Consider the following 64,847-nt stretch of genomic DNA (forward strand, 5'->3'; position numbering starts at 1 on the left):
TTTCAATTTGCACAATTTGAGGGTTAATGGAAACCCTCTTTCTAGTCCACTTTTTTAAAACAGTTTCTTTCCTCCTTTAGGTGACTCCATACAGCCAATGAAAGCAGTGAGTCGGCCACAGCATCCAATCAGGAACAGGTGCAGCATCAGGAGGCGAACCACCAATCGCTGTGCTGTGAAAAACCCAAAGACCTGGTAAAAAGCTTTAAGATTTAAGATTAATGAGCTTTCATTGGCAGCCTGTTCTCATTCTGAAGTCATTAAATACCGCCACTTTGAAAGTGATTTTGGCGTATGATTCTGACGCCAAAAGCCACCTTGACTCACATGATATGCCACTGGATAGCGTCAGTTAAGAACGTGGCTGTGTCTGCGTTACACCACAGACTGGAAGCAGGCTGAAACACTGCTGGTAACAAGACAACGTGGGGAGTGTGAGGGCACCTATAGGGCAGGAGGGAGACTGATCCAACAAACCCCAGACTTTCATGCAGATGAAGATGATGATGTTTTTTTTCTATAACCTACCGTATGCCTCCTTCTCCTAATCCTAACCACCTGAGCCAATATGTGTGTTTGCTGATGTCCCTGAGCTGGTTGCCATGTGCTTTTGTTGCCTAAACATAACCACATAATAGCAGATGAAGGATACCTAGAGCGTGATATGTGGATGCAAAAGTCTACTGCAAAGCGGCATCATGTGACAACTTGGGATGAGAACATATCGTGGTATCTAAATCCAAAACATGATCTTTTTCTAACAGTAACCGAGTTTGTTTTGTACCAAAAACCAGCCATAGCATTGTTGAGAAGATAAACTTTCAACAGATTTGCTAAAAAAAACACACCACACAAAAGTTTCCTATCTGTGGTTTGTAGAAAAGTTCTGTTGTTTTTTTTTTTTCAAAATTTTGTTGGCATACCACTGGTATGTACAATTTTTTGGGATGAACAATTTCTTTAACCCTTTGAACCCTGAGCAAACTGGATTGATTTTTTTTTCGATACCAAGGGGAAAAGGGCATTGACCAGCTCAGCAATTAATGTCCCACAAATTGCAAGAAATAAGTAACAGGTGACAAACAAATTTACCTGAAAATTAGTTTTGAAAAAAAGGGGGGATATTATTATTTAAAAAAAATTAAAACTAGGAAATATATATATATACATATATATATAAACTATATTCTTAATCTTTATAACTGTATATTTCAAATTATGTTACAGAAAAAAAACATTTTTTCGGGTAATTTTCTTTGTTTTTGTTTAAATTTGTCTTTTTTTTGCTTATTTTCAGAAAATTTTCTTGTAACTTTTTAAAGTCTAGCTATTTTTTGGGCCATATGTTGTAAAGTTGCTCCTTGCCTTCTCATGTTTTTGAAAGAAATCAAGCCAATTTGCCCAGGTTTCAAAGGGTTAATATTGAAGAAGTTACTGACGATTGTGAATATTGTCATACGGCTTTAAGGAAGACTTCATGAAAATTGCCCGTGGAGAAGTCTGAAGCTGGGAGGAGGAGGATCTGACTGTAAAAATAAAGCTCAGACAGATGGAGATATCCATGGCAACAATACTACAAAGTGACAACAAACAAACTTTGAGAAACGGCTAATGGTTTATTTAACACCACTGCTGCTTGGTGGATCTGGATGAGACACTCTCGGTGTGTTTTTTTGGCTCCGGCAGCATCTGTTAGTGCTGAAAAAAGACAGGGATGTCCTGGAGGTGAGCAAACACAAGCTGGTGAAACGTCTGACTGGAAGGCAGCCCGAGTCGGAGAGAAGCTCACACTGGGTTTAATGTTACTGTGTTCACTCACTTCCCTCCACGAGGCACTAACAACTTATGAGGAAGACAGTTACACCTTACAACAGATTGTTTGCTGAGGAGTTTGCTTTAGGGAAGCTGTTTTTGTTTCAATAACAGTAACTGAGTTGCATTGTGGGCAGTATAGTATGCAGTCTCTTTGGATATTGACCGTATTAAGAGTGAGGATGACTTCAGTTTTGACCTTTTATCTTTTTATCTGTCTCTTATAACTCCCCCAACTTTATGACAAGGAGTAAAACTTTTAATGTCTAGCCTAACAGGATTTAGGAGGATATTGTCAGAGATGGAATATGATAAAAAAAAAAGTCTGTTTGCTATAGTGTGTGATCACCTGAAAATAAGAATAATTGTGTTTTCGTAACTTTAGAAAGAGACGTTTTTATCTTCATAGGGAGCAGGTCCTCATTTATGGAGATTGCCATGTTGCACCGCGATGTTTCTACAGTAGCCCAGACGAACCAAACATTGGCTCTAAATAGGGAGACACGTTTTCACGTCAGCCACCGAAGTTAGAAGCCTCTCCATGACAAACAGCACTGGAAAAACACCAATTTTTTAAAGGTGAAACTGCTTTCATCTGTGTGTAGGGTTTTTTTGGGGTATTTTTTAACCAATGTAAGTCACTGAGTTCGAGAGGAGACCTCAGTAAATTAGTTGGCTCAGCGTAAAAACCTTGTAAACCTCTGGATTCAAAATCAAAAAGTTCTCATTCCAAGACGTCGCATATTGCTGCTTTGTCAGTGGATTTCCACGTCTTCATCTTATGCTCTAAGTATCCCTCTGCGCCTGCTGTTGACACTCCAGGATGCCGACATAAATGCCAGGATGTCAAAAAAAGCACACGCTGGCACGGATGTTCAAGATTAGGGGAAGGAGGTGCGTGTTAAGGTTTAGAAAAAAAACACCACATTCAGATGGGAAGCAAACACGTGACTCCTGCATAAAAGTCCGAGGTTTGTTGGACCAATCCACCTCCCCTCCTTCCCCGTCCTTTGTGCTCTTTATATTCCATTGTTACCAGCAGTATTTCAACCTGATGCCATCTTTCATGCACACGTGACAGGTTCTGTCCGACTGCACTCTCAAGTGGTGGCGTGTCATACAGATTTTGGCCTCGAGATCTTATGTTGAAATCACAGGAAAAGTTGCGATATTCTGGAATAAGAACCAAACAGTGCAGGAGATACGCTGATTTTTTGAAACTGCTTCAATCAGTGTTTTTAAATCATCTCTTTGTTTTGGAGGAAGAGACCTCTGAGGATAATCCAGGAGGAGCTTCAGTTGGTTGCAAACTGTAATCCTCACCACCAGATGCCACTAAATATCCCTAAATCTCACTCACTGCTCCTTTAATGCAACAGGATGAGCCTTTTAGATTTTAATGAACATATCACCCTTCGTACGGCATCACACCACCCTCAGGTTAAACTTTACTTTATTTTTACCATTGGTAAAGTGATAACAAAATGTTGTTGAGCCCATCACTCTTACACTGAGAGTGTAATGATCACTGTGGCCTCTAGGGGACGCCAGCAGGACTGATGGCTGATCGTCTGGTCTTGCCACTTGACTGGAGAGGTTCTGTGACTCTCATTTTCAGGACCATTACATCATCATTGTCTAAAAACCACACACACACACACACACACACACACACACACACAGGCTTGCTTTCTCTCATGCACAGCTCAGTATTGCACACACACACACACACACACACACACGCGCGCGCAGCGGGTGAGCAGAGAAGGACAGATTGAGATTTGCTGTTGCGTCTGAATGGAGCATAAAGTTATGTGTGTTCGAAGGAGGAGGAGGAGGGAGGTCTGTCGGCTGCAGGATTCCATCACTCTTAGCAACCGTTGTTGAGTTACCACGGAAACGCTCTGCGATGTTCTCTGCTTCTCCTTTGTCCTCCATCACTCTCTCTCTCCCTCTCTCTCTCTCTCTCACTCACTCCTGTCTTTATTGCTGGTCGACTTCCTCGTTGCGTTGCTACAGCGATGCTCTGGGACAGCTGAGCTGGATCATTTTGCAGCCGCAGTGCCGGAGCACAGAGCTCAACTGTTTGCTGTGGAGGAGGTCGTCACTTTGATCGACTGAAAGACGCAGTCCGTCTGCTCCTTAACTTTTTTTTTTATTATTAAAGAGCACTATTCTTTTGTCCTGTGACCTTTAACCCCTGGGCTTGTCTTACGGGTCAGATCATTTTGGATCGGCCTGGCTGTCGGGTGACATCACAGGAAGTTGGAAGAAGTTCCATCGAAGCCCTCGGCGTTGATCGGCGTCGATGTTTTCACAACTCTGTCAGTCTGAGAGACGTCCGGACGCTTCACAGAGACCAAACTCTGCTCCGTGAACACTTTGACCAACACTCAAAGAACCCCACCTCCTTCTCCTCCTACACCACGCGGAGATGAGCGAGGAGGCGGACGGGCTGCAGCTGCCCGAGGAGGTGCTGGAGGGGCAGGAGCTGCAACAGGAGATGCAGCAGCAAGAAGATGAGGAGGAGGTGCAGCAACAGGAGGGAGAGCAGGAAGAGGAGATGCCCCAACAGGACGTAGATCAGGAGGAGGTGGAGTCTGAGGAGGTGCTGCAGAAAGAGGAGGAGCAACATGAGGAAGAGATGCAGCAGGAGCAGGAGGAGGAACAGACTGAGGAGCACCAGCAGGCTGAGGAGGTGCAGCAAGAGGAGGGGGAGATGCAACAGGAGCAGCAGGAGGAGGTGCAGCAGACTGAAAAGGAGCAGATTGAAGAGCTGCAGCAGACCAAGGAGGAGGAGGAGCAGCAGAAGGAGGAGGTGCAGGCTGAGGAGATGTCACAGACTGAGGATCAGCAGACGGAGGAGCAGCAGCAGCAGCAGACTGAAGAGGAGCAGCAGTGTAAGGAGAAGCAGCAGCAGAGTGAAGAGGAGCAGACTGAGGAGGTGCAACAAACACAGGAGGTGCAGCAGACAGAGGTGCGGCGGACTGAGGAGGCGCAGGAGTTTGAGGACGCTCTGGAGCAGAACCACAACAACCAGGTCCTGATTCGACTGCGCGGGATGTGAGTAAACACAGATGATGTAATGTTGGTGGTCAGTGTGAAACGGCTCGATTGGTGATTGGTGATTGGTGATCGTGTTGTGAATCGATCAGTGATCAGTAGTGGAATCGGTCTGACAGCCTCGGGGACGGCATCACTGTGGTTGCTGTGGTGATGTTGGCACAGAGCGAGGATGGAGGGAAGACGGACGACAGAAAATGAGCTGAAAACTGTGGGCGTGCGACATCACTGAACATGAGAGAGAAAGAGGGAGAGACAGTGTGTGTGTTTTTGATGAGGTCACAGCTTCACGTCCGTCCGTCCGTCTGTCTGCGTGTGTCTGTCTGTCAGATATTTTCTCACAGTGGATGCTAACAAGCTCCCATCGCAGCAGGAACGACACACCACCACATCTGCCTGAATCTGAGGCTACGGCAGCAGATGTAAAGCTGCTTTTATTTTTTCCCCCCTTATTCTCCATGGTTGCCATGGCAACGGCAGAGCGTTGCGATGCAGCAAACTCTGCAAAGATAGACGGCTCAGGAGCGAGGGAAAGGGATGAAGGCAGGGCATGAACACTCAGTGGATGCAGAAAAGAAAAGAATAAAAGCAAACTGAGCGTCGGAATGTTTGTTTCAAGTGTGTGTGTGTGTGTGTGTGTGTGTGTGTGTGTGTGTGTGTGTTTACACACTGACTGCAGCCTCATTACATCATCGCCACACACATTGAGAGCGAGCGTGTCTTTAATGGAGTCTAATGAGAGCAGCATGTGGCAACAGCATCACAGCTGATCATGAAATTTAAGCAGAAGTTCAGCATATTGGGAACTGATTTTGAAGTGTGTCTCCACCTGTTGGAGAGTAATACGGCATATAAGGCTTCTTTTCCCACTTCACAAAAAAAAAAATCTGGATTTTTAAACCTTTGAAACATTAACAAATTGGTTTGGTTTTGTTCAAAAACATTGGGAGAATGCAATGAGCAACTTCATAACACATGGTGCAAAAAAGGCAAGAAATTAGTAAAAAGTTCTGAGAAAATTATGTAAAACAAGGTAGAAGGTAGATTTATTAAAACATGTAATTAAGATTTGTCCTTGATCCTACTACATCTTTGGAGTTGAAATATGGGTTGATTAAAATCAGCAGCTACTATTAAAATTCCATCTGGTTTCTTACGCATGTTGCTGCTGGTAGCATCATTCAATACCTGAAGGACATTTTTTGAATTTGCATCAGTCTTGTGTTCTTATGGCTACCAACGAAGTCCGCCCAACCAGTGCAACAGCTTGAGCCGGGATGTTAAAGGTTAACCATGTCTCTGTGAAGATGTGCGCAGGGCAGTCTCTGATCTTGCTGAGTGAGCCTGAATCACATCTAATCCACATCATTCTCCTGCGACAGAACACTAGACATAAGAAGGCTTGGTAGAGGAACAGCTCTCGGTCCAAGTCGGGTCAGCCTCGCCCTGATGCCGGCTCTCCTTTCTCTCTTTGTCTGCTGCTTTCGGTTTTGTTTCTCCCCTCTGGTGCTTCTCTGTCGTAGAAAAGTCCTTCTTCAGCAAAAAAGGCCACGGAGTCGAAAAAATAGAAAAACAGAAAAAAGTAGCAAAGAATTGAGGAGCTACTGGCTGCTGCATCATACTGATGTCATCATAACTAAGCAAAATAAAATAAGCAATAATAAGCAAAATAAATAAATAACAAAAACAAACAAGAAAATTACCCCAAAAAGTGTTGAAATAAACACAAAATAGTCTCTAACATAATTTCAAGGGCCATTTACATTTTAGTTCTTGCATGAAATGTTAAACTTCTGTTGCAGTTTGGCCTTTCATGCACATGACAACGGTATTTTGGGGGCCTGAAAATGCAAACTTTTGAAACCAGAGTATGATCTTTTGGAAACACCACCTCTTCTGTCGCTGTGTAAACTGGGAATGTGCGGATCCTGTGAGAACGTGACATCACAGCCGCACTTTGTGCATGCGTATGGTGCTCTTTGATTGTGTGTCAACTGCCACCTACTGGCCTGACATGCAAACTACAGCATTTTCGGTTGTTTTTGCGGATTCATGTACATGAGGATCAGCGGCTGCTGCGACTGGCCTCCTGCAAGTTGGGTTTCCCTGCAGTACATCCTTGCACAAAGACAGCTGCATAAAGAAACAGTTTTCCCCCGTTTTGTGTGGAAGAACTTGACCTCGACCTCGTCCAACACCTCTGATGATAGATGAACTGTGAGAAGACTGTGAGCCAGACCTTGTCACCCAGCATCAGTGTCCGACGTTGCCAATGATCTCCTGTCTCAATGGGAGTAAATCCCTGCAGCAGGCTCAACGTGTGGCATAAAGACTGAAGAGTGCAGCCTGTTAGAGCAGCAGATTCATGATCATGGTTTTGTTTTTGGAAAATATCAACTATGCGCCCGTGTGTCCATCTGTCCAAATACTTCTGGCCATATGGCGTCTTTCACTTGTAGGATGTAATATTATCTGTAAAGCTGGTCCTTTTTCAAGCTCTGGTGCAGTTTTGGAAAATGCAAAGCCCTCGAACACATGAGAGCCCTCAAGCTCATCCTCGTCAGCTGAACCATGACTCATCGGTCCACAGGCGGACGCTCTTCAGATCACAAGCATCTCATGTTTCCGTGAAGATCCAGAACATCACATGAATGAAATGAACATATTTATAAACACACTGTGCGCTGCATCCTTTCATATATCACTCTTGTAACTCGATGATGTGTATTTCTGCATTTACAACTTATAATGTGATAATTTGTCTTTCCTCACATTACCGTGCCCTCATTCATCACATTATGGCAGAAAAACAGTCAAATCCAATGTTGATTTAATGAAAGTTTCTCGCATCAGCGGTAGCAGTGAAATGAAATGTGTGTTATCATTTTCATAAAACACACACACACAAATTTATGCCCCTTGGCAATTCCTGTAACAGACCCGGCTCGCTATACAGCATCTTGTGTTAGTAACTAGTTGGCAACAGAGCAAAAGATTTACCAGGAAAAGTTGGTGTGTTGGTTTAAGAAGTTGAGGCCAAGAGAAGTGTTTAATTTTTGCCAATTCCTGTAATAAACATTGGCAAGTGAAGGTGTGATCTGTCAGCAGTGATTCAAAGAGATACACACACTCAAGGTGTAAAAATAAAAAAAGCAGAATTCAACACAGAAGCTCATCGACTACACTGACTGAAAGCTGGAGAAGGCAGAAGTCTGGAAAAAGAAGAATTTGAAAATATGACTACGGGCACAAGCACATGCGTCATACAGTAACCCAATGTTTTCATACTTGGATTTATTTAATCTTATTTCATTGTTGCCTGCAGCTCATTCTCTCAGCCCCTCCTCGCCCCACTCTCTCTCTGTTTATCAGAAATGAGACTGGAATTAGCTGCAAGCCCCCTGAAGGTCCCTCCGCCTCACTTCCCACCACTCCAGACTACTCCACCGAGAGTCGAGTGGGCGGCACGTCCAGAGGTTCTCTTGATCAGTACACCCCCCCACCCCACTCCCGGATGTCACAGCAGGTGGCCAGCAGCAGCATCGGCCTAACCTGTATAAAGAACCAATCACACCGAAACGTGTCGCTACAAAAATGCCACCAGCAAAACCATTGCTTTCCCATGGGACAGCACCTGCTGAGCACTCCCCTGTTGCTGCTGTGCGCCGCATTTTTCTGGCAGTTTTTTGTCAGGCATAAAAGTTAAAATATTTTCTAATTTTCCGCTCAAGGCATTGAAACGTTACTGCTCATCAAAGTCACTTTTGACTATGCGCATGCATCCCTGCTCCATAGGCACTCCCAGCTGTTTTCCAGATGTGCTTGCAAAGGCATTTTTGGAGCAGTTGCACATGGCAAAATGCGTCTTGGTGTGATCGCCCCCTTACAGCAGCAACAGAAAGTTTGCTGATTCAGCAGGTAGTCTAACACATGCTCATTCGAAGTAGTCTCATATAACCGTTTTAGAGTGGACCTCTGTGGCTTCATATTCAGCTCTAGGTATCAGGTGTTATCCAGACATCCAATGGTGCATTGTAACACCTGATGGCTCTGTCAGGCTGCATTATCAGCTGATCCAACCAGCAGCATATCATTTGGACATGAAAGGTGGCTCTTGGTTTTCAGAACATATGCTCAAATCTCTGCAAACATGGAGTAATTTGACGACTTCGGCATAAGAAGGGGCTGGGTAGTCCGGGCTATCTGGTCTCTTACAGCTGAGGTTTGCACTGTCTGGATTCGGGCTGCTGCGGCCGCTGACTGGGGGTCAGTCTCAGGTGCTGTTGTCGCTTTCCTCCCGGCGAGGTGGCCTGCTGCAGCGGGAGTGAGATGGAGGACACACTGAGACTCTAGTGACAATGGCACAATGTTCAACATTTTCACTCCATCTCAGAAAGTCTTCGCTGATACTGACGTGTTATATTTCATTTATTGTCAGACTCTATTTGAGATTCTTCGATCAGTCTGTCTTTCTTTTTTGGGTTGCTGTGCAGTATAGACAGTTATTGCAAAACCTGGATTTCTGGATTTCTCTGCAGGATTCTCCTCCACTGACTCAGACTTTCACCACCTGAAGGGACAGCCCGTTCTCATTACGAAGTCGTGAAATACCGCTGCTTTTGCTATGCTTCCGGTACAAGATCCTGACGCCAGCCACTTTTTGCATCCACCTGATAGTGTCAGCTGAGAGCGTGGCCAGACAGGACCATTTACAATGTAATGATACGCTGCTGGATGCAGCATGGTGCATGGACAGTTGGCATCAGTTGAGAGCGCGGCCTGATGGAACCTGTTGCATCCGCGTGATATGCCGCTGGATGGCGTCAGGTTAAAATGCTGCTGGTAATAACGTGACATAGAAACACAAAGGTCCCCATCAGTCCGACATCTGGACTTTCACCTGGATTGTTGGTGTTCGTTTCCCGTCTGAATGTGATTATTTTGTGATTTTTTTTCTACATCTTACCTTTCCTAAACCTAACCATCGGTATCAGCATTGGCGCCATGTCGGGCGTTGGTTACCACGTGCTTTAGTTGGCATCCTAGACACAGAAGGATACTCTGAGTGTAATATGTAAACACGGAAGTCCACTAAACAGAGCGGCAATATGTGATGAGTTGGGATGAGAACGTGTCGGAAGGGACGTGCACTTACATCTGCATCTGAAATGATCTGTGATTGGACAAAGTCTCCCGTCATGTGCTTGTTTTGTTTTTAAAGTCTGACAACAGAGCCAAGACGAGGTACAGAAGTCTAGTTTTCTCTCAGACCACTTGCAATAAATTACTATACGCTCAAAGGTAATTATGGGATTTTTTGACACCAAAATAAAGCTGCCTATTTCAGCATTAAGGCTTCAAGATATTTTCCAGTAAAAGTTTCTATTCACGAAACATTCTCAGTAGCCAACCCCCCCCCCCAAAATACAATCATCATCTGTGACGGTAACTCTGTTGATTACGAGTAATTCTACAGGTCTTATCTTGTCTGGAGTTTCCTGTAATATTTGTTGCTTTTCTCTGCTCAAGTTGAGACAAGCTGACATTAAAAGAGAACATTTTAGCATAACACTCCTACAGCACTGTCTGATTTATGATGGACAGTTAAAAAAAAGGCCTTAAATTGATGCAGCAGAACCAGAGACATCATCTGTTTTATTCTGCACATTCTTCTCCCTTGTCAAAACCTTGCGCTTACATTACCCACAATGCAAGTCAACGGACAATAGAAAGGTCAAAGACTCAGATGTGTTGTGTTAGTTATCAGCTAATGGGTGCTGCAGCAGAGATGAGCAGCGGGCTGCAGAGGTCTGCTCATCTTTCTCACTCCACGCCTCAAGGTTTCTTTTTTTTCACTTTTCAAGGTTGAAGTGTTTAAGCGACATCACTCGAGGGCATTTTTCAGACCTCACACTCTGTCAGGAGTCAGGACGAAGTGACTGACAGATGTAGACAAGCTGCCTCCTACAGAACGGCTGCATGTCTCACATTTCTGATTTCAGCAGCGACACCGCAACAATATTCAGATAACATCATTTAACCGTTTAAAACATGAGCGAATTGGCTTGATTTCTGTCAAAAACGTGGGAGGCAATGAGCAACTTTACAAGAACTGGCCAAAAAATAAGCAAGAAATCTGTTAAAAGTTACAAGAAAATTACCTGGAAATAAGTAAATAAATGAAAAAATAAGCTAATGCATAATAAAGTAATAATAATAATAATAACAATACATGGAAATGACCTCAAGAAAGTGAAAAGTTTTTTCTGTAACATAATTTTAAATATATAATTGTATGAATTATAAATATAGTTTCTGGGATTTTTAAAAACACTATTAATTTACCAATTTTATTTTTTTTTTACCATTTACTCTTCAGAGGTTCAAATGCTGGTAAAAGGCGTCTGAATGCAGCGCAAGAAAACTGATGTCAGTCCAGCTGTTAAAGAGTCAAACATGCTTTTTTCATTTAACAAAATGTGCCAAACAGCTGAATGAATCTGTGTGAAATACGTTTGTGTAAATGAAATGATTTCTAAAGTTAGAAAAGTTTTTTAGATGAGGCGGAATATCAATCTGACTGAGGCGCCGACCCTCGATACTTGACAGTTTTTGATATTCTGCCGTGTCGTCGAGCAGAGACAGAAACGGTTAAACCTGCCACACCTGCAGGCAAAGAGGCTGAAAGCTGACACTTCTCTGAATGTTCAATCGCTCTGAAATCCGCAGAGATGTTAAGTGGTGCTATTTTCAGTGTGCACGGCGTGTTCCAGTCAAATGAATGAAAGTGCAGCCGAATTTCAATGAAAACAACCAAAAACACATTCGATCCAACTCATCATTCTCATCACACAATCAGCTGCTGCATATTGTGTGTGTGTGTGTGTGTGTGCGTGTGTTTGGCACCAGCACAGCCTGAACCACTCGCTGCCCTCTTGTATCTTTATTTGTCTCTCTGGATTGACGGTATTAATTCGTCATGACAGGTATGAACTGTGGACGCAGATCAACAAACAGCAGCGGTTTGTGCTGTTTGTTGGGAAAACAAATAAAGAGTACAGATTTGTTTTTTTGTCGTCCTCCCTAGTTTCCGTGGTAACAGCAGAGTAGCTCAATGCAGCAAACTCTCCGCTGAGGAGAAAGGGACACATATTTCTTTATTTATTTTTATTGCTTCACACAGAATTTTAGCTTCTGGCTTACTCTGAATCTTTTGTAGCTCATTTTTTGAAGTGTATTTTTTTAATTAGCTTTTTAAAATTGTTTTACTTTGCTGAGAGAGCGATGAAACAATGAGATAGAAAATAGAAGCGAAAGAGCAAAAAAAGGCGGCTTTCGAGTTAATCAGAGTGTTTTGTGAAGCGGAAAATAGAAAAGAAACCAGATGAGACAGTTCAGTGACTACGATGGAAAACTGAAGAAAACCAAGATAACTCGTTTTTTAAATCCAGTCACCTGAAATCATTTTAAAATGCCAGGACCAGGGCCGTGCAGAGACCTTTAGAGGGGCAGGTGCTCAGAATTAAAAAGGGGCACATAAAACAATATTTTATAGCAGCACAGACACCAATTTTATTAATGCCATAACGGTAGAAACCAATATTAAAACAGAATATAACATGTAGTCTTACATCACACCTCTTCATACTTCATCATGATCGCACACCTGATGGAAATCTGAGGGGGATTTTGACATTTAAACATGCTGAAATTACAGTAAAATCTGACAGGTTGATTTTAAATTTAAAACATCTAGGCTACTGATTATCATAAAATGTGAGTAAATATAAATAAGTCATAATTTTTGTTTACGTCATATCTAATTGTCTAATTGTTAAGTTTACCTAAAATTTTGTTATATTTACATAATTTTGTAAAATTGTTGCCAGTTAAAAAATGACAAGTTTAATAAAATCAATCTTTCTAAGTCTTGGCAACTTAAGTAAACCATGCAAGGTCTGCTGGTTGCAAACTTGTCAATCATATTTGTATTCCCCTAACCATATTAACAAATTTAACGAACTAAACAAACTTCTGAACTTCATCAGTGGCAAAATCCTCTTAATGATGATCACATTAAGTCAGACTAACTTAAAGTAATAAAACATGTCATTTTCAAGTTGCAACAACATCACGAAATTAATTATAAACAACTATATTTAAGTAAACTTAGCAATTCCATGTAGAATAAACATAAATTAAGAATATTAGTTAGGCCTTTCTTTACTGTTACATTTTAATGCCTCTAGTTACTGGCCGAAATGCAGCAGAAACCAGTCTAATGCCTACAGAAACACAGTAGAAACCAGTCTAATGCCTGCAGAAACACAGTAGAAACCAGTTTAATGCCTGCAGAAACTGCCTGAATAACAGTAGAAATCAGTGTTATTCTTTCTCTGCCGTCTTATTTCTGTTCCTGTGCATTCAAACTAATATTTCACTTAAAGTTTGACTCCAAAACGACAGAAAACAAGTTCTTTTCATGTATATTTATATATTTATTCATGTGTGTGTTTGTGTTGCAGTTGGTTTATTATCAGGCTGCTACATTTTAATAGATGCTGTGCTTTTTCTTCAGGCCAGGGCGCTCGGTCTTGATGTAGGCGGTGTAAATGAAGTTAACCACTAAAAAAGCGCGAAACGCACCCCGCGGTGGTGCAACACAAACAGTCGTGCAGAGAAATAATGCATCTAAGAATACATTACATGCTCACTGCTAATAATGCTCAAGGATGAGGGGAAGGAAAATGTGTGAGGTGAAAGTAACAGCGCAAGGAGGAGAGTAGAGAAAGCAAAAAGAAGAAGAAATGCTAATTCTTTTCAGTGAAGGCGTCAGCCTGGAAAAGTCTTGACAGAGTGGTGAGTCATTCCCCAGAAACTATCTCTGTCCTCACCTGTCACTGTTGCTGCTGCAGCATGCGTTTGTTTTTTTTCTTTTGTCTTTTTTCCACCAAAAACAGGATGCAGCCTGCAGCCCGGCACCGCTCACCCCGCTGTACCCCGCTCTGTAATTCAGTGTCGATCCGCCCACGCAGGCCGGCGTACAATTACCAATCGACCATGAAATAACAGGTTCCTGCTGCCACCTTTCAGAGCAGAGACTTGTTAGAGCTGTGATTAGCCTTCAGGGTCAGACTCCACAGCTGTGATTGGCTCATTTCAGACCAAATGGAGCGTTCACATCCTCGTCACCGGCCCCTGGTGCTCGTATTTACATACCGGAGGGGCTTTTTGGTTTGTCCGATTCATGTGATGGATTTAGCAGTGAGCCGTGATGTTTGTATCGCCGCTCATGGTTTGTTGACATTGGCTTTACTTTCTCATTGTTTTGTGTAACGATTGCAACCAATCTTTTCCTTTATTTTCTCTCCTTCTGACCTCATTTGAACCCAAAGTCAGAGCCGGCGCAGGCACTTTTGCCGATCCAGGCAAAAAACAATCATGCCGCCCCTCCTTTTCAGTGTACCATACCTGCAATAACACATGGCCAAGGCCAATATGCTAAACACATAAAGCAAAAAGCAGTAACAACAAACGCCAATATGGCTTACACATAAAGCACATGACGAGTGCAATAATTATGTGCCCAAAGTGTCACAACATCAAAGTATGCATGATTTGCAAATCCAAATTGCACACAAAACAGATCCTCAATTCTTTGATACCAGTGCAAATCTCTGTCGCTTTCTCGTGTGCAGATGTGCATCAAACACATGACTAAAGGACTGCAACTTAACGGCTAAAGGACAAATAAAGCTCACCTGTCAGGCTGTTACACTGTGTTCTGTGAGGTCAAACTTACGGCCAACTCATTCCAGTCATGAAAACTTTCTATATGCTCAGCTGATTTTTCATGGGCATATTTTATATATTTTTCTAGTCTTCAACTCTCTCTCTTGCAAGAGTTACAAAAGGAGCAAAACGTAATATCTTTGTTTGCAAAAATGGGGTAGATAGAATTTTCTTCGTTGGCGTTTAGGTGGGTGGAGCGTGTTCAGTGGCATCCATGTAAAAGCCATCACCCAGGTTCCCCTGCAGCTCTGTAACGAGATAATCGATATTATTCACTTCACCTGTCGGTGGTTTTCATGTTGCAGCTGATCTGTGTGTGTGTTTGACTGTGTGTGTGCACCGATTTTGCAGAAGTCATGTTGCTTAATGTAACATCATATTTGCAAGTCTTCTAATCTCTAATGAGAAATTAGGAAAATTCATTAGGTATCAAACTAATACAACGATATTAACTGTATTTTTGGAGCAGTTAAAGAGAACCTGGGGGCTCCAGCAGCTCAAAGGGAACATTAGTGTTAATACACGTGTACCTCTGTTCTGCAGGGGAACATTAGCGTCTCTCTCGGGAGCCGGCTGATTTAATGATATGACTCTTCAAGAATTTTAATTGGACTGAGTGGATCTAATTGGGATCATAGAAAGAGAGTCATTTCACTGTTTGTGACACTCAAAGCAACAAAATCATCCTTCTGTAATAGTTGTGTTTTCGGGGGAAAAATTATTTTGGGTCAGTGTGACCTGCAGTACTGGATATGGCCAAAATGTTCCTGGAAGCTTGGCTGATCTCACACACCCACCCACCCACACACACACACACACACACACACACACACACACACACACACACACACACACTCACTCACAGACAGACAGACACACACATGCATACACACACACACACACACACACATACACAGACAGACACACACATGCATACACACACACACACACACACACACACACACACACACACATACACAGACAGACACACACACACACATGCATACACACACACACACACAGACAGACAGACACACACATGCATACACATACACACACATACACATACACACACACACACACACACACGGTCAGTTTATGACTTAATCAGTACATGATAAAGTCACAGCGTGTGATTGGGGTTCATTTGACTGATGGCTGTTTTTTCTGTTTGTTTACAGGCAGAAATACAAAAGTACATCCCAGAGGTAAGACACACACACACACACACACACACACACACACACACACACACACACACACACACACACACACGCGCATTAACACACAGACACACACACACACACACACACACACACACACACACAACACACTAACACACAGACACACACACACACACACACACACACACACACACACGCGCATGTATAGAAAACTTAATCTCAATCCAGCAAAGACACATTTAACCTTTATCCCTTTTCACCTGAGCAAATTGTCCTAATTAATTTAAAAACATGGGCAGAAGAACGCATCGAGCAACTTCAGAAGAAATTACCGAAAAAATTAGTAAAGAATCAGTCAAAACTTATACAGAAATTACCATAAAAATAACAACAAAAAAAGGTAAAAAACAAAAACAGGGAAACTACCTAAAAAGAAAATTTTAATTATGATTATAATTCTGAAACATTGAAGAAATGACCCACAAATGTGCAGGAAAGTAGTAAAAAATTAGAAATTACCTTAAAAATAGCAAAAAAAGAGAAGAAAAGTAAAAAACAAAAGGAAACTACCTAATAAAATATTAAAAATAATAATGATTCTGACACATTATTACAATATAAATATGTAGTTTAAATATGTAATTATGATAATTATAAATATATTTCCCAGATTTTTTTCTCTAATTTTAAAAAATATATATCATTTTTAAAAATCTTACAATTTGCATGACATTTTTTCCAAGTTTCTCTTTGCCTCTCCCCTCATGTTTTGGAAGAAGAAATCAAAGGATTAAATACTTGAGAAAGGCGTCTGAACACAGCACAAGAAAAGTGATGATGATCGAGGTTTCAAAGGGTTAAAGACAGCAGCGCTCCAGTTAATACTGCTGCTACTACTGATGATAATAATTATATATTACAAAAAACTGAAGCCTTACTGTTTTTTTTTCTCAGGAGAATGAATTGCTAGAATGTCTGCAGTGTCTTGAACTTTTATTTTTCCCTCGCTCCGTCTCCCCGTCTGACTCCAGCTGTAACCATGGCAACTAAAACAGATTTCATCCAGTTTATAGGAAGGTGTTTTCATTGCCATGACAACGGCACGATGCCTCGCCACAGCGGAGTCTTTATGTCTCCCTGTCGTCAGCGTCCTCTGTTGTAAACATTAAAACCATCCCTCCATCGTGAACAGTAAAAACACGTTCACGGTGCAAAAAATATCCTCCATCTTCTGTCTGTGTACCAGGACTGTATAAACAGACTGGATGAATATATTTAATACTTTTTTGGGGGGGTACAGAACATTACTTCACACCCACTCAGCATCTCAGAAATAAAATATTGAGATAATATTTCCTGAAACTTTACAGCTTGCCGGAAAAACTCTAAATCCTCTTTTAAAAACAAAAGTTTCAAACTGCTGTGAACTTTCTGTTCTGACTCAGAGCGAGTATAAAGTCACGGATCCGACAGTCGGGTTTGTTTATTTCCTGTAGGAGACTCCCATTGCTTACTGTGGGAGTCAGCTGATTGACAGGAGGCTGGGTGTCATGTGTCCATCTGGAGGAAACAGATTTCCATGTTCTGGTTGTGTGGTGTGAACAGGACAGCAGCTGTGTGGGTGCAAAGTATGAAGATCGGGACTTCCTTCTGTCAGTCAGCAGGTGGATGAAGCCTGCAGAGAGGATTTATGCAGACTTCTGTTGCTCTGGTTGAGGTGTGTTAGCCAGAAATCCATACAGTGACAGTATTTAATGATGCAGTGCAGCAGAATTCAGCACATTACAGCAGAGTGAAAAAACTAGGGCTGCACAATATGAGGAAAAAAACCTCACTTCTTGTCTCAGACTTGCACAGAACCCGTGTTCGTACCACATCGTCTCTCTCGTATCCAAAATATTGCCAAAATATTCCTCTCTGGCTTCACACTTTCATTTCCACTCATCTTGTCACACACTCTCCGTCTTTAGCCATGCAGAAAATACAGCAGCTGGAGCTTTAAATGGTCCCAAAAAATCTGCTTTTCTTCAAGCCCGATTTGAGCCAGAACGACAGCAGCAGGTTTGGGCTCGAGCCTGATTAAAACAGTCAACCAAAGTCTTTTCAGTGCAAACATTTGTTACACGAGGTACGTTCAGAAACAGTCACCAAAGCGCACTACGGCACAAAATAGACCATTCTTAAATTTTGGGCGCTGTATATATATATACCATTCTGTTCAGAGCACCACACTCTCAGAGCAGCCAACACATCCTCATCCCATGTCGTCACATGTTGCCACTTTGCAGTGGACTTCCGCGTCTACACATTATGCTCGAGGTAACTTTCAGCGTCTGCTCTTGATGTTCTGGGATGCTGCTGTGGTGATGTAAACACAAGCACATAGTGTTATGATGCTGCACATGGTTATGTTAATGCGACAAAAGCAAAAAAGTCACATGGTAAGATGTAGGTAAAAAAAAAACAAAAACAAAAAAAAAAACACATTCAGACAGAAAGTAAATACCGGACTCATGCATAAAAGTCCAACCTGTTCTAATTCCAGACTTTTAAAATACGGTCACTTTGTCGGTACGTCTGTCGTAAGATCCTATTGCCAAAAGCAACCTTTCACGTGCACATTTAATGCTGCTGGATGGCGTCAGGTGAGAATGCGGCTAAACAGAAGTGGTCGCAGTGTTATTATACGCCGCCGTCAGACAGCTGGACGGCACTTGCCAGTCAGATGTAACCAGTCATCTTTGCATGATACCAATTTTCATGCCCTGGTCCTCAAATAGTCGTCAAAATAACCCTTTAGGTCTCATGGCATCACACAGGGCAACCTTTAATGTCTCTACGTGACACACCAGCCTGTTCTCATTCTGAGCTCGTAAAATTGTCACTTTGACAATGCTTTTGGAGTAAGCTCACAATACCAAAAGCCACCTTTTACGTCTGCATGACACGCCGTTACACAATGTCAGCTGAGAGCACAGCTGGACAGAACCGTTCCCGGTGTTGTTATGCACTCCTGGACAAGCGGATGGTACCTGCCACGGCAGCATTATAGGCCGCTGGATTGCATCAGGTTAAAAAGCAAATATCATGATGTAATATTAGGACAGGCAGGAGGGTGGTGGATGGATCCCAGGAACCACTCTCACTACACTGCAAAAATGGCCTGTCAAATTTAAGGCCAAACACCCTAGATTTAAGCATACTTGCACTTAAAAGAAGCAAATTTGGCTGCCAGTGCAGTAAGCAAATTTTGCTTGTTAAGATGTCTTAAAACCAGTAAAACTGTGTGCACTAGATAATCCATTTATACTTAAAACAAGACTAACTAGATTTTTTAATCTAAATATAAGATTATTACACTTGGTTAGATTGGCACTGGACTCCTTATAAGGAGTCCAGTGTTTGCTTCCAGTCTGACTGACTCTTTTGCCGAATCCTAACCATCCATGCAAGCATGTGCATTTTTTAAAATCGAGTTACCATGTGCTTTAGTTGCCTAAACATAACCACATGCAGTGTCATCCCACCATGTGCTTGTGTTGACATCATGGTTGTGGCATCCTGGAACGTAAAGAGCAAACACACAAGGACACCTAGAGCGTAATATGTAGCCACAGAAGTCCACTGACAAAGTGGTAATGTGACGACTTGGGATGAGAACATGTTGGTTGTACTCTGTATCAGCATTCGTTAAATGCCTCATGTCCAATCAAATTACTTTGTTTTACCCATTGTTTTAAGTGCAACATCGGTCTTTTGTGATATGTTTATCATGCGAGTTGAAATCGCGATGACAGTTAACAAAATGCAGCGCAGACAGTGCAGCAGCATGTAACAGATTTAGCGCTCTCTGCTGCTCTTGAAGTTCATGTGATTTACACATTTTGTCACTGACCTTTTTAAGTGTCCACTCAGATTTCAGCAAAAGAAGCTCAAACACGGAGGACAGCTTTGAGCTTCCAGAAATATACCGTTACCGTGTAATTTTCTTTGTTCGTAGATATTATCAGAATACCTGAGCTCTCAGCACTCTGAGCCCAAAACAACAGCTCAGACGTGTTGGCAGAATTGGGCCACTTTTTATCCAAGTGGGCAGGTAAAAATAGTTTTGGGTGGGCGAGTTCAGGGCTGTGATTGTCTGACTGAAATCTGGCACCAGTCAGCTCAGACAGCTCAGCGTGACAAGGCTCTGAAGATGAGATGAAGATAACAGCTGGGACTAAATATATTTCCTGCTGATCCACTTTGGGAAGAGATCTGCAGCTTGATGAGGCTGAACACAGCATGAAGTGAAAAGCTGTCATTAAATTGTGCTGTTGTGCTGCAGACAATTCACCCTTTCCTGTTTCTCAGGACACACTAAAACAGGGAAACAATAACACGCTGTCTTGTCAGTGCTGACCTTTGAGGAAATGGAGCCCAAAATCCATCCAGTGTTATTTCACCAGGAGCTGCTGGAGTGTAAACGGGTCCACAACAGAGGACTGGTCTGCAGTGAGGAGTGAGACAAGAGTCGATGGAACAATAATCTAGCTTTTTATTTCTTTGTAAATAACTGGTGAAGACATGTTACTGACACAGTAGCTCTACTGTAACTCAATGTAATCACACAGTCAACATTTTACTTTCCATATTCTAAGACAAATCGACATCCAGCGCAGCATTGCTGTAAAAATCTGAAACCTTGGTGATTACAAAAAAGGTAGTGTTTTCATATTAGATACAGTTGATTGTGCCTTGCCCCTGCACGACTGTCCAGCTGTCACATCAGTAATGTTATTCTGCAGTACAGTACACTTGCATCATCATCTATGTGAAATATGTTAATGTTGTCGTTAAGTGCAGAAAAGAGCAACAGTTTCAATGTTTCAAAGCCCAAACAATGGAGCTGACCTTCACATTGTGCATACTATTGTTTATAACTGGAGACAATGGGCCTCATTTATGAAAAGACACAAAACTGGGCGTAAACAGGGTCCTTTCCAGTAAAGCTAGGCATTTACCAAGAGGCAGGTTTCCATTAACCTTCAAATTGTGCAAATTGCAAATATAAAATATGCCTAATGGGAACATGTCCATTTCCAACACAGTCTCACTTCAAACTAGTGCAAAAAAGTTTTTACACTTTCATGAGGTGGTATTACAGGCGATTCAAAAGAGCCACATTTTGTCCAAACTGCAATGGAAACACTTTTTAGTCTTTTCTAGGTCACATGATGCTGTGTCTATGAGCTTGTCAGTAGGAACTGGCTCCCTCATGATGCAGCAGGAGCTACAAAAGCTGTTACTGCATCACGTAACTCTGAGAAAGTTTTGAATCCACAATTCCTCTGTGAAATCGTGGACTACATCTCCCAGAAATCCCTCATACGTGGTCGCTCCCACGTATAAGGGGCTCGCCTTTCCATCATGGCTCCATAACACGCCTACGTGGCCTTGGATTGGAAATAATGACGGCTAGTGCGGTGGCTGCAATAGAAATAACTGGAGAAGTTGCAGAACATCACTCAGTGGAAACACAGTCATCTTGTGGCTGTGTTTTATCCACTTTTCCAAAGTATCAAATTAGTTTTGCACAAATTTGTCGTGGAAACCGACCTTCGGTCTCTTCTACCACCTGTTGTGAAAATGCTCCATATTCTGGGTCAATTATAAACTTTTGCGAATAACATAACATTTACACAAACAAATTAACCAATTAAAGCAGTACTTAACCTGCAACTCCTGTGTTCTTTCAGGTAAAATTACTGTTTTGATTTGTGTGTACTTGTACTGTGTTTGTGGATTTGTCCTCTGATGTATGCTCATATAACTGAGCACATGTGTGTGCCCTGTGTGTGTGTTGTCAGGCTGAAAGGGGCCCTGGAGCAGATGGACCGCGGTGTCGTGGACCTGCAGGAGCTCCGCAGGAACCTGGAGCTCGCTGCGGCCATGCTGGACTCTGTTTACACTGATGAGACCAAGTAAGACCGACAGACGGACAGAAGGATGAATTTGAAACTAAATAAATCCTCCTCACTGTTTCTCCTAGCTGACGGGTGTGTCTGTATCTCCTGCAGGCGTCTGTTGGACACAGAGGACGAGCTCAGCGACCTGCAGGCAGAGTCAGTGCCTACCGAAGTGCGTGATTGGCTGGCGTGTACCTTCAGCAGGAAGATGGGCGTGGCAAAACGTCGTCCCGAGGAGAAGCCGAGATTCAGGAGCATCGTCCACGCAGTGCAGGCTGGGATATTTGTGGAGAGGTAAAAATGCATTTTTTTTATTTGTGGAGAGGTAAAAATGCAATTTTTTTTGTTTCTTTTAGTTGTACTTTATATTTAATCCACAGAGGTCGAGAGGTGTTAGTCGATTACATGTAAGTAAAGTTTGTTTAGAGAGTTAATTTTCTCAGTGAAACAACACATTTGAATCCAAAGCATGACAAAAAGACAGTCAGTTTGGAGAAGCAGACTGTAGTACCACCGCAGAAAGACGTAATGTGCAGCCTAACCCTAACCTTAACCTTAACTTGTCACGTGTTGGTGCTTTGCACTGGACTTCCACATCTTAAGGTTTCCTTCTGTGTCTGCTGTTGACGTTCTGGGATGCTGCTTCCATGGTGTCAACAAAAGCACATGTAGGAATTACACTACATGTTGTTATGTTTAAGAAACAAATGTACATGGCAACCAACGCCGGGACGTCAACAAATGCACACGCTGGTACGGATGGTTAGGATTCAATTGGGCTGTAGATGCAGAAACTGGAGGGAGTGACAGAGAGGCAGAAAAATAAAGACTTCTGAGGAAGAGAATGGAAACGAAGTAAACGAAACAAAAAAGCTTCAAAGTTTGGTGTGGAAGAACTTGACCGGCCTGCACAGAGCCCTGAACTCAACCCCATTCAGCAGTTTTTAACTGACACCGACTGTGAGGCAGACCTGATGGGAGTAAACCCTCTACATCTGATGGAAAAACTAAAACCAGAAGAGTGGAGGCTGGATGTTTTCTTTCCAACAGAGGAGCGACAACTCTGTAATGTTCAGTTATTTTTGTCTCCGGCAGAAATTCTGGAGCACCTGAAGAAAACCAGAAAACAATCATCAACTTCTTCGAAATAAAGATCAGAAAGCATCCGGCCCCAACCTCACCGCAGATGTGATTAAGAGGTCGAACATGAGGTGTAACGATGTTAGCGTGCTGGCGAGCTGGAGATGGAGATCATATAGGGAAACCATGAGGTCCAATGTCATTAGAGTGCAAATGACTCGCAGTGATAGAACACTATCAGTTCATCTGCTGCGGCTTAATGACGCATGAAATCAAAAAATATCTGCTGCACTGAGGCAGCGCACTCGCACTCTCTGTGTGTGTTTAGAACACTGTAACCATGACGACCAACAGTCCATCCTGGTCACAAACTGTGGAGGAGGGCGGCTGGAGGTCTGCAGGAGGGTTTATATGCATGCAACTGTCTGTACCAGGGTGTGAGATTTGTGCAGGATATTTTTAACTCTGTGTGTGTGTGTGTGTGTGTGTGTGTGTGTGTGTGTGTGTGTGACATTAGGATGTACAGACGGACGTCCAACATGGCTGGTCTGACCTACCCTCCCACAGCTTTGGCAGCTCTGAAGGTAAAAAACTGTTTTACTGCTGCAGTCCCATCTGCAGGAAGTTGCATCATTTTATTATTTATTTAAAAACATATAAATACACTTTTTTCAGTCAGTGAGCTCCTACTCTGCAAGACAGTGTTTTTTTAACTCCAGAAACTTGAAAGGAAAGGAGGCGGCAGGCAAGGAAAAAAATAAAAAATAAAGAATGAAAAAAGACAGTAAAAGTTTAGGGAAGAAAAGGAGAGGAAAGGAGGGAGTCAGGAAGGAATAACGGAGGATTTCTAAGGTAAGGAAGGAGAGTAAGAGGTGGACAAAGAAAAAAATAGTTTCAGTGGTATGTGTTTGTGTGTGCAGGATGGCATGTTTTTCCCTCAGCACTTCCTGCACAAACTCAGAAAAAAAATTAAATTAAACAATTTTGCAGCCGTTTCTTATTAATGCTTCTGTAATGATGTAAAACAGAAGCGGAAACAAAAGAACTTTTGGAAAACAACACTGTGTAAATCATAATCCCAGCCATTTAAAATGTCATTATGCCCTGATGAATAATGATAATCATTAATATAATAGGATACGCTGTTTGACCTCCTTCTTATGCGAGCCAACAGTATCATCACAGTGCCCTCTACTGGCAGTTTACGGTGACTTACACTGATGTTCAAATCGATGCATCTATAAACTCTTCACATATTATTTCATTTTTTGAAACCTGAGCAAATTGGCTTGATTTCTTTTAAAAAACATGTAAAGAATATTTTTTAAAAAATAGTAAAAATTATAAGAGAATTACCTGAAATTAGCAAAAAAAAAAAACAAAAAACAAAACAACAATGGCAAAAGAGAGTTAGAGTTCAATTCAATTCAAAAAACTTTATTTGTCCCCAGGGGGCAATTCAAGGCACACAGAGCAGCATGACAAGCAATAAGGTAAAGATGAAAGTAAGAAGGAGAGAAAAAATAGAAATCAAAATAAAGATAATTTAAATATTTGTGTATATACAGTATATAGGTGAATAAAGTATAATAATAATATAATAATAATAATAAGGTGCATGTAAAGGAGGTAAAGAGTTAGAAGTTAGAAAAGCAGAGAGTTAGAAAAGTACTAAAATAAAAAACATTAAATATAAATAATAATTCCAAAAAAGTATACATTTTTTCTGTAACCAAAATTTTAATATATAATTTATAATAATTAGAATGATACTTTTCTTGAAGTTTTTGATTTTGTAGTGAATATCTCAGTCTTTTTCAGATAAATTTAAGGTCAAAGAAACTAAACTAAATTGTTCTCTATTCAAAGGTTTAAATGCTTGTCAAAGGCATAAACAAAGCACAAGAAAACAGATGTCAATCCAGTATTCAAAGAGTTCGTGTCCAGCCTGAATCTAGCTGTTTGTCATGTTTCCTGTAGGAAGTGGATCAGTGGTCGTTTGATGTTTTTTCCTTCCACGAGGCCACTGGAGACCACGCCCTCAAGTTCCTGGTGTACGACCTGCTGACCCGCTATGACCTCATCAACAGGTTCAGGGTACACATGCTTCATATGTTAACACCTGTTGAGGGGGTGGGGCCTCGTATGAGGGTGGGTGGAGCTAGGTTTACTGGGTTCAGAGTGAAGAAGGACTGACGCTTAAATTATATATTTTTATTCTCCTGAAAATGCCAAAACAAATTGTTGAAATATGAAGCTACAATAAGCTCAGCGCTGCGTGAAGGTAACATGCCCTGCATTCCAAACTTTTTATTTTGACTTTCGGTACGTACTGCAGCTGCCTTCACATGTACAGTTGTATGAAGTAAGCACACACTGGGAATATACCAATTTCTTATCCCAAGTCGTCACATGTAGCCACTTTGCAGTGGACTTCCACGTCTACATATCACACTTTAGGTTTCCCTCTGCGTCTGCTGGTGGCATTTCTGGGATGCTGCTAACATGATGTCAACACAAGCACACGGTGGTTATGTTTAGACAACAAAAGCACATGGCACCAATGCCGAGACGTCAAGTGCACATGCTGGCACAGATGGTTAAGTTTGGGCAAAAGAGGCTCATGTTAAGTGTAGAAAAAAAAAACACCATTTTGGGAAGCAAACACCAGACTCTCGCATCAAAGTCAGGGTTTGTTGGATCCATCCACCCCTCACATTCGCACTATATAGGCGCCCCCGCACTCTTTATATCATGTCACTACTGGCAGCATTTCAACTTGACGCTGTTCTGCCGTGTATCGTGCACACAACAGGTTCGGTCCGGCCACGTTGTCAAATGACGTCCCCCATCCACGCATCATCACGTATCGGAACATACTGAATAGCGTGGGTATTAAGACGCAGCGTAAATCTGCCTTCAATCACCTTTAAAGCTCATCAATAAAAAAGATTTAAAAAGTTGTGCTGGACTAGCCCCTAAAACTATCCTGTCATACACACACACACACACACACACACACACACACACACACACACACACACACACACACACACACACACACATCTTTCTTATGAGGCGCTACATTCACCAAAGTAACAAAAAATGGAGATGTTATCCCATAATTACATAACGCCGATCTCGTAAACTTTGCTTGGCACTCCTGGATTATGAGATAAAGATCCCAAAGATAACATGTTGTAATTGAGGCATTTTTAATGAGCCGCTGTCATAATTACATGATGCTGAAGGAAGAGGAAACCTCTTTTTTTCTTTGTAACCGTCTTTCATAAAACTGAACTGTTATCACTAAACAATACAAGAAAACTGCCTCAAAGTTTCACTTTTGTGAAGGTCTGAATTTTTCTGATTAATATCCACAAAGGGACTTAATGTTCAGTTTGCAGGTGGGGGTAGGACGTATAGATGTTTCCAGTTTTTAAATAAAGAAATAAATCTCAAAAACAGCCGAGCTACTAGATGTCTTTTTCCCTACACGAATATCTAAGTAGACATTGTGTAGTACTCATGGTACATTTCCTCCCTGTCCACCCTGTCTCCCCCTGTGGTCCAGATCCCGGTGCAGGCTCTGGTGCAGTTTGTTGAAGCTCTGGAGACCGGCTACAGCAAACACAGGAACCCCTACCACAACCTGATCCATGCCGCTGATGTCACTCAGACCGCCCACTTCCTGATGCTGCACACTGGACTGATGGTAACACACACACACACACACACACACACACACACACACACACACACACACACACACACACACACACACACACACACAGACAGAGATATCACTTTGTCACTTGACTGTCTCTCACTGTCTGTTTACAGTCTGTACGGACAGTCACATTGTAGAAATTCATCCACAATGTGACTAATATTAACCCACTCAGCTAACTCTGTGTGTGTGTGTGTGTGTGTGTGTGTGTGTGTGTGTGTGTGTGTGTGTGTAGCACTGGCTCAGCGAGCTGGAGATCCTTGCGATGGTTTTTGCTGCAGCGATTCACGACTTTGAACATACAGGAACCACCAACAACTTCCACATCCACACCAGGTAATACTGTGGACAGTGACATCATCACAGTAATCTGTAATCTATAATGATCATCAAACGATCTGATTGGACAGTGACAGATTTTTCTCACTGACTGGGCCTGCTTGCTTTTAAATAAACATCTTCTTCGTCTTGTCTCTGTTTTGCAAAATAATGTTTCAGCCCTTTAAAATGTAGGTCTTTCGTGTAACTTTGAAAGACTCTCAGTACGTTCACACGCACAGTTTAGTGGAGCTACGGTCTTCTACACGTTTAAATTTTGATCTGATGCTGCCACTAGATGAAAATTCAGAGAATGACTAAAGTCAGTAGGATTTGTCCTCTGAGCACTATGAATATGACAAATGTCATTTCAATCCATCAGATAGATGTTTAAATATTTCAGTGTCAACCAGTTTTAAAAAGCTGTACAAAATTTAGTTGTCGTGAGCCACAGATGGTATTGATTTTCTTTGTCTTTTTCTTTTTAACATTCTTAATCCCTTGTCTCAAAGTGTCTGTTTTTTTTTTAATGAGATTTGGGTAAGATGCCTAAAATAAGGTCTGTGGTTAACACAGGTTAAGGTCGTTTTGTTCTACAACATAAAATACGTCCTTTTAAACCCGATTTTTTAACTTTTAAGGTTTTACACGTCTTAAAAAAGGTGGTTGTTTACAAGACGTCATCACACTGGACACAAAAACTCATTCAACCCACTCGCAGCCTTTACAGCTTTACAGAGTCGCACTCGAACTTGTAGATTTATCTGTTTATAATATTTTTCAATTGTGTTTTAACGAGTTTCTACAGTGAAGTTGAACAATTTGCGGTGGTGACATTTAAGTCGTGCGACGACGTGAACAAAACGTCTCAGTATCATAAACTTGTGTTCGTCACAGAGCTTATTTTTGGGGATAATCGAAAATCCCATAAGGTTTTTTGACGAGGGAACCAGTGTGATATTAAAAATACGTCATCCCTTCACTGCTCTATTGAATTCAATATAGTATAATATGAAAGACCACAGCAGACGCCAGCGTGTGATTGGTTGTTGCGCGTTTCCTTCAGGTCGGAGGTGGCCATCCTGTACAATGACCGCTCGGTGCTGGAGAACCATCACGTCAGCGCCGCCTACAGGCTGATGGCCGAGGAGGACATGAACATCCTGGTGAACCTCAACAAGGACGACTGGAGGTGAGCGAGTGCGCGCACGCACGCATGCACGCACGCACACACACACACACAATCACAGATCACATGTCACATGTCAGTGACTGTCCTGGTGATTGATTATGTTGACTGTGTGTGTTGATGGCCGTCAGGGAGCTGCGGGCTCTGGTGATTGAGATGGTGATGTCCACAGACATGTCCTGTCACTTCCAGCAGATCAAGACCATGAGGAACTCCCTGACACAGACGCACAGGTGAGTACTGACCCCTGACCCCTGACCTCATACTGTACATAAATCTTACGATTGTTTTAGCCTCGATTTCAAAGTGACGCTTTTCTTAACGCGTTTCTTAAATATTTTCTCACTTTCATGTTATAACAAGATTTTGGTCATGTTATAACATGATATATTATTTATTAGTTATTTATTTCGTTAAATTGTTCCTTAGTTATTTATTTTAATTTAAGGTTTAGGGTTCTTCTTATGTCATTAAATCTGTATCATGAAACAGTCCAGCTATTACACAGAACTAATGCGTCTTGTTTGCTCAAGCACCTTTTAGGATGAGTTGGTATTATATGGCGTTAATCGGGCAGATAAGGAAACAATGGGGCCGCTGGGCTTGGACATGCAAAGGGCCCCACCACCTCTCCTATACGAGCAAGACACAGTCTTCGTGGCGCTTTTGCACCTGTTTTTAGTTGTTATGCTTTTTTGTGATTATATGTCCCTTTGTGGTCATTTCGCGTCTTGGTCGTTTTCTGTCTCCCTGTGGTTGTTTTGTGTCTTTTCTGTAGTCGTTTCGGTCTCTTTGAGGTAACGTTATGTCTGTCTTAGCTGTTTTGTGTCTCGTCATTGTCATTTTGTGTCACTTGGAGGCAATTTTGTGTTTTTCTTGATCATTTTGTGTAACTTTATTGTCATTATGTTGTATGTTGTATGTATGTTTTGTGTTTTTTTTTTTAGCCGTTTGGGTCTCTTTGAGGTAATTTTGTGTTTAACAATGAAAAATAGAAGTAGTTAAGAAACACTGCAGCCTAAATCAATCTGTAACATAACTGATTTAGAGATGCAAGATATCATGATGGTAATTATAAAATATACATTGACATTGTGCGATAACAGGAATGTACTGTGGAAAAAAGTATCACAATAGGTTAGTTGTAAAATAAGAAAATCATTCGGTATCTAGTGATAATAAGAAAACGTGTCATTATAACAAATGTTCTCTGTGTAGTCCGACCGTCCTCCCATCATGCCTGCACCGGACTCATTAAATATTTCCAACGCTCAGATGAAATCATTATTTCATCACACCTTTCCAGGCAGATAATTATACTGTTTTTGATCTAAAAAGCAGCATTTCGTGCTCGAGCGGCCTCAGAAAGGCTTGATGAGTGCATTGTGGCAGACTGAGTGTGTCTGCTCCATCTGATGAAGATCATCAGTGGGAGGTTGGTGAAATGGCCAACATACGGTCCTGCAGGCTGCTGGAGCAGACTGCTCAGAGCGTCCCTGTAGGGGCTTTCACAGGAATAGGACAGAGTCTGAGCAGAGTCCAGCTTCCCCTCTCTGTTTGTCAGCCCTGCTGGAGGCGTGGAGGTGTACAGGGGAGCAGCTGTCACGCGGCTCACGCTCGGATGAGATTTTGGGGAAGACGCTGTCATCAGCCTGTTGACATGCTGGTTCTGCTTGTGTTGCTGCAGCAGTGGCCGTCTGGGGAACTCTACGCTGCACACTATGATCAAAATACAAAATAAAAGACACAACACTGCACAGAGCAGGTTTTTTTTATCTTTTCAGAGCAGCATCAGATTCACTGAAGCAGTTTTTTTGCTGAAGGTTTCAGAGGGCATTGATCATTTTGCCTCATCAAACTACTTTACTTTGTTACAGATTGTTATTAAATGACTTTTAAATTGAATTATTTTTGTACTCTCTCTCTCTCTCTCTCTCTCTCTCTCTGCAGTCTGGACAAAGTGAAAGTTTTGTCTCTGATGCTTCACGCTGCAGACATTAGTCATCCAGCTAAAGCCTGGCCGCTGCACTATCGCTGGACTCACAGTCTGATGGAGGAGTTCTTCAGACAGGTGTGTATATATATACACACACACACACACACACACACGCACAAACGCACGCACACCAGTGGTGCAATGAAACTATGTAAATACACCCAAGTAATTTGCTTGAGTCTTTTCTTTTTTCTTTTCGTGCCACTTTCTACTTCTGATGCAAATGAGCTGCTTGCAAACTCTTGTGCAATTACTTTTATTGTCTGCTGTCTCTTTAGAAACAAACAACAGATTCTATCAAATTTAAATTAAATTATATTTATCTGGAAGCATTTGTCATTAGTTACTTTATATTGATCACTGACTGTATTTAATTAAACTAAATAAATAAAAATGCATAACAAAATTGAAAATTTTGCATATGAAACTTACAGAGTGTATAAAGTATCATGTTTTGTCATAGATTGGATGCAAATCATTTGCTTGTTCAGTCTTGTGCAATTACTTTTAATTATGTGCTGCCCCTTTTGAAATAAACAATAAACAATTTAATTAAATTATCTGACAACTTTAGTTATTAGTTACTTTATTATAATCACTGCAGTTATTTTGGCATAGAAAACATACATAGAGTAGATTGACAGAAAAGTATTTTGCAACTAATTTGATAATTGTTTCACACTTTGTTTTATTATTTCAATTTATTCCTAATGATGATAAGGTTTGGACTGAAGTGAAGGTTTCACTTTGGGATCTTCGGAAGCTTTTATTTTTGTCTGAGATAGTCACAGCAGTCTGACCTGTTAGTGTTAAAGAATAATTTTGCTTTATTTCAGTCATGTTGACCTGAATATAGATTCCTACACAGTTAGATATTTCTGTTTACTTTAGGTCAGACTCATAAATGATTCATGACAAAATCCTGTTAATTTCAAAAGGTCACAACAATGCAAGCTGCAATTGCCCCAATAAACGTTGTTTTGCGTAAGACCTCGTTTCCCAGAATCTCTACAATGAAAGAGGCGAATGAAACATTTGCACAAAGCTTAGAGCCACATTATTCTTATTTATGGTAACTATCAGATTTAAATAAAGAGAAATGCTCCTTTTAATAGGCCTGTGTGGACTATGTGTTAATGCTGTGGTAATGTTTGTAAGAGGAGAGGTAACATGTTCTGCAGTCAGACTGCTTTTCCTTCTTTCTGTTTGAATTCACACTCTTTGCTTTGCTGCATTTATTATGCTCAAGTGGCAAAACGTGGATGTAAATATCACACTGTTGATTTGAGACCTTAAAAAAGAAATCACACCATTTTCATGTTGCCGTGGTGACTGTGTCTTTGCAGGGAGATAAAGAGGTGGAGCTCGGCCTTCCTTTCTCTCCGCTCTGTGACCGCAAAGCCACCATGATCGCCCAATCACAGATAGGTAAGAGCAACCTTTGACCAATAATAGTTGAGGAGCTCGGGCAGGTGAGGAGCACCATGAACTGATACTTGGAGGACTAGATAAGACAGATATCATTTTTTTTGTGCTGCATTCAGATGCCTTTAACAAGCATTTAAGATCTTTGACACCAGAGAAAATTGGTTTGACTTCTTTAGAAAAGATGGAAAAAGGCAACGAGCAACAATAACTTGAACAAAAAGACAGAGAGAGTAAATTACTACAAAATTAAAACACAACAAAATGAAAAAATGTCCAGAAAACGAATTATACTAATTATTGTCATTATATTTATTCAGATATTTATTTTTATGCATTTTATTTTTTTTAAATAATTTTTATTTAGTTTTAGTTTTTTAGTTTTTTCTTCAGTAATTCAATGTAACTTTTTATGCATTTTATTTTTTTAAAATAATTTTTATTTAGTTTTAGTTTTTTAGTTTTTTCTTCAGTAATTCAATGTAACTCAGGGTGACTAAGTGATAAACAAATGATCATATGGAAGATAAAGTATTCCTTTAAATAAAGAAAAGAGGGAACTAATGTTTATTATTTATTCCGTTTTAATACCCCTTTCCTTTTCTCTCCTTTCCTCTTCCCATCTGGCCATCTCTCTCTCTCTGTTTGCAGGATTCATCGACTTCATCGTTGAGCCGACGTTCAGTGTTCTGATCGACACGACAGAGAAGGTGATTGGTCCTCTGATAGAAGAGGACAGAAAGGCCAAAGAGACTGGAAACAGGAGGTCAAGGTACTACTTTCGCAGTGATTTTGGTGTAGGTTCCTGACGCCAAAAGCCACCTTTTGATTTCAATTTAACTGCCACTTTTGACACCATCAATGACACAATTTCACTAGACAGGTTGCATAACTGGATTGGCATCTCAGGTACTGCTTTAAACTGGTTTCATTCATATCTGACAAACAGACATTTTAATGTCTTTATAAACAATCATGGATCCTCCATAGTTCCCCTGCTGTGTGGCGTTCCTCAGGGGTCGGTCCTTGGACCAATCCTCTTTTATTGTACATGCTGCCTCACATTTCTAAGATGTGTCATATGACTGTTATGTCAATACTCATATTTATTTCTCCGATAAGCCTTTTATCAACTTTTATCCCTCGCCACCAACAACTGGATGTCTTTTTTTTTTTTTGAGTGTATGTTGAGTTTGGCTCATTTCCCATTCACGGGATTTATGACCTATACTGGCCACCAGGGGCCGATCCAGATGTTTGGGCTTCACTTTTGAGCAGCTGTCATGTCATCTATCTTTATAGTCAGTCTGTGGCTCTGACCCTCCAGAAGCTATCCCCAGTCCGTAACTCTGCTCTGTTCCAGCCTTACAGGAAGCGGCTCTGTTACCGTGGAGTCGGTGCAGAGACACAGCAGTGGTCGCCATGGGAACAGCGATGACGGACAGACAGACTTTTCCTTGACAGCCATTGACCTGCCGGCTATGAAGCTCCACCTATCGGGCGTCATTGGCAGCAACAAGGACCGATGGAAAGAGCTGTCTGTGCACGGTATATATACACACACACACACACACACACACACACACACACGCAGCCGAAAGTGGATTTAACCCTTCGGAACCTAAGCAAATTGGCTGGATTTCTTTGATAAAATGTGGAAAGAGAGTAATGATCAATTTGACCAAGAATGAGCCAAAAATAAGCAAGAAATTAGTAAAAAATTACAGGAAAATTACCTGAAAATAAGGAAAAAGAAAAAAAAAATGAAATTGAGAAAAAAAACTTAAAAAGAAGACAGTGACAATTATCTTTTTTTTGTTCTATGACATAATTTTAGCTTTTTGATAATATCTAATGATCCTCTCCAGCTAATTTTAATATCTTCTCACTAATTTTTTGCAATTTGCCAGACATTTCTGGCCAATTTGTACATTGCTTTTTCTCTGTTTTTCCAAAGAAATCAAACAAATTTTCTTGTCTGAATGCAACACTACAAAGCTGATTTTGATCCAGGTGTTAAAGAGTTAAGGGGCCAGGACACTTAAAAAATGTTAATTTGGAGCTCTGTATCTAAGTTATGTGTGTTGCCATCAGCCTCAAACATGCTGTCAAAAACTGCGGCTAAGTTTCTCAATTTGAGCTGTATCATCTGTATTTCCTGGCTCGGAGGCTGGGTTGTGAAAGCGGTTTGGGTCGATTTCATCATGCAGAAAAAAAAAGTCTAAACAGGGAACACCTCTCTCAGTGTGGCGTCTCGTTTGAAGTCTGACAGTCATTAGCCTCATTAGTGCAGACAGAAGGCGACTTCAGTGGAGTGCAGCAGGATTACAGGTGAAACATTTGGCTGATTTTTCACCATAAAACTGTCGGTCTGTTCACATCTTTGGTCCCGAGTGGAATATCTCAATAAGTACCTGGTGGATTGCCATCAAATATGTATTTATAGTCCCCACAGAATGAATCTGGCTGATGCAATATGCCGCACAATGCTTTAACTTATTTTCTGTTGTTGGATGTTCATAGTTAACGTGGCCAAAGTTTCAAATAATGAGGTAAATTTATGTAAAAGAAGCGTAAAAAAAAACATGCCTTGAGCGTAAAAATTGAAAATATTTTAACTTTTGTGCACACACAAAAAAATGCCAGAAAAACGTATTGTGCAGCAGCAAGAGAGGAGCGCACAACAGGGAAGCTGTGGGAAACAATTGTTTTACTGGTGACGCTTTCATAGGAATTAATGAGGCCCCGCCTCCAACGCTGTATCCAGATTCTTAATACATCCATGAGTGAAACTACTGATGAAACACAGCGCTTGTTTCCTGTCTCTGAAATGTTCCTGCGTTGTGCACAGAGCTGGCCAGTAAGGAGCAAGAGGAGCAGGAGAAAGCGGCGTCTACCGTCAACTCCGATGTCCAATCACATGCCTCGCCCAGTCACAGCGTCCCTGATGGACAAACCTCTGACCAATCACAGAATTCCGAAGGCTGCCCTCAAGATGAAACGGAAGCTGACAAGTCACCTGTCCACCTGACCTGGAACGGTACGAACAGGACATCATACGCAAACATTTTCCAAACCATAACTCTCGCTGCGCTGAGTTGAAATCAGTCAAGAAAAGATGGAAAGAGGGTTGTGAACCTACTTTTTTGTTTATGGATAAAGATTTTCCCATTATTATAACTTGTTATTTTACACTGAAAGAATAAATGGATTAAAGTTTCATCAGTAAATCCACAGAAAGAATTTTTAAACATTACAAAAACTTATTTAGCGAAACCCTCTGATGTGATATGAATATGAATTATTTTTGATTGTTTACTTTTGTTTCTGTCCATTTTTTTCATTTTAAGATTTTTGGTGATTTATGTAGTGATATTATGACAATTGTTGTTATTACTATTATTATTTATTATAATGTTTGTATAATGTCTGTTTCTTGTTCACCTAACATGTACAGCGTATTTTGTATAGCTGACTTGTCGCTATGGTAACCGTTGCAGGGGCGGGGCCAGGCGAGGAGAAGGAGGAAGACGATGAAGTGCCTGAAAACGCCTGATGGCGCTCAACGGCGAGCTCACCACTGTTTCTGAATGTTGCAGATCACCATAGCAACAGGTGGTGCGGTGCAATGACAACGAGGGTTCAGACTCTTCTGTTTAAACACAGCAGCCGACTCAAAGGCCCCTCGGTGGCCCCCGAAGGGCCACTACACCTTATGTTTACAACTGCCCTTGAAAAAACCCACATTGAGAGTGACGACATTCATCCGATCACAGCTTCTCAGCAGCTTCACGGTCCATGGCTCACTGCGGTCAAAGTGTTTATGATTTTAATAGCAGCTCAGAGGAACAACGTCTGTGAAATCATTGGAAAAATCGACAGTTTATTCAAAATAAAGACAGACAGGTGAAAACCAAAGAGCGGCTGTTGGTGGCGGAGGCAGGTTAAAAGTCTTTTATCTTTGGGAATGAGTCATGGACCTGTTATGAGAAGCAGTTGAGGAGGTTTTTGTGAGTGAAGCTGAGTACAGTGACAGGCGTCTTTAATGTTAGGCGTGATTTCTGCTTTATTCTCTGTTCTGGGTTCAAATTATCAGATGTCAATCGGGCCAGGAATCGGGCCCCAATATGTGATGTCAGAGCTGTCAAAGAATAATCAATAGATCCTTCAGGATGGGTAATAACTCGAGACTGGACCCCAAGATGGCGCCTACTCAGTCCAAAGACAACTGCTCACCTGGTGCACTCACCGAACAATTTCTTTAGCTGCCACGTTTACTTCTGCGGTAAAGAAAATTACAAGAATAATTCCTATAAACAGAAATGAGTTAGCATTCCAGCACCCTCGGGTTCCTCGTCTCAAAGTCAATAGCTTGTTTGCAGTCACGTGATCCTGATGATGTGCGGAAAGTGAGATGGCGGGCAAGAAGTAAAGAACACTTTTGGGAATCGTTGAGAATAGAAAGGGGTGAATACGCTAAAGTCCTGCATGCAGCAGCTATCATCTGAAAATTTCCGGACACATTGGATATGATCCCTATACTTTAACGGAAAAGCGATTTTTTTCCCCATGGGTTGTCTAATTTGCCTGGCGTGGAGGTGTACAAGAGTCTTAAGTCCAAGTACCTCTCCAAGTCCAAGAACCTAGTACCATTACCATTATAAAGTACCAAGTACCATTATTGTTTGATAGCCACAGAGCTTACTTTATGCAATGATCCAAAATCCAATGGAAAAATCCCGTAGGCTTTTTTGGAAGTCAGGGCGACGTTAGCTGCAGGGTTAAAAGAAAAAAAGACAGAAAAAAAATCCTGGGGCACTCTAGACTTTTTGATTTTTAAATCACTTTTTTTGGCTTGAGGAAAGTTTTACAAATATAAAACCTCCATAGATAAAAAATTCCTAATAGAAAGAATTTGATATGTCCAACAGTTTTAAAGACGTCTATGTTACAATGGTGGTCTAAATCTAAATTTACTGCAATACCATGAGTGCCCACTGGGAAAAATTGAAATCAAGGCTGAGCTGCTTTCCCGGGGGCCGGTATCGGAGCTGTTAGCAGCAGGGCTTTAACTCCAAACTGAAATATTTGACCAACTACTGCCATGAATTAGTGCGCAGATATTCATGGTTCCCAAAGGGTGAATTTTATCAACTCTGATTGATCCTCCGACTTTTCCTCTAGCGCCACCCAGAGGTTGTTTTTTGTTTTCTGGTGAAATGTCTCAAAAATTGTAATAACTTTTTGTCTCATGCCATCATCGCATGTATATAACTCAACATCTGCTAAACTACACACATTCCCATCAGCCTCAGCTGTACTTTGCGCTTCGTGCTTGTTCGCTAATGTTAGCATGGTACCACCCTACAGTAACATGTAAATATTATACCTGCTCAACATCAGCATGTCAGCTTTACTATTGTGAATATATTAGCCCGCTGATGTTAGCATTAAGCTAAAAACACCGCTGTGCCTAATTAGCCTCACAGAGCCGCTAGCATGGCTGTATACTGTTAGTCGTGTTGTTCCTTGATTGGTTGGTGATATTTTGTTTCCTGAGATGAAAGTATGAGACAAAGGCCTTTACATACCTACGACGAAACAAAAAAAAAAAAAGTATATAGTGTGTTGGCGATTTTTAGAGTTTAAACCTTTCACACCAATGAATGTTGGCGGGTTTTTGAATTTCACTGAAAGTTTAATGTTTATCCTATATAGTCAGGTTTTATAGTAAACCTTTCATAATAACTACATATATCCAACATGTGATTTCCACAGTATAACATCAGCTAATGTACTTGGAAATAAATTGTTTTCTACAAGTTATCTTGACAACAAGGTTTACCCCTGTCCAGCTATTCACCATCACAATTAAGTTCAGCTGCTGCTTTTCTGCAGATGTCCTGTTTAGGTTTGTTTTGTTCATCATGTGAACTTGATGCTTTGAGACCAAACGCATCAATTGATCAATATCCGTTGTGTGACAGTCAGAACAGAATTAATGACAGTGATGTTCAAGAAAATCTATTAATCGCCCATGCAAAAGTCATTATTTTATAGGTCGTCTTGAATTTATCGTCAGCTGAAATGAGCAGAAATCACATCAGCTGTGTTTATCAAACCAAAAACAAAAAGAAAAAAAAATCTGCACTGCGATATGTGAAGTTTCTTATTAAGAGTAAATCTGTTCATAGAGATAGAAAGGTTTGAATATATTTACACAAATTATTCACTTTTCGTCTGAAAAGACCTTAAAAATGGCACTTTTTTGCTGTACAATCGAAACGTGTTCAGACTGAGCACAGGGCAACTTTCAGAAAAGATATGAGAAATTCAATCAGAAGATGTGAGGGAACTTGTAAAGGTACCTCAGTAGGTATAAAGTGATGTCTGTGAAAATTAAAAATGTATCACTATTGCAAAACGAACTGCACTCAGCCTCATGACCGTTCTGCATAATATCAACACATTCTCATCCCAAGTCGTCACATGTTGTTACTTTGTCCGCGTCTACATATTACGCCCTACGTTTCCTTCTGTGTCTGCTGTTGACGTCTCGGGATGCCACTACTGTTATGTCTACACAAGCATGTGGTGGGAATATGCTGCATGTGTTTATGTTTAGACAACAAAAGCACATGGAAGCCAATGCTGGGACGTCAACAAATGCCACAGTGCCAATGCGTCACCTTTAGATAGGAAGTGAACATCATCCACCGCCCCTCCTATAGGCGTCCTCTTGCTCCTTAAATTACGTCTTTACCGGATGCGTTTCAACTTCACAGTGTCCAGTGGTGTATCATACGGATGCAACTGACACCACCAATCCACTTATCATGCTGCAGTCTGGCTATCCGGCCATCTGGCGGAGTTTAATCACCACAAACAGTTCTGTCCGCGTTTTTAGCTGTCCAGGGGTGTATCATGCAGATGCAAGAGGTGGCTTTTGACATTGGGATATTATGACAAAAACACTGCAAAAGTGGCAACATGTTACGACTATGGAATGAGAACAGTCTGGTTGTACTGACTCTTGTCTTATAACTGACCTGTACCTGCTGTGACATCACTGATTGGGGCGTGGCCAGAGGTTTGAACCTGCAGAGAGCAGCAGCACTGACTCAGTGTGGGTTTACATTTGAACACTTGACAGGAAGCTTTTTTTTTTTAACAACATGGGTCATCTTGTACTTTTGGCAAACATACCCATATGCTATAACATTATACTCTCCGCCATCATTGTAGAAACTGCGGACTTGAGCACTCTCCGATGGAAACAGATCAACGGCGGCGAGGAAACGAGAGTGCAGAAAACAGCAGAATGTTCCTTTAACCGGACAGACGCTCAGAGATCAGACAGCTTCTGTTGCTTCGGCGATAAAACTGCTTTACTCTCCCAACTGTGAATAAAGAAGCCGTCCATTACATCACCACGGCGACAAGGGCAACACCAGTTTCTATAGCAATGGCCTATGAGCTGAGGGGTGGAGCCGACATGGCCGACAGTGAAAAACTCTGTAGATCCTCTGAGCACTGTGTTTGTTAATGCAATGTGTGCTATAGTCATTGTGTGCTCTTTGGCTCTCTGTGTGTGTGTGTGTGTGTGTGTGTGTGTGTGTGTGTGTGAGAGAGAGAGAGAGTCTGAGTGTGTGTGTGTGTGTGTGTGTGTGTGTGTGTGTGTGTGTGCACTGTATACTGTACAGGTGGTTTCTGTATTATTGTATTAAACATTCAGAACTCCACTCCCGTCTTCTTATCATTTTATTCAAGTCATATTTCTTGCATGTGATGTTGCAGATACTTCAGGTCAAAGGTCGTCTTTACAAAACAACAGTCTCACCTCACTTTGTCGGGATCGGCGGTGAGCGGGAACCAGACGGGAAAGCGTATGGTATGGTTTGTGGACGACATCACTTTTGTTGTGCTGCTTTCAGACACCTCTCAAAAGTACTTAAAACTGTCAACTCTAAGGAAATAGGTGTGTTTTGTTTAGGGAAAAAAGGCAATGAGTTACTTGGTTATAAATGTCCCACATATTGTCAGATTTAGAAAATAATTTTTAAAAAGCAAGGCAAAAATGTCTGGGGGAGAAAAGAAAAAAAGCTATGGAAAAATTATATCAATTATCATAATAAAGGATTATGTCAAAATTATGTTACAAAATTATTATAATTTCTAAAGCACTTTATCCAGTTCGTTATTTTATTTTATTTTATGTATTTATTTATTTTTATAAATTTCCAACTAATTTTCTTTTACTTTTTTAAACCTTTTTTTTTTGGAGATCTTCAACAAGATCATCGTCACATAGAGCAAGCAACATAAAGACACAGGCACATTCATCTCTCAGGTGATTTTGATCTGCTTGATTGAAAGAGCACATGCAAACCTAAGATTTCCTCCTGACTCAACACAAAAATCGAAATAAAACTCATCCGGTGATTTGGTGGAAAATTTAGAAACAAACCTAAAAGTTTGGATAAAAAGATAATAGAGATTTGAAAGTGCTTGCTAACGTGTAAATGTTTCATTGACATGATAGCCTCATCATTTCAGGTGCTTTATCCCCTCTAAGCTTCTACGCATCTATCTTTTATTGTTGTGGCTGATGGGTGAAAATACCGTGTTACCCTGCAAATTACGTCTGATCTGATGCATTAAATTTCAGTTGACAGCAGGGGGCAGTGTGAATAAACCAGTGTCCATGCTGGAGTGAGTACTCATCCTGTGACTGACCTGTAAATCCACTCCACCACCAGAGAGCAGCAGATACTTTCAGGTACAAACACTCTGCTGATACATGATACACAATTACACAAGTATTTTCATGTCTCCTATTTTTATTTCATTTTTCAAATTTTATTATCTTTTAATTTTTAGAAGATTAGAAGATGATAAAATTGGGAAAAAATGTCCAGAAAAGTACATTTATTATTATATTATTTATAATAATAATAATTACTTATATATATTTTTATCTATATATTTATGTCTTTTTTATTATTTAGTTTTTTTAATACTCTAAAAAAAAAATTCATTTTATTTATTATTTTTAAACTTTTTTTTTTTTCTTTTTCTGCAAAAATTTCAGAAATCATGTATCTCCTAACTTTAACTCCCTCAGGTTTTTTAAAAAATCAAGTTCAGTTTGCAGTTTTCAAAGGGTTTAAACAATCCAGAGCAGTTTGTTTTTTCCACTGACAGCACACTCCTCAGCTGCAGCTAACGGACTGATTATCCAGTTTTAGAAACAGACAGGTGTCTTTAATCACAGTCTACTCAGGTCCTGATTAACAGCAGCAGCAGAAACACAAGAAAAGACACTCGAACACTCTCCTGTCTCAGTCCAGACCTGAGAAACAGCTGCTACTCCCAAAGAAGTCCTGTGCAGTTTTAATAAGTCAGTATTACCAGAACCATTAGTGATGCATTATCATGTTTTATTTGACATATTTTATTCTATTATTAGATATTTTATCCATTTTAATTCATATGTATTTTCTTTTTTTAATGGCCTACTTTTAGCATTCTTATTTTATTTAATTTTTTACATTTTTTAATCAGTTCTGACTCATACCTGTATATTTCTATTTGTTTATTCTTCATCTTAGTTTTTTTTTGAGTTTTTACTTTTAGCTTTAATGAATTAATTAGCTTTTATGGTCAGTTGCTGCACAAAACCAGCAACTGACCATAAAAGCTAATTAATTCATTAAAGCTAAAAGTAAAAACTCAAAAAAAAACTAAGATGAAGAATAAACAAATAGAAATATACAGGTATGAGTCAGAACTGATTAAAAAATGTAAAAAATTAAATAAAATAAGAATGCTAAAAGTAGGCCATTAAAAAAAGAAAATACATATGAATTAAAATGGATAAAATATCTAATAATAGAATAAAATATGTCAAATAAAACATGATAATGCATGAGTAAAAAGAAAAAAAGACCAAATAACAATCAGTCAGTAATTGTAAAAACACACCTTAGTTAAACCAATAAAATAAATACAATAAAATAAAATAAAATAGTCAAACCCTAGACTAGAAAAGCACAGAGGTCAATTTTAAAGGGACAATTTACTGATTTGTACACATAAAAATCACTTAACTGTTCATGCACAACATAACTGACTCTGTGAAAACAGCTGTAAAGTCTCTCAGGCTTCGTCAGCTCGGGTTCAGAGACTACAAATCTTTAACAGAAAGTTTAAAGCTGCGCTAATCAATACCTTCACAATAAATCACGTGACAACTTTAATGTTAAAACGGTCACTCGAGGTGACAAAGAGAGAACGATCACGCGGCTCTGAGGTGTGTTTTATCCTTCAGCTCTGTTTGGGTTTTATGGCTGGCAGCTTTAATGCTTTGGTTCACTCTCACTGCTCCCATTAGCAGCATTTTCACACACAGCAGGCAGCTGCGTTTAATAAAAACGCTGTAAAAGGCCACTGTACTCTACCTGCTCAGCAACACATACACACACACACACACACACACACACACACACTTAGAGAATAGCTGGTGAACTAAGTGGAGCATTTAGCAGATAAAGAAAACTTTTTTTAGGAGCTGAAAATAGACTGAATATTGGACACAAACACCTCTCCAAATAAATAATAATGTTCCTCTCTTTGCCATATCTATGGAAAACATGATAATTAAATATTGTAGCATTTTGAAATTATTTTTATCTCTCAAACATTTTTGTTTGTGGAAGTTGGAGGTTTTTTAATCTCCACACAAAGTGGATTTAAAGGTCCAACGTGTCACATTTAGAGGGACTTAGTGGTGTTTAGCTGTGAGGATTGCAGAGAGCAACCTACTGAAACTTAAAATTCCTTCAGTGTTTATTGTTCAGGAGTTTTTATCAGGAGTCAAATTATCCAAAATGTTCTCATCTCAAGTCGTCACATATTGCTGCTTTGCAGTGGACTTCTGTGGGTATCCTTCTGCATGATTTTGTAATAGAAGAATATTGATTGCAGATATGTTTCCTTTACAGTGACTTCAACTGTATTTCTCCTAAAGTCACTTGATTAGTTTGACGTATCAATCCGTGTGAGCTGCCAGTTAAAACCAAAGCTCATAATCAGCCCATTTAAAGGCTTTAACATGATCCTTTCCACAATAAATGAGGGTGTCACTCATTTGTCACAGTAATAAACGTCCAGCTGACTCAGCAGAACGTCTCAAACAAACTGACGCCTGTGACTAACTGAGTTTCACTCTCTGAGTTCAGAGGGTCAAACGATCAGGTGGCAGCAGCAGCAGCAGCAGAAGCCGGTGAAGTCTGGCCACACTCATTATAATTAAGCCTATAATTGTGATTGACAGTGTTTGCCAGGGGACGCAGGCCTGTGTCAGCAGCTGGAGGAGGCTTCACCTCAGCCAACTTAATTAATTCAAAGTGGCACGGCCCTGATCGAAGGCCGAGCCTTGGATAACTTTATAAAAACATCTTGTGTTTACTCTGCATCTGACATGGTGATTGATTTTATTGATCGCGATTTGGAATTAAATTATTGCTGCAGCGAAAAGGGAAAAGAAAAACAAAACAAAAAAAAAAACAAGCATACACTCAGTTTCCACTTTATTAGGGACATCAAGCAGAAACTAATGCAGTCTAATACAACAGTGCCACAATAAATACTCAATCACTACGTTTTTAATGTTCAGTTTTTGTTGTATTGTTGCATTTTGCTGTGGATAATGTGCTGCATTTAATTTGAACTACCAAGTTGATTGATTATTGTTGCATATCGGACTGTAGCACCTGTTCATTATCAGCTGAGGCCCTTTGTGTGCAGGAGAGCTCTCAAGTCACAGGTCTGCAGCCATACATTTTTAGGCCAAGTTTAGACTAGAACGGCCTTACTAAAAACGGAAAAGTCTTTCCCATGCATTTTTTTAAAAAAATCTGCATTGATATAACAGTGTGAGAATGATCCTTGTGTACACGGATCCACTAAATCAACCAAAAACTCAGTAGTATGCATGCCAGCCCAGTAGTTGGCGGTGTTACTCACAGTGTGTGTATCTTTCATTTTACTATAATTCTCAAACCACTTTTAGTTGGAGGAGTAGGAGGTCACCTGTGCAGTTGTAACCGTTTGATCGGGTCGAAACCTGACAGTTGGAGGCACAGCTGACATCTGAGCTGCACAACATTTCCTCAAAATGAAAGACCAGCAGGTCAGCGCACGAGAAAGCTGTGCTAAACTTTAAATGACTTTCTTTGCAGGAGAGCAGGAAAAGGTGTAAAGGAGTGTCAAACTCATAAAGTACGATCAAAGTGAAATGCCCCCGAAGTCTCGATCAACCAGCAGGCCAAATATCGACTCAGGCGACACCTGAAGAGTCACGTCAAGGAAAAAAAAGAAGGTTGTTGCAACTCGTTCAGCTCCGGTGAGCAAACATCTCTCCTCTGAAAGGACCTTTCTGTCTCCACACTGCGATTCAAAGGTTTTAACAGAGGAGCAAAGTTAGAAAGGGCTTTTGTGAGCCAGGGATCCCTTTTATTTAGGCGAGAGCTGTGAAGTAGCCGGAGCACAAAGGCAGTGCATGTGATCTCCTTCAAAATCTGAAGATGGTAGAGCAACAGAACAGCGAGACGTACCTGCAGCTGTTTGATATTCACTTCATGAACGTCTGAGCCAGTGGCCACTTTCAGATGTGTTTTATTTTTTGACATTTACCCTCCAACATTTGACAGGAGAAGGAAAATCTATATTTTGTTGGACTGTGCACACAAGGTCAGGAAGTTTACAGCACTCAGGAGGTCACATTATTTACACAAGAAAAACAAAAACCTGTAGTCCTGGCTGCATGTGTGTGTTGTCTGATACTTTTGTTGCCGGCTGCCTTGGCCATGAAGAAAGAGATTTTCAATCTCAAGAGGTTTTTTCTGTTTCAATAAATTAAATAGCCTGTTCTTATCTGAAGCTGTCAAATACTTGCTTTTTGAGTGATTTCAGCATAAGATACCAACACTAAAAGCCATCTGTCGTGGCGGTATGATACGCCGTCAGATACCTGAACACAGATGGTGCGGCCATATAATATGCAGAAGGACAGCGTCAGTTTATACTGTGCCCAGACATAACCTGTCATGGTCGTATGATACACCGCTGGATGGCATCAGGTTGAAACACTGCTGGAAACGATGTGTAATAAGGAGTGCAAGGGTCCGTTTAGCATGGGTAGGAGGGGCAGTGGACCCAACAAACCCCCAACTTTCACCTGGGAGCCCGGTGTTCACTTCCTGTATAAATGTCGAGCCAAACCATAATGTTTTTTACTGAACCTTACCACCTGTGCCTTTGTAGCCTAATCCTAAGCATGTGCTTTTGTTGACATCCCGGCATTGGTTTTTTCATCCAGCAGAGTGCAATATGTAGAAATTGAAGTTCACTAACAAAGCGCATGTGATGACTTGGGATGAGAACGTGTTGGTATTTAATTGGTTTCAAAGTGCCACTAACTGAAGCCACTGAGGTACCACATTTACCATTTGATGTAAATATTTAAAAATTGGGCATCACATCACATCACATCATATCAAATAGAATTTATTTACTTAAATGTAGCTATAATGTGAAAGTACAATGTTACCCAAGTATTTTAGGGATGGCAATGTTTGTCAGTCAGTTCACCATTTTGCTTCATACTGGAATATTTCAGTGTAAGATCCCAATGCCAAAAGCCATCTTTTGATGCAGTATGATATGCAGCAGGCTGGTGTCAGCTGAGAATGCAGCTGGACAGAACAGTTTGCAGTGTTATGATACACTACTGGACAGCCAGGCTGTACCTGCTGTGTCCACATGATATGCGAGCAGTCAACGTCAGTTGGAGGGCCGGACAGAAGCTGTTGCATCTGCATGATTCGCCACTGGATGGCATAAGGTCGAAACACTGCCAGCAACACAATCTCAAAAGCATGCAGGTCCCTATAAGGCAGGAGAGAGGGGTAGTGGATAGGCCCAACAAACCCTGGACTTTCATGCAGGAGTCTGGTCTTTGCTTTCTGTCTGAATGTGATTTTCTACATCTTATCGTGTGCCTCTTTTCCCTAATCCTAATCATCCGTGCCAACATGTGTGTTTATTGACGTTCCAGCATTGGTTGCCATGTGCTTTAGTTGCCTAAACATAACCACACGCAGCAGCATCCGACCATGTGAATTTGCTGACTTCATAAAGCTGCAATTTGTGACAACTTGGAATGAGGTTGTGTTGGCGTATCATACTGCCGTGCTAGTTGCCGTTCAGCTGACTAGAGTCATATCATAACACCACGAAAGGTTTCATCCAGATACATAACCAACTGATGATGCCTAGTGGTGTATGGTACTGCTCCAAAAGGTGGCTCTTGGCTTCAGTATCTTACACCAAAATCACTGAAAAAGTGGGGGTATTTAATGACTTTGGAATGAGAACAAGCTGGTGTGAGACATCTAAATGTAACATATTTGGGGTTTGCAGAAATGTATAAGGAAAACATTTTCTTCTGGTGGCTGGGGAGGTGAGCACTATATACAATTTATATTATTTGTGGGTGAATTACTCCTTTAATTAGAGGTGTGGCTGTACTATACTGCAATACACTAAGAGGTGTTTACTGTCTCTGATCCCTCCTGCCTCCCCAAACAATAATCCAACCTCACAGTCATAAACCAACTGCTCCACCTCTGAAACCAAGCCACCAGCTCCCTGCTCTATTTGTTAACCTCCTTTATTACCGCGCTGCTGCAGGCTGCTGATTCTGAAATGAGAGAGTGAACTCATTTGGCACCGGAGGAAACTTAAAATACCTGCCAGCACAGAAAACAACTGATGGCCGACATGTCAAGAAAAAGGCGTTTTAATGAAAAAAGACCTTCAGAAAAATCATCAAAGGCTGCGGGAACGCTGGCCGCCCACCGCTCATTTGTCTGTCTGATCACATGTGAATGAAGCGTCTGTCTCATTGTTGACACTCAGTGTGTCTGCTCTTTATTTGGGCTGATGGCGTGACAAATGCCATCAAACAGAGAGGGAGGAAGGGGTCCCGCCACACCGAGGATCATAATAATTGGATTGTGAATACAGTCATTTAGTTTGCTGCTGAATGGGGATGTTATTAACTGTGTTTGTTTCATCACCCAAACCTAATCCCTGCTGCTGATGGACAAGGGGTGCAGCTGCAGAGAAATTACACCCATCAGAGTTTTTGTCACCGTTTGGATGAAAAACAACCAAAATAACCTACCTTTATCTTTTCATTTATTCACCCAGATAAAAGCCCAAATTAGATTAAATTCTCTTTTTGAGACCTGCTCACAAAGGCAACAATAAAACAATGTTGCAGCAGTAAAGATGAAACAGACATAATAAACAGGCCAAAAACATGACTAACACAAAAATGCAAGCTGAATATCCCAATTTCAACCTCGAGCCCAAACAGGACTGGCTGTCCTCTCATTGATTGATGGAGAAGAACATGCTCCTCTGAGCATGTAAGCAAGTGTGCTCAGGTGCCATTCAGTGACATTCACGAGATCTGCAGAGAGGTTCACATTTATCTCTGCAAAACTCTAATTTCACTCTGATATGTGTGGCAATGCGAAGCGATATTTGGAGTTGGTTAAACACCACATATTGATGGGGACACATGGGCTTGTGTTCAACTTCCTGGGGAGTCTGTCCATCTCTGCCAGAGAAGATGTGTTTGGGGATAAAAGTTATCTGGCAGGACACATTTCCCTCGTTCTTACTTTCCGTTGGTGAATAGATGCTTGTCTGGGGCCTGTGGTGGCTGAAAAACTCAACAATCTGCGACTTAAAAAGACTCAAAAAAGTAAGAGTCTTCACCACTTTGACAGAACAAACTAAATACAGATATTCATAAATACCTCAAGTAATGCACAGCCACAAATGAATGTTTTTTACTAGGGCTGGGTATTGTCAAGAACCTCACAATTCAGTTCACTTCTGATCCTTTGTGTCACGATTTGATTCGAGTTTGATTCGATTCAATATTGATCCAGTTGCTTCAATATTGATTAGGTATGTGTGTCAATGTCAGAAATACCCAGATAATTTATTAGAATACCTTCTGATATGTGTTCAATAAAGCAGGCATTATCTGTATTGATTTAGAATAAACTGACACCAAAACTTATTTTCACATTACATTATTCTTTATTCAATAAAAATTAAACTAAAATAAATTTAAAGTACAGAAAAGTGCACATTTGACTGAGCCAAACTTAACAAAAGTAATAAACATTTATGCAGGATTTGTCTACCTGCATTTGTGTGTGATCCACAGCTTTAGCGTTAGCAACAGGTTGCACAACAGTTGCGTGTTGTCGGCGCAAACAGCCACCTAGGTTTGCCGTATTGCTGCTAAGTTTTAAAACTGACTCACGGGGCTCACACACCAAGTAACTACTATCGGCTTCGTGTATCAAAACGTCAGCTTTTAATGTTGTTGCCGCTGATTTTAAGACACCGTTACCTCGCACCACTGTCATCATTTTAAGGAATAAACAACAGATGTTGTTTGGGGGTCAAGCGGGGCCTCTGAACAACGTCAGTCACACTCTAGTGGCACTCACACTGTCCCCACGGGAGCAGGGTGTCATTACTATGGAAATAATCAATTTCACGAATTTATTAATCAATACTGAACCAGCAAAAAAACATATTGCAATGCACTGATGAATCTTTTTTTTTTTACCTGGCCCTGTTTTTTACTATTTCATTTTTAAAGCTGAAACAAAAAAAAAAGTGCTACTCAATGGACTTTAGACATACTTTTTTAAACTATTTTACGTGACCGGCTACTGTTTTCCTCTTGCCGCCAGTCCAGCCTGTTCTCATTCAGAAGTCGTCACAGGTCTCTGCTTTTGCAGTGCTTTCGACGTAAGATCCTGACACCAAAAGCCACCTTTTGTGTCCGTGTTATATGGCACTGAATAGCATCAGTTGAGAACGCGGATGTACAGAAGTGTTTGCTGTGTTATGATATGCTGCTGGATGGTAAACAGGCAGCGTCAATTGAGAACACTGCTGGATGGAACTGATTGTGTCCCAATGATACGCCGCTGGACAGCGTCATGTTGAAAGCTGCTTGTAACAACGTAACACAAGAAGCATGAAGGTCCTAAAAGGCGGATGGATCCAACAAACCCCTAGACTTTCATGTATTTCATGTGATTAATTTTTTCTACACCTTACCATGTGCCTCTTTTGCCTAATCTTAACCATCTGTGCAAGCATGTGAGCTTGTTGCCTAAACATAATCCCACCATGTGCTTGTGTAGCATCATGGTAGCAGCATCCCAGAACCTCAACAACAGAAGTAGAAGGATAGCTAGAGCGTAATATGTAGATGTAGAGGTCCACTACAAAGCGGCAAAGTGACAGTTTTGGATTAGACTGTGTTTGAGGCAACAGGTGTTATCCGACAGTGTAAGGGGGCTTTTGGCGTGGGTATCTTATGCCAAAATTACTGACAAAGCATTGGCATTTGATGACTGCAGAATGAGTACAGGCTGAACCCCAGGAGCATAGGGATGACCCCCTGGGCTGTGACTTCATATCTAGCAGGCAGAAATGAGAGTGGTATTTGATTTTCTCATTTCATTGCTGGCAATAAAGTAAAAAATATACTCCCCCAAAACAATTCCTTTAAGTCGCAGTCGTTTTTACAGTCACTCCCTCAGCTACCAAAGCTGCAGAACTTTAGTCATCATCTGACAAAAAGATGAATACTGTAACATAAAAAAAATTCCCATGAGAATTTGTTGGCATGTTTGCAAGTCACTGAAAGTGTTTATGAGAATGCCAGCATGCATGTGTCAGCGTGCCCAGCGTGCAAGTAGAAATGCACATGTGCATGCATGCTAATGAGTGCATGTGTGTGTGTTTGAATGTCTGAGCAGTGTGTGTGTGTGTTGTATTTCGGAGGAGTGCAGAGAAGAAGCTCTCTTTCTCGAGTGAAAACACCTGAACTCCGGCTTCCTCAGAGACTCTCTGCCGTTGTTCAGCTTCACCTGTGAGCTGAATTTTAATGCGTGGCGGCCTCAGCTCCCAGACGTGTGTCATATCACCATTCACCATGCCTTATGAGGAGAGAATGAAGTGCCTCTGTGGGAGTAGTGGTCTGTAATGAGGATGTGATAGATACAGAGGATACACACAGGCACTTCATTTCAACACAGATTGAGATTTCACATTGCAGCTGGTTTCTGAAATGCCTTTTCTGAAGGCAACAGAGGACACTTTCTGTGACATTAAAATGCCACAAACTCATCTTTTTTATACTCCAAGAATACTCTGGATTTTCTCATTAATCTCCTCTTTCATCAAATATTTATTATCTTTCTATCGTGCTGACGTCCCACATGAGCTGGAGAGAAATGGAGTCATAAGCAGCACTGATTGAGTTTGTAATTTAGTCTCTATCTGGTGTAGATTTGATAAGCCTGCAGTACGTCGGGCTGCATAAATGTAATGAGAGTGGGATCCCCACAGTGTGAACTCCATCCTTCACTTAGATCATCTGTTTGTTTGTTTTGTGTGTCTGGAGAGGAAATCATGAAATAGACACTTTCTGATACTGAGGTGAGATACGCAGCCTCTCAGTGTGCTACTCTCACACCAGCCGACAATTCATGTGATTTGAGTTTAAAGATTTCAATATTTCATACATTCCCTGTGATCAAACTGGAGCTTTGTGATCTGAAAACCTTATTTTTTCACATTGCAAGACTGAAAATAGCAGAAAAAAGGACAAAAATCATTCATTTGACCACCTTCTTGAAAAGGTCAGGGTTGCAAAATTTGTGCATATCCAGAAACCTGTTATCAAAACCTGATATCCAAATCTTTCATAATGGTTTGCTATATTTCTCCTTCTGACCACAAATGTGTGTATTTCTTTTGGCCAAGTATCTCCACACTACAGCCTTAAAAAGTGTTGGCCAATCAGTTTGCGTACACAGACAGAGATGACCATAACTGCAGAGAAAACACCAACTGTGACACGTATTCAGAATGCACTGTCTGCAAGAATGCTCCTAAAATCTGAAAGGGATCTGCATATCCTACATGTCTCAACTGGAAAATACTAAATCTGGAAAAAGGCCTAATTCAGAAAATCCAAACAGAATATACCATTGTTGTTGCTTAACCCTTTGAAACCTGGAGTAAAAGCTTAGCATGCTTCAGACGCCTTTCACAAGTATTTAAACGGTTAAAAAAAACATGGGTGAAAAGAAAATGAGCAACTTGGTAAGAAATGTTCCACAAATTGGAAGACAGTAGATCTTTTTTAATAAAAACTAGGAAAAAATGTCCAGAGGAACAAAAGAGAAAAGAGCTAAACTATATTTATAATGATCTATTTTTTAGTCTTGTTTACCTTGTTTTTTTTTCTTTCTATTTTTTTCTTATTTGATTTTTTTTAAATATGTAATTTTCAGCTAATGTCCTTGTTTTCTCTTTTGTTTAAAAAAAAAAATCTTGTTAACTTTTGGGTCATTTCTGCTTCCGCTGCTCATTGCATTCTTTCCATGTTTCTGTAAGAAATTAAGCCAATTCGCTCAGGTCTCAAGGGGTTAAATAATAATGGAAAACTTGTTTGCATGTAAATGTAGTCAGTGAAAATGAACAAGCTGATGTATGATTGTCAGACAACGTAGATTATTTCTTCTTGTCATAGAGCTACTAACGGGAAACTAAACAAAAGGAGAGAACAGGAGTTAATTGTGCTGTATTCCCAGCAAATATTAAATAAAAAGATAATGAATAAGCGCTGCTTAAAATTGAAGCGGCTGGATGGCGAGCAGGGGAAAAGGTTGGTGCTTTTTCAGCGGGATGTTTGGGTTTTCTGTCAACTGTGAGAAGAGAATATCAATCACTCGGCTGAGGAGTGAAGCAGCAGCGTGTTTCAGAGGTGAGATCATGTTGTATGGATGAGTTGCAAAAAAGTGAAAATTTACAGGAGTGCAATAAGGACAAGGAGGGAGAGCGAAGACTTGCACTGCAGAAAAGAGCAGCTCTTATTCTAAATGCTGATGTGCCCTTGGACAGAGCTATTCAGCAGATTGCTTTGTGACAAAACATGACCTCTAAAAAAATCAGATGTATTAAAAAAAAAAAAAAAATCTGTATTCCTCTCCTAAACGACTTTTTTTTGGTGTGTGTGTGTGTGTTCAAAGTCAGATTCATCAAACTCTTAACTGCACAAACCTGTCTTCTGTTGCCCGTTTCAGCCTGATGAGTACCACCTGTTCTCCCTATAAGGCTGCCGGATCTGCATGGTTTTATTCACAACTAGAAGGGCAGTCGGAGAGTGCAGACCTGAAGGAAAATTCCCCCTTTTAGTGTTGACGGTGCATTATATGACATTTAGACACCACACCAGACACCACTTTGGCTCAGACACCTCTGTGTGTCCTTACTATGTGTGATGTATTTGTGTATTGTGTTTATCTGCTCTGTGATGCAGATAAAGCCATGGCCCATGCTACACCCTTTCAAAAAGTTTCATGAAAATCAGGCCTGTAGTCTTTTCATAATTGGTAAACAAACAAACAAATAGAATATATGACATGACCACCTTGGTGGAGGTAAAAATAAAAATGATACCGAAGTATAAAAAAAATGTCTAACATGACCCTTTGTGCCACCATGTGCTTTTGCTGCCTAAACATAACCACATGGAGCGTCATCCCACCATGTGCTTGTGTTGACATCATGGTAGCGGCATCCCAGAACATCAACAGCAGACGTAGAAGGACACCTAGAGTGTAATATTTAGACGCGGAAGTGCGCTGCAAAGTGGCAACATGTGACGACTTGGGATGAAAACGTGTTGGCGAGCAGTACATACATGCTCTTTTCTATGTGGCGATACAGTTGGTGGGTGTAGTTAAGTAGACTAAAAAATAGTTCCTACATCAAACTGCTGACAACAAGGTCTGTGGATTATCTTGAGTCATGATTTCTGGAAACAGACTTTGCTGTTGAGTTTTTCTAATGTATTTCTTTGGTGCTTTTAGCAGCACTCAAGCTGATTGCCAAGAAGTTGCATTATACTGGAGAGAAGGCAGACATCTCTAATATTATATTTATTTGAGATATATGTGTTTTTGAATTTGGGATGAACTGTCCCTTTGAAGCATTATGATAATTTGTTTCCCTTGTGAAGAGAGAAAAACTAATGACAACATGTCTGACCACTTAAAAATGTAATTAGTAAATGTTATAAGAAAATTGGTGAATGAGACGAGTTGTCTTGTCCTCCTACTTAGCATTTGAGATAAATCTGTTTGTATGTGTTTGGTAACAACCCAGAGCGCTATCAGGTGTCTCAGCGTTTAACTTAAAATGTAAATTTGAGCAGCGTAGGCCTCATAGGAAGAAATTAACATTCAATATCCATCTGTGTCCCTCCCTAACTTAAACTGAAGGTTAAGACTCATTTGGCTGTGAGTGATTTCACCATCTCTCAGAGCCACTATCAGTGTTTTTAAAATATTCAGCCCTCGCCCTTATCTCCGAATTTCACAACCACTCTGCAGCTGCATGTGCTGGTAATTGGTATTTTTGATATCTTACAGTAATGAGCTGAAAGCATTTTTTAAAGCTGCAGAACCGTCAGTTAATGCCAACATCACTTCATGCATTACAACAAAGTCTCAGCATGGAGACAGCCGCACGCTCAGACCTCTGAAAAGTGTGGAATCGTAATTATCTTAATAATGTGAGGGTGTAATTTTCCGCCCCAGTGATGAACTCTGACAGCAGAGAAGACGTCTTGTGCACGCTGACCTTTGAGAGACAATCTGACATGGAGGAAACTCTCGTCTCATCATTTTTGTACAACGTGAATCACCAGAAAAAAGAAAAGATAATTTGGAGTGTGACTCATGGTCTATCTTTTCTTGCAGACATTTTGACATTTCAAACACACACGTTGTAAATATCATTAATGATATCCTCATTTGACTCTGGTGTCAGAGACATTTTTTACCAGATGAGTTATTAACCCTTTGAAACCTGAGAAAATTGTTTGGATTCAAAAACACGGGGAGAATGCCATTAAAGAAATTTACAAAAAAAGAAAATGACCAGAAAAAAGTAAAGTAATTTAAACTATTAAATACATTTATAGTAATATAAATAATAATATAATAATATAAATATAAAATGTATTTTTTTTTATCATTTCCAGTAATTTACTCTCTCTCTCTCTTCTTGTTTGGGTTATTATTTATCTATTTATTGACATTTCATGCAAAGTTGCTCATTGCCTTTTTCCCATCTTTTCAAAAGAAATCATTGGTTCAGGTGTCAAAGGTCTTAAATTCTTGTGAAAGGCATCTGAATGCAACACAAGCAAAATGATATCGATTCATGTATCAAAGGGTTATCAAAGGGGTTTTGGGAGATCTTGCAATTTTTGTTTAACTGTAAAAATGCTTACCATTTTTTCAGTCATTTGAGTTTTCTTTAAATTCTGGACTACTTTAATAAACTAAAGTCAAATAAAAATTAGGGTACTGGATATTACTTCTTTATAAGTTTTAAACTTATCACTTAATCAAATAACGTCTGTTTTGTTGCAGAGTCCAGATTACAGACATTTCCTGCAGCAGATATTTAGCAAAATACACACTGGCATTCCCATCACGGTCAGCAGTATCATTTATGTGATTCCACCTGTGTTTAAGGCTGCGTTGAACTTGTGATGGAGCCTTTAATGAGCTTAATTCAAGATATTAGCGTTTGGCAGCATTTGAAACCAAACATTCCTGTTTGTTTGTCTGCGGTTCAGCGAGCTGCGAAGCGTCAGGATGCTCAAAGTGTGTTTACATTTCCTTTTTCCAACAACAGCGCGACTGATTGCTGAGGGATTGCTTGTTAAATATTTAAAGTTGTTTTCAGCACATTTCCTTTCATGCAGACACTCCAACTTCACTCGCCGCAGTTGAGTCCTGTGTCAATTAAAGTTTTTTTACACAGCGTGCCGACCACAGGGTTATTACTGTTGAAGTTTTTCCACACAGCACTCCTCACTTTGATCCACAATATTTACTGAGACTCTGTCTGTCCTGCAGCTGTGCGGCTTCGCCTTGTGATTCTCAGCTCATGCTTTCAAATGTTGTGATACCTAAAGGACTCAAACTTCTACTGAGGTTCTTATTTACTTCTCAGTGAGGAAAATAATCATATCTATCTGTCTATACATCCATCACACGTTCTATCTGTTCATACCATTACATGGGGTTGTTTTCTGTTTGGCTGCTTGTGCAGATTGATTCTTGAGTTTGCTGTTAACAGGTGAAATAAAAATTTCATGGTAATGTTTCTTAACATTCATGGAGCAAATTAAAAAATAATGGGAGTAACTTGTTAGGTGTCCTTTAACATGTTGTACTTTATTTACATTCTTACAACATGGAAACTGTTCTAACAGCTGAGGGGAGAATGAGCCATAAGTCAAATCATTTCCGCTGACAAGGCGGGTTTCCATTAACCCTCAAACTGCACAAATTGAAATTGTGAATATAAAATACACCTAATGGAAACAGCAATTTTGAAAAAAAAACCAAACAAACAAACAAACAAACAAACCACCCATTTATCGTACAAAAAAAGTTTGTGTACTTGCATTAGGGTTGTATTTCAGGTAATTCAAAAATGCCATATTTCACAAAACTGCAATGGAAACATTTTCTAGGTCACATGATGCTGTGTCTGTGTGCTTGTCAGTAGGAACTGGCTCCCTCATGATGCAGCAGGAGCTACAAGAGCTGTTATTGCATCGCATAACTTTCAAAAGTTGAGCGGATCATCTGGAAGTTTTGAATCCACAATTCCTCTGTGAAATCATGGACTACCACCTCCCAGAAATTCCTCATACATGGCCGCTCCCACATATAAGGGGCTCGCCTTTTCATTATGGCTCCATAACACGCCTACGTGACCTTGGATTGGAAATAATGACGGCTATCGTCAGAGGAGAAGTCGCAGAACATCACTCAGTTGAAACGCAGCCATCTCACAAATTGTCTTTCATCGACATTTTGAAAGTATAGCTTACGTTTTCCCAGTTGCCTGAAGACAATGTTGGTGTTGCACGCTTCCACATACCACAAATATGTTAAATTTGCACATTGTCTTTGCATACAGCACAAAAACTGCCCTTATATGGTGTTTAGGGGGCGTTACCTGTGCTGACAGGTGACTTATAATCGGTGGGATTCAGCACTGAGCATACCTGGTCAAAGCAGATCTGGATGGTTGGGAGCATATTTTTTCTCTTACCAGAAAATTAAGAGAAAATATTAGAGAAATTTAAGAGAATGTTGCTGCAATACCTGCAAAATTTGGGAAACATATGGGCACATGTGGATGAGATGCAGCTATGTGATCTATTATTATTCTCTGCACAAAACTAAATAAAAATTTGGTCAAAAAAAGAACATTGGTGCATTACTTTGCTTTAATATTACTTTTTACTTTTGAACATTTTTACATTTTTATTAGACACTTTCTATTATATTTTTGAGCAATCTAGCACAAGACTTACCTTCGGGATTAATTAAGTTCTATCTTAACTATCTTGGATTGAGTAAGAAATGGTAGTAATGGTTACTTTATAAACTATCAACACCGACGACTATTAAGAGACAGGATGTGAATGTGGGATGCCAAATTTAAGGCAAACACTTCCACACCCATCCATCACTACAATCATAACTTCCTGACTAAACACTGCAGAACGCTGTCAGTGAATATGATGATATGAGTGGATGATACACCGTAGTTTATGATTGGAAGAGGACATATTTTACCCCTCTTAGTTTTAGTGACACCTTTTAGCAGACACAAATCAGTGTCTCCTGAGAAACTGCAGAGTGATGTAATGAAACTGTGGTGGGAAGTTGAGGAAAACAAAGTGCCAGCAGCAGCTCGGAGGTTGGTGTTCCCTCCTTTGTTCAGCTACTTCCAGCATTTCTTTCAGAGGAACAGCTGGATTTGACATCTGCAGACTGGGAGCTGACTCATGCTTCATTTTGCCTTACTGGGCTAAACTGCTGGTTCATTTGCTCGTTGTGAACACCGTGTTTGTACCAGTGCAGTGCGGAGTACTGAACGTTCTTTCTGACTCTGCACATTTTCCGTCCAGCTAATTCTCTTTTACAGATAACACTGGAATTATCCTGTTAACAAGCCACAGCTTCACAGTTTTACCAAATATTTCAGCTTCTATGTTTCTATCAGGTGTTTTTTATATCTGCAATTTCAATTTACTTAGGTTCAGGGTTAATGGAAACCCGCCTCATGTGCACCTGCATGGGTGCTTCCATTGTTGTGTGATGTCAGACAACTTCTTCGTAGATGCATTTAACAAGTTTAAAAGTAGAAACTCTGACATTCAGTGTCTAGTGTTAGGTCATTGGAGAATAAAGTGGATGAGATGTGATTGAGGGTCAGCAACAGGAGATCAGAGACTGCTCTGTGCACATCTTCACAGAGACATGGTGAACCCCTTACATCCCAGATCAAGCTATTGCTCTGAAAGGGGGGACATTGTTGGGAGCCATAAGGACACAAGACTCTGATACAAATTCAAAAAATGCACTGCAGGAATTGAATGATGCCACCAGCAGCAACCTCACCTAGCAACCGGCTGGAATCTTTATAGCAGCTGCTGTTTCAACTCATCCTTCAACTCCAAAGATGTAGCAGGATCAAGGACTAATGTAATTTTGCTTTCTAAAGTTTGTTTAAAAAATGACTAATAAATCTACCTTCTATCTTCTTCTATATGTATCCTTTCAACCTAGAAAAGGTACATGATAGTATCTGATGGACCAACTATGACCCTTTGACGGTGCATCAACAGCAGTTGTACTTTAAAGAACATGAATGTACCCCAACCGTACCCCTTTTTCTGACAGTGTAGTATGGTAGTATGGGTACTGGAACGCACAGACAGCTTATGGTGAAATCCAAAAAGAACCAAATCCCGAATTGCTTGAAGTGCTCACTATATAGAAGCTCCATCTCTCTGACATCATCACAGTTATTGACATGCCTACAGGTCCTGTGGTACAATGTGTGTATTTTTGGTATGTCTGTGTGTGTAAGGATTACAAAAGTGAATAAACCAAATTTCCCCATTGAGGGATTAATAATTAAAAATATATTATTGTATCAATATTGATTCCAGCCAGAACAATATAGAAGCAAAACAGACAATCATGGCACGGCAGCCATACAAGAACATTCCAAGAGATAAGTTGGAATCCAAAAACACATGACAGATTGTAGAAAAATAAAAACATTATATATCTTATGTGAGAGGCAAGAGAGATAAGCCAGAGATAGAGATAAATAGAGATATAGTTGGAAAGATGAGGGAAAGACACTGTAGGGTTATATATGGAGGGATAGTCATGGCACAGCGGCCATTAAAGATAACCAAACAGACATGTCAGCACAGCTGCCATGACAGATAATGAAAACAGACTGGTCGGCACGGCGACCAACCAAAAACACAACACTGACATTAAAAATAAAAATGGCACTTACTTTTTGTAGATCTTGCTGGGCAGCAATAGCTCAGTCTGCAGGGACTTGGAGACTGGAGGATGGTGCCCTTGAGCAAGGCACTATAGCTCTAACTGCTTGGAGCTCTGAGTATGTGTCAGCTCCATTAGCCTAACATCTCTCTGCAACTAATGCATGTCTATAAGTCCTGTGCGTACGTGAGTGTGTGTGTGTGTGTGTGTGTGTGTGTGTAATAAATAATAATAACAAAGTGTATTATTAAATTTCAACAATTATTGTATCATATAGATCTAAACTAATAGATCCAAGCAAATAGACAGACATAAATAAACAGATAGTCATGGCACGGTGGCTGTGACAGATAATCAGACCAACCACACACAACACAAACCGCCACCTCAGCATTATATCTGACATTTTTGTCAAGTTACAAACTTAACATTATGTGAGATGTTTCATCAAGTTATATGTATTTTTGGACTTTTTATTTAGAAAACAAAAAAAAAAACATTCTTATAATTTTTGCAATTATGAATGCAAAACTTTGAAGCTCAATATCTCAAAACCACTCAGAATGCAGATAAAAACACATAATTAGGTAATAAGGTAGCAAAATGTAAATGACACAAATCTTACTGCAGATAGAGAGAGACAGAGGAGATATAGAGAGATAGTCAGAAGAGATGGTCAGCCATATAGATAAAGAGGGATGAGGAATAGAGATAGACAGAGATAGAGTGGTAAAACCAGAGATAAAGGACAGTTACAGAGACGAGAGATGGATAGCCATGGCACGGCGGCCACGATCAATAATCAAACGGATTGGTCGGCACGGCAGTCAACCAAAGCCACAACACAGTATTAAAGAAAATCAAAATGGCCCTTACTATTCGTAGGTCTAGTTTGGCAGCAGTAGTTCAGTCTGGTGTGGGAACCAGAGGGTAGCAGATTGGAGTCCAGAAGTTCAGCGGGGACCAAGTTACGGAGTGTGGACTGGTAGAAAGACAAAGAATAAGGAGATATAGAGAGATAGTCATGGCAGAGCGGCCAAAAACACAACACAGACATTAGGTCAATTCGCACAGGACTATTATCACCTAGGGACCTCGTGTGATGTCAAAATTACCCCTCCCACATCATCTTCAGTTTCATGGCGCGCATTCGCACAGAATAAGTGATGGCTGTCTTTTACCCAAATTTAGTACAATATAGTACTAAATTTGTAACACAGTAAATGTATAATCATAAATTTATGGTTGATAATGAGGTTGGGGTTTTTTTCCTCAAAATGGGACAACTGATAAAGAAGTACATTCATTGATATTACAAACAAAAAGCATCTATTTAAAACTATGTACAATAAAAAATATATATATGTATCACCCCACCACATCAGATGAACACAAAAACAACTAAATAAGTATCTAAAAATAAAAAAATAAAGAAAGAAATTAAAACAAAATTTTAAAAAATAAAACATAAAACATATTTCATTACGTATTTTTTGGGTAGTAACCTCCACTGCCAGACCACCATCAAGCAGGTTACAGAGCCGCCACTGTAAGGGAAAGATTTATTTAAGACAGTTTGATGCTAATTAAGGTCTTATTTTTAGATTAATTAATTCAATGCCTTTTAAGACTTTTTTGGCACGCTGTGGAGATATGTGCACTCATGAGCAGGTTCTAGTATTTCTTTAATCATGTTATATAGCCTCCTGAATATTGGTTAAAATTCAATCATAAACCCCCAACATCAGTTTTTCACCAATTTTAAGTGAACCTCACCTTATCAATAAAAGTTTAATTTACTATTGAGTGTATGAAAGTTGAGAGTGATTCTGGTTTGTTACCATGGTGACAGTAGTTTGTGAATATATGAATTACAAAATCATCTCTGTTTGATGTTACACTTGGGCAGGAGATCTCCTTTCAGTTTATTAATGGGGTTAATGTAAATATTAAGTTCACAAACAACTTTTTAGGTTATGGCTTTAGAGTTTAACTAACAAGTGAGGAGAGGCTCTCAACGCCGGTTGACGAAAACGCGCATCAGGCACGCGAAACGTGAACGCCGCCGGGCGAACGTGAGCGCCGCCTGGCGAACGTGAACGCCTCCGGGCGAACGTGAGCGCCGCCGGGCGAAACCACACTTTTCGTTCCACCATTAGCCAATGCTACTTTAAAGTTAACTTAGCTCGTTAGCTAGCTGTCTACCGTTAGCTTAACCGTGACGCAGCACGCTTATATTAGTGGTACCTAAGTTACTAAAAACAATTTTAAATTGTCCGAAATATTCTAGTTTTCCAGTCACAGAGAAACAATTTTCACCTCAGTATAACATTATAGCCTCGAATACATCAGTAATACAGCTAATAGAAAAAATAATACTGCGTTTTTTTACCGCAATAATGTCACTGAAAATGTTGGAAGATTTCTGAGATACTCACCAAATGCGAAGGATTCCTTTACAATGTTAGCGGTCCAGAAAGATACAGAAAGGTAAGGGTCCATCAAGCTGACGTCCAGAAAAGGTATGGGTCCACCTAGCTAATGTCCAGTAAGTTAAGAGTAATCTGAGCTAAGTGTCCTCCGAGCTAAGGGTCCAGAAAGCTGAGTGTCCTCCGAGCTAAGGGTCCAGAAAGCTGAGTGTCCTCCGAGCTAAGGGTCCAGAAAGCTGAGTGTCCTCCGAGCTAAGGGTCCAGAAAGTTCCGGAATGTTAACGGTCGGAACGTTCAAAATGCGAGTGACGCGCTCCCTCTCTCCCTGACATGCGCAGTAGGCGGGGTCAGTCTGAGCTACTGAGCGGTTTACACTCGCCCCATAAAACACAAACAAACAAACAAAAACATATGTGGATATAAATGTATGGCATTGGAACTGCCCTAAAATTAGACATAGTGATCATCCAGAGAATGTCCATAAGCAGTGTGTATATTTATATACACACTGCTTATAGTATTTAAACAGCAATCAAAAGGTTCAGGAAACTTTCACATTTGCTGAATGAGACCCTATTTTCATTGCTGTATTTAAATTAGGGCAAAAACAGAAAGTCTAAACACAGCCCAATTTTTAACGTGTATTTTTGGGCTAAAGTAGGACCAAGTATCAAAGTATTGTAATTTATTGTACAACATGTAATTTATTTTTCCCTTCTGTGAGGTATTTCTATGAGCCCAGTTGGGTTTCTAACTTTGTTTTAATGGTGCAAATAAATAAATAAAATAAAGGTCAGATGGTCTAAACACAGCCCAACTGTCAAACGTCCAGGTTTTTTTCGTCCAGTGTCTGCTGCCATTCATTGTCTGGAGGGGAACCAAACACATAATCCATCCAATAGTAGTTGAGATTTTTCAGTCTGGACAAAAGTGATGGACTGACTGGCCAACAGACCATCCCTCGAATCAAAACAAAAGAAAAAAATGAGAATCTGAATGATTGATTTGTTTAGGTATCGTCATTATCGAACCATTCAATTGGCGTGATGAATGACAAGGTGGAGATGTAGGAATTGATCGACTCCGAGACGCCTGTCTGCAATAAATCAGAGTCTGGAGGTTTATATCTGACGGACAAACATCACGGCTTTGCAACTACATCACATCTCACACACACACTACAGAGCAGACAGCTGATATAAACACTGTATAATAACTCACAACACCTAACAAATTATGTTCCCTTAAAAATAAGCAATCCTCCATCTCTGCAAACCCAACAGCGAGCATTCTGCATAAAAATCTCTTCATTGATATTCAGTGGGAGACGTCGGCTTGGTAAAATGCATCAGCTTTTCTTCATATATAGAAGATGTGTGGTGTAAGATTGAGGCTCACAGGCAGATTGGAGACAGATTGCAAATGTAACCATGGTTTCATAATACGTGTTTGCACATGAAACAAATGGAGCCATTATTGCAGAATATTCCAGCACGTATTGTTGATGCTGTGAAGCTCCGTCTTCAGGCGAACGCACTGATGGTTTCTGGGTAGACGGAGCCGCTGTGTGCAGATCTGACTCCACAGATTAAAACTTTTGAGGCATTACTTGAGGTGATTGACATTATTTTCAACTTCGCAGATTTCTTTGATGGCCAAATGTAAGGGGACACCCCTATTGATTTCTTTCAAAAACTTGGAAAGAAGGCAATGAGCAATGAAAGAATAAATGACCCCAAAATATGAAAGAAATTAGTAAAAGTGCAAGAAAATAATTGTATTTCTTAATGTAACTATTACTTTTTCCTTTCTCTCCTTCTCTGCATATGCATTTAAATATGCATTCACACCCTGTTTTATTCTGTTTTGTTGTGTGGGAGGCACATTGAGCTTACATTAATAAAAATAAATATCAATTTAATAATATGAATAAAATTTAAAAAATATAAAGTAAGGTTTGCTTGATAATTAGTACAATAATAATAATAATAATAATAAATCAGCAAAAAATTATTAAAATAAAACTGCAAAGAAATGACCTTTAAAAAAGTGCTCAAAAAGGCATAATAATTGTGTAATTGTGTTTTTTCTAATTGTGTAAATGTGTAATTTTGATTATAATTTATAATTATACTATGATTTATTGTAATGATAAATATAGTTTTCCCTAGCTTTTTTAAATAAATTCTTATAGACATTTTCCCTGAGCTTTTTAAAAATACTTTCTAAATCTACTAATTTGTAATTATATTTGTGCTCATTGCCTTTTTTCCCATGTTGTTGAGAGAAACTACACAAATTTGCTCTGGGTTCAAAGGTTAAAAATACCTGTGTAGAGCGTCTAAAGGCAGCACAAGAGTGATGTCGCTCACAGTTTCAAAGGGTTAATGACTCCATGGTGCAGGGTTTTTGGTTCACTACTTTCTAATAAACGTGGTGTGTTTTCAAAGACTTTTGTCTTCAAATGAAAGTGTGCTCACTGTGACTGGTACCGTGAAGTTTTTTGAATTGTTTTTGAGGAATAATCCCAAATCCAAAGGAAAGATGACAAGTACAGAAACAAAAAAAATGCAAAATTGATGATATGTTTGCTTCATAACTAAAGAAAGAGACAGAATGGAGGGATGACTCTTTCTAGCAGCAGATGAGGAGTTTGGATGAAGAGGGGGATGTGCTGTGACATGTTTGCATTGTGGGATGTAATGAAGGCTGCAGCCTTTAGGGGATGCTCATTGGGCTTTTTGTCCAGTTATAGCTGAAAATAATCAAAACAATACCTATGACTCAAGGAAAACTGTGTGGACAAACAGCAGTAATTCTTATTTTCAACATAATTATCCAAATAATTTTATTGTTTGCTTGTTAAACAACGCTGTAAGGAAGCCCAGTGTGAAATAATTAAAGAAAAAAGAAAACAAAGCATGTCATGATACAGACTTTTCCAAAGATTTCTATCATGGAGGCATAGAGAATCTTTTCTGATGTTGCGTCTCGGTGGAGGTTGAATCCAAGTTTGATCTTCTGTTTCTGAACTTTCCACCAAAGATCATAAATTATTCTGTCAGACACTATATTGAACCTCATGCACACATCTCCACTCATGTCAGCCAGACTGCCTTTAAATGATGTGAAATTTAATTATACAATATTTAATATATATAAAAGAGAGGACATGTCTGCTCATGCTCATTGTGTTCCTAATAACAATCACCGACTTTCCTGTGACCCCCACTCCTGGAGAGGTGGTTGTAAAAACAAACACTGTAAAAAACACGTTTTGCATAAAACATTGAAGAGCGGCTCTGTTTTTGTTAAACAAATATATTCTCTGGAAACGGACCTGCTGTTTGTAGCTTATGAGTTTGATATCAGCATCTCAGTTTCATTATATTTTATGTAAAATCATCTGCAAAATGACTAGTGATTAAATCTAATGGGGAAAAGAAAGAAAATGTTCTCCACTACATTTAAAAGTACTCAAGTAAAGTACATATGAACATTTCCACCTCTGATTGTTTGTATTAATTGTAATGTAAATTATACTATATTGTTATGCACATAAACTGTTCAGCCAATGGTGGAGAAAGTATTGTGATTTTTTGCTTAAGTAAAGGTATGAACACATTAATAACATGTAAAAGTCCTGCTTTTAAAATCCTACTGAAAGTTACAAAGGTATTATAATATTTTTATATATAAATAATGAGTCATTAATGTAACAAGCAGCATGTCACTGTTGTAGCTGCTTGAGGTTAATATATTCATTTATTTATTTATATTCCACCAAGTGGAATGATTCACATGAAAAAAATAAAAATAAAAGTGATCTTATATTATCTGAAAATAAACGGTGTACTTTCCACCTGAGTTTCCAACCTTTTAAACTTGAAAACCTAAATATTTTAAATGGGTCTGTGGCATTTCCTGTCTGAATATTTTGCATTGTATGTGACAGATATCAACATATCAGGAAGTAAACATGAACCCAAGCTGTCGACTATCTGTGATTCCAGTGAAACAGTCTGTATTGCTATTGATAACAACCGATAACAACCTTTTAATCAACTGATAACATTTGAAACGAGTGCAAGAACTCAGCTCTGATACACAACTCTGGTTTTGCTCTCTGGACTTACGTGTGCTTTTTGTGTAAAACATGACAAAATCACCTATTTGCACCTTGATGAGTTTTTTTGTGCTTTTGTTGTGATATATAGGATAAAATACCTATTAGCACCTTGATCATTTTTTATGCATTTTTTGGTAAAATACTGGATAAAAACTATCAGTCAA

At 40.1% G+C, this 64,847-nt stretch overlaps 1 protein-coding gene across 1 annotated transcript; it reads left to right on the top strand.

Annotated features, from left to right (window-relative positions):
• The first annotated feature begins 4,192 nt into the window (after positions 1-4,192).
• pde1a (phosphodiesterase 1A, calmodulin-dependent) lies at positions 4,193-36,274 on the top strand. The gene is made up of 16 exons (XM_042495291.1): positions 4,193-4,875; positions 15,849-15,875; positions 21,701-21,814; positions 21,911-22,093; positions 23,397-23,463; positions 24,860-24,976; positions 26,454-26,594; positions 26,845-26,945; positions 27,994-28,119; positions 28,248-28,349; positions 30,067-30,187; positions 31,459-31,540; positions 32,189-32,309; positions 32,901-33,085; positions 34,389-34,577; positions 35,038-36,274. Exons 1-16 carry the CDS (start codon positions 4,247-4,249, stop codon positions 35,091-35,093), a joined length of 2,361 nt encoding a protein of 786 aa, XP_042351225.1. The 5' UTR covers positions 4,193-4,246; the 3' UTR covers positions 35,094-36,274.
• Positions 36,275-64,847: the final 28,573 nt, after the last annotated feature.

Source organism: Plectropomus leopardus, chromosome 10 (genome assembly GCF_008729295.1).
Source record: "Plectropomus leopardus isolate mb chromosome 10, YSFRI_Pleo_2.0, whole genome shotgun sequence".
Classification (NCBI taxonomy): domain Eukaryota; kingdom Metazoa; phylum Chordata; class Actinopteri; order Perciformes; family Serranidae; genus Plectropomus; species Plectropomus leopardus.

Coding starts and splice junctions, on each gene's coding strand:
- pde1a (XM_042495291.1), top strand. CDS start 4,247: ATGAGCGAGGAGGCGGACGGGCTGCAGCTGCCCGAGGAGGTGCTGGAG. Junction 26,595..26,844: donor TGCTGCACACTGGACTGATG/GTAACACACACA, acceptor GTGTGTGTGTAG/CACTGGCTCAGCGAGCTGGA. Junction 28,120..28,247: donor CTCAACAAGGACGACTGGAG/GTGAGCGAGTGC, acceptor GATGGCCGTCAG/GGAGCTGCGGGCTCTGGTGA.